Here is a 72,089-nt window from a genome sequence, read left to right as displayed (position 1 = left end):
GTCAGGAAGATTCCCTGGAGAAGGAAATGGAAACCCACTCCAGTATTCTCGCCTGGGAAATTCCCTTGCTTTCTCTGAAATAAAGATAATTACACCATGTAGGAGATAATTTGTAAAAGTATGGTATTCTTGGAAGAATAATGTTAAAAGAATCTAGCCATGAGCAACTCAAGAGTGCTCCCCAACCTTTCTCATCTCACAAGACACATAAAGTTAATGGTTGTATAGACAAGGCGCAATAGGTGTGGGGTTGCTCCAGCTGCAAGCTGTCATCCTAAGGACTGACAGCATAAATTTCTCAGATTACATTATGAAGCTATTTACATGGGAAGCTTCCCTGGTGAGTAAGTGGTAAAGAATCCACCTACCAATGCAGGAAACATGGGTTTGATCCCTGGGTGGAGAAGATCCGCTGGAGAAGGCCATGGCAACCAACACCAGTATTCTTCTTGCCTGGAGAATCCCATGGACAGAGGAACCTGGCAGGCTACAGTCCATAGGATCACAAGGAGTTGGACACGACTGAAGCGACTTAGCAGCAGCAACAACAGAGGAACTTAGCACACACGCATGCATTCACGTGGGAAGCTTTGCTGTCCAGCAGAGGATATTAACCTTTCTTGTGCCGTTGAGTGTGTTAGTCGCTCAATCATATCTGACTCTATGCAACCCCGTGGACCAGGGCCCACCAGGCTTCTCTGTCCATGGAATTTTCCAGGCTAGACTACCGTAGTGGGTTTCCATTCCCCTCTCCAGGTCTTTGTGCCTTGCACCCCTCACTACCTGGTGATGCCTATGGATCCCATCTCAGAATAATATTTTTAAATGCATAAAATAAAATTCATGAGATTAAAAAGGAAACTCTATATTAAAATACAAAACATTTAAAAGCCAAATGTATGATATAGCCTTCTTTATTAAAACAAGAAATAAGAAGATCTAGTGACAAGTCTAGTAACTGCCATAATTTCAAAGTACCTGTGACAGCGGGTTATATCAGCAACAATCATACTGTGATGATATCAAAACATTTGTTATTTGTATGAAAGACAAAATCATGAATGTTGCTAATATAACAATGTTTTGTCTTATAGCTTAAATTCACAGTTGAAGGATATGCCAACTTTGAGTCAGAAGTGAGAAGAAATAAGCATAAAGTTTTTTTTGAATCCCACAAATTCCTTGATTTTTCTCTGTCAAGCTAATGCTGAACCCTGCTTTAAAAGAAGAAAGGTACAGGAAAAACTCAACATTCAAAAACCTGAGATCAAGGCATCTGGTCCCATCACTCGACGGCAAACAGATGAGGAAACAATGGAAACAGTGACAGACTTTATTTTCTTCGGCTCCAAAATCACTGCAAACAGTGACTACAGCCATGAAATTAAAAGACGTTTGTTCCTTAGAAGAAAAGCTATGACAAACCTAGACAGAGTATTAAAAGCAGAGATATCACTTGCTGACAAAGGTCCTTATAAGTCAAAGCTATAGTTTTTCCAGTAGTCATGTACGAATGTGAGAGTTGAACAATAAAGAGGGCTGAGCACTGAAGAATTGATGTTTTTGAACTGTGGTGTTAGAGACAACTCTTGAGAGTCCCTTGGACTGCAAGGAGATCAAACGAGTCAATCCTAAAGGAAATCAGTCCTGAATTTTCATTGGAAGAACAGATGCTGAAGCTGAAACTCCAATACTTTGGCCACCTGATGCAAAGAACTGACTCATTAGAAAAGACCCTGATGCTGGGAAAGATTGAAGGCAAGAAGAGAAAGGGATGACAGAGGATGAGATGGCTAGATGGTATCAGCAATTCAATGGACACGAGTTTGAGCAAGCTCCAGGAGTTGGTGATGGACAGGGAAGCCTGGCATGCTGCACACCATGGAGTCATAGAGAGTTGGACATGACTGAGCGACTAGACTAAACTGAACTGAACTGACTGATGGTACACACCAGAGGTTTGGGCACAGGCAGAAACGCACCGTGAAATGTGGCCAAAGGTATGAGGTGAACGTGGCTTGCTCCAGCCAGTCCTCTCTTTCACAGTGAAAGACAGGAAGCAGTACCCACAGCTCAGAATGAAAATGGTCAATTATTTGCTAACTTTAGTCAATATTCAGTCAATAAAGTCATCCAATCTCCAAAGCAAAATATTTTGACATATTTTTTTATCATTTAAACAACAAATTCTTCCTATAGACACTAAGGTTATATTAGTTAATCCATATTCTTATAGAAATTAGTATTTTAAAAAACTCTAAAAATCTTCTGGTCAAGACCGTAAGGAAATTCAAGCAAAAATTGTTATCCACATAACTCAAATACACAGCCCTCAAAAGTGTAACAATACTTCACACACACACTTATTACCCTCCTCCTCCTCAAATACTATTCTAGAAGCATCTTATATGATTATTCTCTTAGAGACCACTGAATTCTTTGGTTAGCCTTCCGGGCCATGATGTTTAATCCACAAGATAGAATTTAAATTCCTTAGTATGTAAGTTAATAAAAAAAAATACTGAATAAATATGGGAACACCAGGAAAACAAGAGACTCAAGAATGAAATTTATTTTTAAATTGTTCCAGAAAGATCAGACTTACCAAAGAGGAAAGGGAATTCATTAAATGTTAAATATTTAATCTCAGTAAAGCACATGTAACAACATTTAACATACTTTTGTGTGAGACCATCTGAACTAATTTTGCAACCAAAAACTCAGCCACCTGGGTAGAAAACTGTCTGAAAAAATAATGATAATTTATAAAACTGCTAATTGGAGGAAAGCACTTAATACTATGCTGCCTAGCCAAAGAAAATGAGATCTTTTCCAATTACTTCAATCCCCTGACATAAAGGTTTTTGTGTTATTTTGTTCTTAATTCATCATGAAGAAGACTCAATCAGGAGGCAGGCGAAAGCTTCTGTGTGAAAGTTGCACCTGAAATCACATCCTTTTTTTTTTTCCAGATAACTCTCCCCTTTCTGGACTACATAAGTCTCCCTTCCTGTTGTTTCAAGTAAAAATAAACATTTCCAACTCAATTCTTGGCTCCCTGACCAATTGTGTGACCTTGAGTAGTTAGTTTTTTCTGAGTCTCAGTTTCTTCAAATATAATGTAGGTGTAATTCATAGAACAAATATGACAACCAAGATAGACAATCCATGGCTAGTTGTTAGTTCTAAGCCTGGCACAGAGTAATAATACATAAATAATACAGTGATGGTCTTTAACTGATCCATCCAACTGATCGGATAATATTTCATACTGTGAGAAGAAAAGCCAGTTGAATTCTGTATACTGTGGAATGCCTTCTACCAGCTTAGGAATCTATTTTGTTCTCCATATATTTTGTGAGATATATACCAACGGTGTGAAATGCTGTGCCATTTTTTACACACCAAAATTGTTAGAAATAAAATTTTAACTTCAACTATGAGTAGTTCATATTATGCCTGGGACTAAGTCATCTGCCTTGAAACAACATAAAGAAAAATAACATCCACCTAGAGAGAAGGAGAGGAAGCATTGCTTCTATTAGTGAGAATAAATAAAAACTTGGTGGTTGCTGTACTTTGAAATCCAAAGTATACAGGCTTAGCCTGGGGATTTCCAAAATAATAATTTTTTAAAATAATAGTGATCTTTAAAACTAGGGAAATGATTAAAAATCTATCTCTTTTATTCAGCCCATTCAAACATAATATCTATAAAAGCTTTGTGTTGTGGTAATAATCCCTTACTATTTCCTCTCTCTACTTGCTCTTTTCATTTATTCATTTCCCATTATTCGTAAAATTGAAATAAAAAGAGAATGAATTTTTTAACGTCACTTTCCATTCTGGAGCTTTGCTAATTTCTTCTAAGTGCACTTTAGTGCTGTTTAATTTGTATCTAGAGGTAGCACACTTTTACTGCACTGTTCGCTCATTCCTCTAGATAAAAGCAATTAGCTGGGCTAGCCAAATCCTCCACCTGGCCACCATCAGCATATGCACAGCACCAGGAGAAAACAGGAGACTGAGTGCTCCTTAGGGCCTGCTTCCTCTGGTAGCCAAAATCCCCACTTTCTCCTGTGTCCCTAATGGTAGGGAAGGCATATTTATGGAACTCAGATCTTCCCTGATCTAATCCCAGCAGACAATAAACACAGTTGTATTCCTCTTCTGATATTTTAAACCCAAACACAGTGCTTTCTATTTAGAAGCTATTGCACTAACAAAACCAGCTTCCCCTGTAGCTCAGTCAGTAAATAAGCTGCCTGCAATGCAGGAGCGGAGAAGGCAACGGCAAGCCACTCCAGTACTCTTGCCTAGAAAATCCCATGGACGGAGGAGCCTGGTAGGCTGCAGTCCATGCGGTCGCTACGAGTCAGACATGACTGAGCGACTTCACTTTCCCTTTTCACTTTCACACATTGGAGAAGGAAATGGCAACCCACTCCAGTGTTCTTGTCTGGAGAATCCCAGGGACGGGGGAGCCTGATGGGCTGCCGTCTATGGGGTCACACAGAGTCGGACACGACTGAAGTGACTTAGCAGCAGCAGCAGCAATGCAGGAGACTCAGGTTTGATTCCTGACTTGTTAAGATCCCCTGAAGAAGGAAATGGCAACCCACTCCAGTATTCTTGCCTGGAGAATCTCAGGGACAGAGGAGCCTGGCAGACTACAGTCCATAGGTTCACAAGAGTCAGACACGACTTAGCGACTAAACCACTGCCTCAGGGAAGCTCTTATCTTCCTAAGCAATACTCAAAACTCAGAAGACATTAGGGAAAATATGGAAAGATTTGATACAATAAAAATTGAAATTTCTGAATGACAAGAGGCAGCTGACAAAGTATTTTAAGCACTAACAAAGGACTTCCCAGGTAGCTCAGTGGTAATGAATCTGCCTGCCACTGCAGGAGACTCAGGAGACAGGGATTCAATCCCCGGGTTAGGAAGATCCTCTGGAGAAGGAAGTAGAAACCCACTCCAGCATTCTTGCCTGGGAAAGCGCATGGACCGAGGAGCCTGATGGGGCTACAGTCCATGGGGTCACAGAGAGATGGACATGACTGACCACGTGCAAACACATGTACTAACAGAGAATCTTTAAGTTGCACTTACTCGTTTGACACCGGTTGATATTCTGATGTGTTTTTAATACCACCAAACAATTTTCTGTGACACCATCTGGGTGTCCTACAAATTTAACTCAATTCTAACGTTGTCTATCTGGAGATCGCGTCAGACCCTACAGGTTAAGGGTTCAGTCCCACAAGACTTACCCACTCCCCCACCCACCCACTTCAGATGCCAATCACAAATCCAGGTTGTGACTGTGTTTCTGACCAGCTGTAGACCAGAGGTTCCCATTGCCCCTCTTTTGAGTTCAGTTAATTTTCTAGAGTGGTTCAAAGAATTCAGAGAAACATTTTATGTACTAGATTACTGCTTTATTATAAAACGATATAGCTCAGGAACAGCCAGGTGGAAGACATGCATAGGAAAGGGGCTGGAAGCTTCCATGCTCTATGGGTGCACCACTCTCCCTGAATCTTCATGTGTTCACCAACCTAGAATCCCCCCGAACTCCATCCTTTTAGGGTTTTAGGAAGACTTCATTACACAAGCACAATTGATTAATCACTGGCCATTGGTGTGATTGATTCAACCTCCATTCCCCTCCCCACCCCCAGGTCAGGCAGTGGGACAGAAAGTTCCAACCATCTAATTACATGGTAGATTGCCTGGTAACCAGCTCCCATTCTTACGTGCTTTCCAAAAGTCACCTCATTAACATTCACTCAGATGTGGTTGAAAGGGGTTTGTTATGAATATCAAGACACTTTTATGGCTCTCATCACTCAGGAAATTCCAATGGTTTTTTAGGAGCTCTGTGCGAGGAATAGGGACAAAGACTAAATATTTCTTATTATAAATTACAATACTGGAGCTCAATGTTTTTTTACTGCTATATAAGAAAAGTCTAGGAAAAAATGAGAGTGACCCCAGTATGACTCAACCAGTATTATGGATGTCCACGCTTTGGAAAATGTAGGATAGATGTTGGACTAAGGTGAGATTGTCTTTGGAGAATCCCTGGACTACTCTACATCCCTGTATACTAGGTTTTAATAAATTTGAAGTGTAGCTTGATATATGCCTGTGTTGAAAATGGAATTTCTCTTAGATGATAGCTTCATTAGTTTCTAGGCATTCTTCTCAAAACTTAGGGAAGCATTTTCTAGATTATAAGTTTCACTCCCTTGATGTCATCTGATGAGTGCTCATTTTGAGGCAGAGAAGTATAAATTTAAAAATTAAATCATTTTTCATCTGGGTATTAATCCAGGAACCCGGTACCCAAGTCATTTTTAAGTATCTATTGAGTCCCACTTGACTGAAGCAAACATTGAGCATCTTGTGCAAGATCAATAGTGTAAAGAAATGTGCAAGAATTTTAGATGAACAGAACACAGCACCACATTTTTAATGCTTGTAATTAATCTTGCATTTTTATTTTTGAACAATATATCTTTCTCCTCTGGTTTCAATAAGAGACATAGGGTTCAAAAGGCCTTATCTGAGGGGCCTTGGAACTTTCACTTTAGAGAATGATTATTCTTGTCCTTGGTCATATTTTGCCTGATCTTAGAAGTTGCTCAATGCCAATCTCATAGGTAATTCCAGAAAAATGTTGACCAGGTTAATATACCAAAGAGCTGAAAGAAAACCCCACAGATCTTTAAATCAAGTAACCAAAAGTTGCAAATTTCTCCTTCCAAAGCAATTTAACTCTCCTTCTTAAATTAGTTGGGAAAATCATCTGCTAAATAGGTTCTCTCTTTAATATGTACAGTTTAAAATGCTGTTCACAGTTGTATCGAGGTCCCTGGTTCAGTGTCTAGCGTATGGAAGATGATTACATAAATATCTGTAAAAATAATGAGAGGCTGGTTTAGTGACTAGATGAATGAGTGAATAAATGACCATAGCATGAGTCTTATTCTATCACTAATAATTTAGCAGAAATGTCCTGATAAGTGTTATTGCTAATGTTATTTAAACATCCACCATCATCACATCTTCCTTATTCATACCGTCAAAAATGTGCAAATGGAAAACTGGACTCCGGATCGCCCTGCAGTTGTAAGAAGACAGGGAATGGAGCAAATCAAGGTTGGGGAAATTTTCCAACCTCTTAACTTCTCTGGCAAATTAATAAACTATCCTTCATGTTGTTCTGGATCTGAAAAGATTTTAAAACAAATTACTTTTTTCTCTTGGCCCCTTTAAGAATCGATGAAAATCCCAGTTGTCAAATGTGAAATGTCCTTCAACTGCAAAAGGACAAAAAAGGAGCAATGAAACGATACATTCAAGAACACAGTTTTAAAGAATTAGATTGCTACGTCGCCTCAGAGCAATCTGGAAATGACAATTGCTAGGCTTTTTGGTGGTATTAGCAGAGTAGTAAATATAATGCATATGTCATTTTTATTCCAGACAGGAAGACTGGAGGTAGTTACTAGTGAATGACAGTAAATTGTACCAGATGCCAAATAAATTTTAACAGCCTTTTAGCTGCACTTCTCATATTCACATACTCATTAGTATTTTAATTTTTAGGTATATTACTCAAGGTTTTAATACAACCCCATGTAAAAAAGAAAATTGCAAAGATGTCAATAGAACATCCCTGCTCTTGAAACAAGAATCCATAGTTCAATCAAGAAATTATTCTGTGTCTACCCAAAAGAAATGAAAAAAATATATCAACACAAACTTATATGTGAATGCTCTTATTCATAATTACAAAATAGAACAAACAACCCAAACACCCATGAACTGGTAAATTGATAAACAAAATGTGGTCCATCAGACAATGAAATATTACTTGGCAATTAAAAGGAATGAAGTCAGTAAAGAATCCACCTGCAACAAGAGACCACCTGCAGTACAGGAGACTCAGCTTCAATCTCTGGATCAGGAAGATCAACTGGAGAAGGAAATAACAATACACTCCAGTGGAGAGAGAAGCCTGGCAGGCTATAGTTCATCCAGTCGCAAAGAGTTGGACATGACAGTTACTTAACCACCACCACTGATAAATACTACAACATGGATGAGCATCAAGAAACATTATGCTAAATGAAATAACCCAGGTGAAAAATATCATTTATTATAGAATTCAATTTATATAAAATGCCCAGAAGAAAGAAAACCTCTGGAAATAGAGAGCAAATTAGTGACTGCTTGGAGTTGGAAATGGGAGCAGTGATTACCTGCACATGAACCTGAGCAATCGATCTGGGGTAATAAAAAGGTCCTAAAATTTGGATTTCAGCAATAGTTACACAACTCTATAAGTTTACATCCTCACTGGTTCCTTAGCAATCCTCAGTTTACACAACCCGTCAGGACTGTGCTTTCAGGCCTTAGGGTTAATGCTGTAAAGGATTGAGACTCTGGACAATGTTAGAATGAATGAGTACTTTGTACCTTCACCTCTCCAAAGACCCAGACAATCACTCCCAACTGCCTACTGCACATCTCTACTTGGACAACATATTGGCAGTGCAGATTCATATGCTATATTTCATCAAATCTAAATCGTCATCAGTTACAAACTAAACTATTGCTTTATATAATCACAAAGGTGTGATCACTCACCTAGAGCCAGACATCCTGTATTGCAAAGTCAAGTGGGCCTTAGGAAGCATCACTAGGAACAAAACTAGTGGAGGTGATGGAATTCCAGTTGAGCTATTTCAAATCCTGAAAGATGATGCAGTGAAAGTGCTGCACTCAATATGCCAGCAAATTTGGAAAACTAAGCAGTGGCCACAGGACTGGAAAAGGTCAGTTTTCATTCCAATCACAAGGAAAGGCAATGCCAAAGAATGCTCAGACTACCACACAACTGCACTTCATCTCACATGCTAGCAAAGTAATGTTCAAAATTCTCCAAGCCAGGCATAAGCAGTCCAGGAACCATGAACTTCCACATGTTCAAGCTGGATTTAGAAAAAGCAGAGGAACCAGAGATCAAACTGCCAACATCCACTGGACGACCAAAAATGTGAGAGAGTTCCAGAAAAGCATCTACTTCTGCTGTATTGACTATGCCAAAGCCTTTGACTGTGTGGATAAAAACAAACTGTGGAAAATTCTTAAGGATATGTGAATACCAGAGCACCTGACCTGCCTCCTGAGAAATCTGTATGCAGGTCAGGAAGTAACAGTTAGAACTGGACATGGAACAACAGACTCATTCCAAATCAGGAAAGGAGTATGTCAAGGCTATATATTGTCCCCCAGCTTATTTAACTTATATTCAGAGTTCAGTTCAGTTCAGTGGCTCAGTCGTGTCCGACTCTTTGTGACCCCATGAACCACAGCACCCCAGGCCTCCCTGTCCAACACCAACTCCCAGAGTTCACTCAGACTCATGTCCATAGAGTCGGTGATGCCATCCAGCCATCTCATCCTGTCGTCCCCGTCTTCTCCCACCCCCAATCCCTCCCAGTATCAGAGTCTTTTCCAGTGAGTCAACTCGTCGCATGAGGTGGCCAAAGTATTGGAGTTTCAGCTTTAGCATCAGTCCTTCCAATGAACACCCAGGATTGATCTCCTTTAGAATGGACTGGTTGGATCTTGCAGTCCAAGGGACTCTCAAGAGTCTTCTCCAGCACCACAGTGCAAAAGCATCAATTCTTCGGCAATCAGCTTTCTTCACAGTCCAACTCTCACATCCAGACATGACCACAGGAAAAACCATAGCCTTGACTAGATGGACCTTTGTTGGCAAAGTAATCTCTCTGCTTTTTAATATGCTATCTAGGTTGGTCATAACTTTCCTTCCAAGGAGCAAGTGTCTTTTAATTTCCTGGCTGCAATCGGCATCTGCAGTGATTTTGGAGCCCCCCAAAATAAAGTCTGACACTGTTTCCACTGTTTCCCCATTTTTTCCCATGAAGTGATGGGACCAGATGCCATGATCGTTTTCTGAATGGTGAGCTTCAAGCCAACCTTTTCACTCTCCTCTTTCACTTTCATCAAGAGGCCTTTGAGTTCCTCTTCACTTTCTGTCATAAGGGTGGTGTCATCTGCATATCTGAGGTTATTGATATTTCTCCCGGCAATCTTGATTCCAGCCTGTGTTTCTTCTAGCCCAGCGTTCCTCATGATGTACTCTGCATATAAGTTAAATAAACAGGGTGACAATATACAACCTTGACGTACTCCTTCTCCTATTTGGAACCAGTCTGTTGTTCCATGTCCAGTTCTAACTGTTGCTTCCTGACCTGCATACAGGTTTCTCAAGAGGCAGGTCAGGTGGTCTGGGATTCCCATCTCTTTCAGAACGTTCAACAGTCTATTGTGATCCACACAGCCAAAGGCTTTGGCATAGTCAGTGAATCAGAAATAGATGTTTTTCTGGAACTCTCTTGCTTTCTCCATGATCCAGCAGATGTTGGCAATTTGATCTCTGGTTCCTCTGCCTTTTCTAAAACCTGCTTGAACATCTGGAAGTTCACGGTTCACATACTGCTGGAGCCTGGCTTGGAGAATTTTGAGCATGACTGGAATGGGTGAATTTAACTCAGATGACCATTATATCTACTACTGTGGGCAGGAATCCCTTAGAAGAAATGGAGTAGCCATCATGGTCAACAAAAGAGTCTGAAATGCAGTATTTGGATGCAATCTTAAAAACGACAGAATGATTTCTGTTCGTTTCCAAGGCAAACCATTCAATATTACAGTAATCCAAGTCTATGCCCCAACCAGTAATGCTGAAGAAGCCGAAGCTGAACGGTTCTATGAAGACCTACAAGACCTTTTAGAACTAACACCCAAAAAAGATGTCCTTTTCATTATAGGGGACTGGAATGCAAAAGTAGGAAGTCAAGAAACACCTGGAGTAACAGGCAAATTTGGTCTTGGAGCATGAAATGAAGCAGGGCAAAGGCTAATAGAGTTTTGTCAATAGAACACACTGGTCATAGCAAACACCCTCTTCCAACAACACAAGAGAAGACTCTACACATGGACATCACCAGATAGTCAACACCGAAATCAGATTGATTATATTCTTTGCAACCAAAGATGGAGAAGCTGTATACAGTTATCAAAAACAAGACCAGGAGCTGACTGTGGCTCAGATCATGAACTTCTTATTGCCAAATTCAGACTGAAATTGAAGAAAGTAGGGAAAACTACTAGACCATTCAGATATGACCTAAATCAAATCCCTTATGATTATACAGTGGAAGTAAGAAATAGATTTAAGGGACTAGATCTGATAGAGTGCCTGATGAACTCTGGACAGAGGTTCGTGACATTGTACAGGAGACAGGGACCAAGACCATCCCCATGGAAAAGAAATGCAAAAAAGCAAAATGGCTGTCTGAGGAGGCCTTACAAATAGCTGTGAAAAGAAGAGAAGCGAAAAGCAAAGGAGAAAAGGAAAGACATAAGCATCTGAATGCAGAGTTCCAAAGAATAGCTAGGAGAGATAAGAGAGCCTTCCTCAGCGATCAATGCAAAGAAATAGAGGAAAACAACAGAATAGGAAAAACAAGAGATCTCTTCAAGAAAATCAGAGATATCAAGGGAACATTTCATGCAAAGATGGCTTGATAAAGGACAGAAATGGTATGGACCTAACAGAAGCAGAAGATATAAAGAAGAGGTGGCAAGAATACACAGAATAACAGTACAAAAAAGATCTTCACGATGAAGATAATCACAATGGCGTGATCACTCACCTGGAGCCAGACATCTTGGAATGTGAAGTCAAGTGGGCCTTAGAGAGCATCACTACAAACAAAGCTAGTGGAGGTGATGGAATTCCAATTGAGCTATTTCAAATCCTGAAAGATGATGCTGTGAAAGTGCTGCTCTCAATATGCCAGCAAATTTGGAAAACTCAGCAGTGGCCACAGGACTGGAAAAGGTCAGTCTTCATTCCAATCCCAAGAAAAGGGAATGCCAAAGAATGCTCAAACTACCGCACAATTGCACTCATCTCACATGCTAGTAAAGTCATGCTCAAATATTCAGAGTACATCATGCAAAATGTCAGACTGGATGAAGCACAAGCTGGAATCAAGGCTGCCGGGAGAAATATCAATAACCTCAGATATGCAGATGACACCACCCTTATGGCAGAAAGCAAAGAACTAAAGAGCCACTTGATGAAAGTGAAAGAGGAGAGTGAACAAGTTGACTTAAAGCTCAACATTCAGAAAACTAAGATCATGGCATCTGGTCCCATCACTTCATGGCAAATAGATGGGGAAACAAGGGAAACAGTGTCAGACTTTATTTTGGGGGGCTCCAAAATCACTGCAGATGGTGACAGCAGCCATGAAATTAAAAGACGCTTGCTCCTTGGAAGAAAAGTTATGACCAAGCTAGACAGCATATTAAAAAGCAGAGACATTACTTTGCCAACAAAGGTCCACCTAGTCAAGGCTATGGTTTTTCCAGTGGTCATGTATGGATGTGATGGTTGGACTATAAAGAAAGCTGAGCACCGAAGAATTGATGCTTTTGAACTGTGGTGTTGGAGAAGACTCCTGAGAGTCCCTTGGACTGCAAGGAGATTCAACCAGTCCATTCTAAATGAGATTAGTCCTGGGTGTTCATTAGAAAGACTGATGCTAAAGCTGAAACTCCAATACTTTGGCCACCTCATGCAAAGAGTTGACTCACTGGAAAAGACTCTGATGTTGTGAGGGATTGGGGGCAGGAGGAGAAGGGGATGGCAGAGAATGAGATGGCTGGATGGCATCACCGACTCGATGGACATGAGTTTGAGTGAACTCTGGGAGTTGGTGATGAACAGGGAGGCCTGGAATGCTTGATTCATGGGATCACAAAGAGTCAGACACGACTGAGTGATTGAACTGAACTGAACTGAACTGAAGTGAGCAGCTACACATTTTTAAGAATTCTATAGCTTAGAAAACGGCAAATTATACTGGTTCTTTAAAATTCTAAACAGACACCAGGTAAGAAGCCAAATAAACACAATATGCTTTTAAAACACATTCCTTTAAAAATATGTGTGAAATGTAAAATTAAGCAATATAAATAAGAGGGATGTCTTCTGCTTGCACAGATTTTTCCTAACAGTATTAGGTGGACTAAAGTCCAGCACGTGTTACAGGGAAATTTCAAGGGTGTGTATGTGTGTGTGAGTCACTCAGTGTCCGACTCTTTGCAAGTAAGTTGCTATTCCCTTCTCCAGGGGATCTTCCCAACCCAGGGATCAAACCCTGGTCTCCTGCATTGCAAGCAGATTCTTTACCACTGAGCCACCAGGGAAGCCCAACATCAAGGATAACAAACATCATTTATTTGGATCACAAAGAGGAAAGAATTTAGCAATGAATGTGTCCCTTTACTTCACTTTGTGGAGGTAGTATCATAACTAAAACAGAAAGAAATTAGAAATACTCAGCTCCTAGCCGCCCCTACCCCAGCCTGTCTTCACTTGGAAAGGGCAGAAGAAATCAAGTCCAAGAAATGTGGGGAACAGTGAGGAAGCATCAGTCCATTTACTGTGGTCACGGGCTCCAGGCCCAGCTGGACTGTGCCAGGGAACTCAGGTTTCCCTAGGGGACTGGAAGTGCTTGCAGATTGTTCAGTGCTCGTTCAGAAGGAACAAACACTATGAACTTGAAAGAACTCAAGATACTTCTAGTGGAGAAAAGCATCTCACTCAGTAATTTCCACCCTCTGTACTCAACTGCTGCTGCTTTCTAGTTTGTAACATCTCAGCTTCCACTTCTCAGGCCAAGTTTCAAGGTTTCTTTTGCCCTGGGTACAGTTGTTCTGGGGCTTCCCTGGTGGATCAGAGGTGAAGAACCTGCAATGCAGGAGCCTTGGGAGATGCGGGTTCAATCCCTGGGTCTGGAAGATCCCCTGGAGGAAGGCATGGTAACCCATTGCAGTATTCTCGCTTGGAGAAGCCCAGAGACAGAGGGGCTGGTGAGCTACAGTCCATAGGGTCACAAAGAGTCGGACACAACTGATGCGACTTACATGCATGCACAGCTGTTCCACTCACTTCACCTCACAAAATCACAGCTGCCAACAAAGCCACCAACCTCTCTGCACGGCTCAGTTCCAGAAAATAATCTACTGGAGCAAGCATTGTACTCTAGGGCTGGCATGTAATAATCTCACTATTACTGATATTGTCTTGTGACTGAATGCTCAAATGAGTTCTCACAGATGCTGATGGAACCATCAAAAAGTCATGACTGATATCTAATCTAAACATATTACACGTATGCCTTCTTCCTGATTTGCCTCTTCACCTGGGTCTATAGTCTTACTAAAGCTCAAAAGCCTTAGCTTGACTTGGAAGCAAGCTCATCCATCAGTGGATCAGTGGTTCTCAACAGGAGAGGTTTAGCCCTGGATGGGAACATTTGGCAAAATCGGAAGACATTTTTAGCTGTCACAGCACAGAAGGTGTAGGGGGGGTTACTACTGACATCTAACTGGCAGAGTCCAGGAATGTTGATAAACAGACTAAAATGCACAGGATAGTCCTCGAACAGAGAATGACAACCCCAACCAAAATGTCAATAATGCCAAGATTAAGAAATCTTGCAGTAGCCCAACAAAATATCATCAATTCCATGACTTTAAGCTCAGTTCTCATTTGTCATGCATTTTTGGTGTCTAGATTACAGTGTGTGTTAGTCATGTCCAACCCTTTGCAACTAATGGACTGTATGTAGCCCACCATGCTCCTCTGTCCATGGGATTCTGCAGGCAAGAATAGTGGAGTGGATTGTCATTTCCTCCTCCAGGGGTTCTCCCCAACCCAAGGATCAAACCCGCACCTCATGTGTTTCCTGCATTGCAGGCAGATTCTTTACCCACTGAGCCATTGGGAAAGTCAGAGTTCCAGTACCTGCCTTTAAAGATTGAACATTAATATGAGCTAAAATATAAAACTGTTCAGTATACCTACCATGCATACATTTAAACCATATTCAGAGATCACTGACATCAGATAAAATAATACATGCCAAAAACATTGCTGACTCTTTTTTAACTCCCAAAATACATGAAGCTATTAAGCTATGCATAAATCATTAACAATTCATTTAATAAGTGCATGAAAGAATAAAGTTCTGACAGCTTCCATGATTTTCACCTATGAACCTATCTCTAGACTCTTTCTCAGACCCTTTAAAGTCTTATCTGCATTAAACATAACATTCCCTCCCATAACCAGGAAGAATATATGGAGTCACTCTTTCACATCAGTAGATCTGAGCCACACAACAGACCCTGCATGGCAAGAATGGACACTATATTCTGAATCTCCCTGATACCATTACAGTAATCTCATGAGGGATTAATTTTTGTAAAATTTTCATTTGATGGACAAAAGGCTAATCTGAAATGAGGAAATGAATGAGTTTTAAAATGGGTATGAGGACTTCCTTGGAAGTCCAGTAGTTAAGACTGCACTCCCCAATGAAGGGCACACAGGTCTCATCCCTGGCCAGGGAACTAATATCCTGCATGTTGCATGGGACAGCCAAGAAAAAAATGTGGGTATGAGTGACAGAGCTGATTCACTTTGTTGTACAGTAGAAACTAATGCAACATTGTAAAGAAACTATACTGCAAAAAAATAGTTTTTTTAAAAAAAGAAAGACTGGGAACAGAAAAAAAAAGAGAGAAGTTTTTAAAAAATCATCACCATAATTGAGATCTAATTTTACTGCATTGTGGTCAGAAAAGATGCATGGAATGATTTCAACTTTTTTGAATTTACCAAGGCTATATTTATGGCCCAGGATGTGATCTATCCTGGAAAAGGTTCCATGTGCACTTGAGAAAAAGGTGAAATTCATTGTTTTGGGGTGAAATGTCCTATAGATATCAATTAGGTCTAACTGACACCTCATCTTTGACAAAGGAGGCAAGAATATAAAATGGAGAAAAGACAGTCTCTTTAACAAGTGGTGCTGGGAAAACTGGTCAGCCACTTGTAAAAGAATGAAACTAGAACACTTCCTAACACCATACACCAAAATAAACTCAAAATGGATTAGAGAGCTAAATGTAAGACCAGAAACTATAAAACTCCTAGAGGAGAACGTAGGCAAAACACTCTCCGACATAAATCACAGCAGGATCCTCCATGACCCACCTCCCAGAATATTGGAAATAAAAGCAAAAATAAACAAATGGGACCTAATTAAAATCAAAAGCTTCTGCACAGCAAAGGAAACTATAAGTAAGGTGAAAAGACAGCCTTCAGAATGGGAGAAAATAATAGCAAATGAAGCAACTGATAAAGGATTAATCTCCAAATTATACAAGCAGCTCCTGCAGCTCAATTCCAGAAAAATAAATGACCCAATCAAAAAATGGGCCAAAGAACTAAACAGACATTTCTCCAAAGAAGACATAAAGATGGCTAACAAACACATGAAAAAATGCTCAACATCCCTCATAATCAGAGAGATGCAAATCAAAACCACAATGAGATACCATTTCACACCAGTCAGAATGGCTGCTATCCAAAAGTCTACATGCAATAAATGCTGGAGAGGATGTGGAGAGAAAGGAACCCTCTTACACTGTTGGTGGGAATGCAAACTAATACAGCCACTATGGAGAACAGTGTGGAGATTCCTCAAAAAATTGGAAATAGAACTGCCATATGATCCAGCAATCGCACTCCTGGGCATACACACCGAGGAAACCAGAATTGAAAGAGACACATGTACTCCAATGTTCATCGCAGCACTGTTTATAATAGCCAGGACATGGAAGCAACCTAGATGTCCATCTGCAGACGAATGGATAAGAAAGCTTTGGTACATATACACAATGGAGTATTATTCAGCCATTAAAAAGAATACATTTGAATCAGTTCTAATGAGGTGGATGAAACTGGAGCCTATTATACAGAGTGAAGTAAGCCAGAAAGAAAAACACCAACACAGTATACTAACACATATATATGGAATTTAGAAAGATGTAAATGATAACCCTGTACACGAGACAGCAAAAGAGACACAGATGTATAGAACAGTCTTTGGGGCTCTATGGGAGAGGGTGAGGGTGGGATGATTTGGGAGAATGGCATTGAAACACGTATGTTGTCATATGTGAAACGAATCACTAGTTCAGGGTCAATGCATGTTATAGGATGCTCGGGGCTGGCATGCGGGGATGACCCAGAGGGAGGATAAAGGGAGGAGGGAGGTGGGAGGGGGGTTCAGGAGGGGGAACCTATGTAAACCCGGGGCAAATTCATATCAATGTATGGCAAAACCAACCAATATAATATTGTAAAATAATTTGCCTCCAATAAAAAATAAATTAATTACATGAAAAAAAAATTAAAAAATAAAAAATCATCACCAGGAAAAAAAAAATATCATCAAGGTTTATGCCAAAAAATGTTGGGGAATAATTACTTCAGCTTTGCCCTTCTCTCAGCCCCTGAAGCCCTGCCATTGTCCACAGTGCGTCACGCGGTCCTGTGTCACTCTTGATCAATTTGTCAGTCTGTCGGTTACAATTTGCCATCAAACAAAACTTTTACCAACTGCTACCCTTATGCCCATTGGACTTAAACCAGCCACTCTTTCCCATATTTTAACTCTGGACTAAATTGTGTGTGAAAATTACCTTTTATTGACTTTCGCAAGAGCCTTATATAAACAACCGAGGGCAGATTTCAACTGCCCACTGCCAAAATAGCCCTCTGTCCCATCTGTTGGATGTACATATCATTAAGACTTTTATTAGCCTCAGAAACAGAGAACTCGTTTTATGTGTGAGCTAAAAATCTACAAAAGTCCTTGAAAAGCAGTTCTTACTCATCCTGGTAAGCATCTGAGCAAATGCTGCTAAAGAACTGGAAACTGGTATTAAAAGAATGATAGCACCCAACTGTAATTTCAGGTCTATAAATTTATACTTTATATTAAACTGCTCAAAGATAATATACCTGTTATCCTTCCAAAATGGAGACTTTTTAAAATTTAGGTTTTGAAAAGAGATAAGAAAATTTCCTCAAAAACATTTGGAAAAACATCATTTCTTAAAGAAACCGCGGTGAAGGAAAGACACGGCGTAAGAATCACCAGCAGAAGAAATCAAGAACTTTCTCGGAAATGGAAATGTTAGAAGAGGCTTAACCATTGGGAGCCCAGGGAGAAGTAATGATCTTTCACCAGAAGAAGAGAATAAAATCATGAAAGCCTAATATGGCTTTTTACAGTCCTGCTTACAATTACGCATTAAACAATTTACCCCTTGTGGATGAGTTCCTAAAGCCTGCTGAGATGTTGCACTTGGAGAAATGAGTACATGCTGTTTTTTCTTCTGTTGAGGGTTATTTTTATTAAAACAACAAACTTACAACAACTGAAAACAATTCATTTTTGCTGAATCTTACTCTTTCTAAGAAGACCGACAGCATGGATGAACATTTGTCCAATGTCTGTGGTAAGTCCAACAATAAGAGACAATGGCTTATACATTCATGCCCAGTCAATGACCTATGGGCTGGAATTCATAAAATAAAGGCAGCAGATGGCATACCTAAATTTAATTTGCTGTTTGATTCATCCTTGTGTTACCACTCTGAAATGCAGGCACTGAATGTTTATCTAACACTGTCAGAAAACACAAGACCATGCTTTGAGCAAGTTTATCTTGTAATCTGATGTTGGATCATCAATCCTGAGAATGAAAACTGCATCCCATCCACAGAAGCACTCTCTTCAGATTAAGAGGGACCTGTCAACAGCCAATACTCCGTGTATCAGAGATGGCATTTCATATGGCTTGGAATCACTTTTCATGCCAGTAAAGCAATACCAGAGATCATCAAAATGAAGAATGTGCTTGGATTCTGTTGTTCTAATTTGACATTAAAGAGGATATTTTTGTGTGTTTCAGCCTTAGTTCCCAATGCTCCATTAATGTGATCACTTTTCCTTATGGATTCTTCTCTTAAATACTGTGCTGCTGCCCTGGATTGTCCATTAGTATGTATATACCAGACCATTATTCTAGACCACCACACTCTAAAATGAAAACCTCCTGAGTCTTATGTTACTGCTTCTGGCAGCTGTCAAAATAATTTCTGCTGACATCATGTTTAACAGACTTGCCTCCCAGTCAGATCAATGTTGGGGAGCAGCATGCAGTGCTACAAAATTAGGTCATTAATTGTGAAATCAGTTCACCCATGCTTGCATTTGGAGACCAAAACACTCTGAGGTTAAAAAAAAAAAAAAAAAACTAATCAATCAAAGATTCTGGAATCTTCTTTTAAATTTCAACAAAGGTGTCAGTTTAGCTATTTATAATTATTCTCAGAGTTCTTTGGAAGAATTTTATTATTTAAAAATATGGTAATATAGAAAGGAATGAGTTTGAGTTGGCTCTAGTGAGGTGGATGAACCTAGTACCTGTTATAGAGTGAAGTAAGTCAGAAAGAAAAAAACAAATATCACATATTAATGCGTACATATGGAATCTAGAAAAATGGTACTAATGAACCTGTTTGCAGGGCAGGGATAGAGATGCAGACATAGAGAACAGACTTGCGGACACAGTAGTGGAAGGAGAGGGGGTATGAATTGAAAGAGCAGCATTGAAACGCATACATTATCATATATAAAACACCTAATGGGAAGTTACTGTATAACACAGGGAGTTCAGCCCAGTGCTCTGTGACAACACAGAGGGGTGGAAGGGAGGTTCAAGAGGGAGGAGACATGTATTCTTATGGCTGATTCAAGTTGTTGTATGGGAAACCAACGCAACATTGTAAAATAATGTAAAACATTGTAAAACAATTATCCTCCATTAAAAATTTTTTAAAGTGAAAAAAAAGATTTTTAAAAAGTATGGCAATATAATACCTAGTCCTCCAAAGGGGCTAGAAAATAAGCCAATATTAAAATATACACACTCCTAAAGGGTGAAAATCCAAGTGCTAACACTCATTGGACTGATCATCTTTTTGAGAATTCAAATGTTAACTTTCTCAAATGACTACAGGAGAATCTGTTGTTAACCGTTTCTCTCAAGTGTCAACCTGAGTGGTTGGCATAGGATTTGCTTATAAAATTACCTAATAGTAACATAAAGGAAACACAAGAGTCTCAATGACTGAGAATCTGGTAGCAGCAAAAACCAACCTGGTAGTCGGAACCAGATTGCCAAATGACAGCATTGGCTATATTATCTGTGTGCCTGGCAGCTGCCCTTCCAAACTAATTTTAAAAATAAATTGAAATTGAACTGGAGCCATACAAAGCAGAACACAAACCTTTTTGAAGATTCATATCAGGTAACAAGTAAACAGGTTGTCAGAGAATATTGACATTTTCTTTTTAGAATTGATTTTATGCTTTTATTTTTCTACCCATATGGCATTTCATATTATTAACATTTATTTATTAAAACCCTGGCCTTTCCTCCAAAGGTTTTAAGGAGTATTAATTTTCTGCTACAGCATTTCAAGATAAAAATAGCTCTCCACTACTTTAAAAACTAGAATAAAACAAATATTTCTCATATTTGAATTAAAGGAATAATTGTACACCTTACAAGTTTGTTTCCAGTAAAGTAAACCTATTAATACGAAAATGCAAAAATTATTATTTATTAATATAAAAATTCAAAATACCTGAGAATTTTCCCTAAAATCTATCAACTAATACACAAATCAAAGATCAAAATATTAAGATGGTCTATAAGAATTAACAAAGATAAAGGTAGACGGAAAAACGGGTTAATTTATTTGGCATCATTCCAATTTATCTTCCCACTCTTCTGATTAATTGCCCCCAGCAAGGAGCTAGAACCTAGTTATGCTGTTTTCCTAATTCCTGTTGATGGGGTGTTGACATAAGGATAAAAAGAGAACCAACTGCCTTTTAATGAACCCATTCTTCATGAGCTAATCAATCATAACTTGTCCATTTTAATTATCTCCCAAATTCCAAATAGAGATATACTTGCAGTTTCCAAATATTTTCATGATTAGAGATGTTTTCCTTGTTTCAATAGGAACTTCAATTTGATAAGTCAGGTGGTAAGATTTATGGGATGAAGTTGTCCTGTTTATCTCCCAGCTTTCAAAAATACTGGTCTGCAATTCAGTAACAAACAACATTCGCATCAGAGATATGCAGACTATGCCCATTCACGATGATGAACATGTTTAAATACATAGATAAATACACCAACAGCAGTAGATGCCAGAAAGAAAAGCCTCCAAGAAAATGTTTACTAGCCTCCCTTTTCATATCTATAAAAAGGCAGTCTATTTGAATATTAAATATAATTACATAAAGCTAACGCTAAAGCTGAAACTGCATTACTTTGGCCACCTCATGCGACGAGTTGACTCACTGGAAAAGACTCTGATGCTGGGAAAGGTTGGGGGCGGGAGGAGAAGGGGACGACCGAGAATGAGATGGCTGGATGGCATCACCGACTCTATGGACATGAGTTTGGGTGAACTCCGGGAGTTGCTGATGGACAGGGAGGCCTGGCGTGCTGTGATACATGGGGTCGCAGAGTCGGACACGACTGAGCGACTGAACTGAACTGAACCAAACAGGCCATTGGTACACCTGGATAACATTTTCAGGTCGTTTTACCCTCCTTGGAGCAATACCACAGACTGTCATCAATCAGTTATACTCCTCAAATTACAGGGAAATTCTGACTGACTCACAAACAACTGGACAGATCAGTTAAGACAGAATTCTCACTGAATTGACTAAACCAGTTCGTTATTTTGATTGGGTGCAAACAGAAACAAAAGATAACTCTTTTCAAAACTAGCTTCCCATTTAGGAGCTTCCGTCTTCTATCACCTAAAATTCCATCACATTTAAAATATCAGAATTGAGGCAACAATGTTCCTCTTTCATAGTAAACGGTCTAGCAACTGATGGCAGAATATGGTAATGATGATGGCAATGATGATGATGATACAGGGTTTCTGAGCAACTAATTTTAATATAAAAATTCTCATATTCAGCATCCAATAGACACAAATAAATGTACAAAAGTACTCCTCCAAGTCATGAGAATTGTTTTCTCTGATTTAACAGAAATTGTACATTCCCTGATTTCTCTCTCTTCCCTTATATCATCTGGTCCTTTAACAGTGAAGAGTCCCCTATTTAATCCTCACCCATCAGTTTGAGGGAGCACTCAAGTTGAGACAATGGTTTGCCCAGAATAATCAACTGACCCAATTGTTAAACCTTGTTGTTGTTGATGTTTAGTCGCTCAGTTGTAGCCGACTCTTTGCAAACCCCATGGACTGTGAGCCCGCCAGGCTCCTCTGTCCATGGGATTTCCTAGGCAATACTGGAGTGGGTTGCCATTCCCTTCTTCAGGGCATCTTCCCAACCCAAGGATCAAACCTGTGTCTCCTACACTGGCAGGTGGATTCTTTACAACTGAGCCACCTGGGAAGCCTACCTGGTGAAACCTGGGTGAGCCTAACATCCATGACAATATCATCCTGGAGGCAGGGTACTGTTCAGAAACCTAGAGAGTGCAGGTCTATCTCTTTTCTTCTTGGACCTATCTGTCCTTAACTGAAGTTTTATATAGCTCCAAAATCAGTTATACTTCAATATGAAATTATACAATCAAATGTAACTATATATATATATATGTATGTATATCTTCACTGACACTTAAAACTTCCATGTAAAGAGTTATGATCGAAGGTGGGTGTTCAAAACATGTCTGCAAACACTCTTCTAAAGATATACTTGTCATTCTTTAGTCGCTAAGTCGTGTCCAACTCTTTGCAAACCCATGGACTATAACCCGTCATGCCTTTTTTTTTTTTTTTTTTTGTCAGGCATCTTGATCCATGGGATTTCCCAAGCAAGAATTCTGGAGTGGATTGCCATTTCCTTCTCCAGGGGATCTTCCTGAGCCACGAATCGAACCCACAGCTCCTGTATTGTAGGCAAATTCTTTACCACTGAGCAACCAGGGAATTTTATAATTACACTGATAATGCTTAGCCAGTGACGGTAATACTGAAGTCACAATAAACTTTTTGGCCTTGAATTTGACCATGAATCCACAAGTTAATGTAGTTCTATTTACGAACTTAGTCTGGAGTTTCCCAAACTGTGTTCCCTAGACCACTAGCCCTAAGTGATGCTTTTGAGGAAAATGTTCCACATCCAAACACAATGGAAAGGAGCAATAGTACTAAATCTTCTAACTTAGCTGGACTGAGCCAACCTGGCACTCTACTGTGAGATAAGTTTGGGAAATGCTGCATGCAAGTCCCTTTTTGATGATTTACAATACATGTTAACAACTCTAAAAAGCCCTACACTAAAAGAGTTTATTTTAGCTTAAAGCAAACACATTTAACCTTAGAGCCCTTCCCTATTTAACACCAAGGGATATGCTTGGGGAAGTCGTTTTCCAGAAAGCAAGACCTCACATAGGATGAATCATAACTCCACGGGGCAGTTAACAGAATCTCCAAAATCTCATGCTGTTACATGAAACACAGACAGACACAAAGTTGTCTCTTGGCTTATTCATCACCAAAATAATTTAAATATATAAACTTGAGACAGGAAGCAGGAATTTTAGTATCTGTGAAAGTTATTTTAACTAACAAAAACAAATTTTAATTACTAACTGAAAATCCTAAATGCCCTCTACTTGGATTCACAAAGCATCAATTGAAATAAATTCTCTAGTATGTTTATCATCCCAAGTACAAGTCATCCAAAAATGATCATGTCATTCTTTTTTAGCCATCCAGATCCAAACCTCTAAGTCTGGAGGCAGTTCTAGCTAAGAAGCCAAGGGAGGCAGAGGTCCTTCCCACTATCAAAGTTAAAAGACAGACTTCCACTCACCCAGTCTTCTTTCATAGCTAGGCACTGACCTATGACTTTGACTTGATTTGGGATCTGGTGACAAACACAAGTGATGACTGCTCAAGATCCATCCCGGGAAAGGCAGCAGCAGCAAAAGTAATAGTTTTATAAACATTTTAATTGGGCCTTATTCCAAGGTTCTGGAGGTGATCAAATGACTTAGCACATTCCATCATCCTGACCACAGAACTGTTTCAAGGATAGAGATGTACCAAGTCAGGCCTCTGAGATTCATTCTGAAGATCTCTTAGATTTGGGGGAACGAAGAAATTATCTTGCCATCAGGACTGTCAATCCAGTATGATGCTAACCTGGATCTATTTGAGGCATGGTCTTCCCTGGTGGCTCAGTCGGTAAAGAGTCTGTCTGCAATGCAGGAGACCCAGGTTCAGTCCCTGGGTCAGGAAGATCCCCTGGGGAAGGAAATGGCAACCAACTCCAGTATTCTTGCCTGGAGAATTTCATGGACAGAGGAGCCTGGTAGGCTATAGTCCATGGGGGTCACAAGAGTTGGACGTGACTGAATCAAATGCACACATGCAGACTCCCTTCTTGGAGCCAATGGTGGAATTTACACAATAGCTAACATTTCCTGTTTAATTGTAGTATTGTCTCAGTGGAACAGTCAATACTGAAATTTAAGAAAGCTACCTGACTTTCTAAAACAGACACTGATAAGTTTACAGAATTTCTTCAGCTTGTTAGGCCTGGTACCCTTGGGAGGCATGGCTGAGGTCAATACTACAGACTGGTTTTATCATACTACTGGGAGTCCCATTGAAATTAACCTTAATTAAATGTCACATTAGGCAAACTGAATGGATTTGATCACAGCCCCTGTCAATCAGATTAGTAAGAGTGACCAACAGAGTAGTATACTCATGGGAAAATTCAGCAGAAGTCAAGAGTGTATAGAAAGAAGTAGGAATTGTTGAGAGACAAGTCTTCATGGATCCCTCTATTTCTGCATGTCCTGGAACAGCTTTTATTTTGGACTATCTTTTCAAAGATGTTTGTATAGCAAACAGCTTGAGAGACAGAATGACATCTCCCTCTAGGGCAAATGAGAGTTCTGCTTGCAATTCAGGATATTAATGCTAATGTGTCCTCTGGGGCAAAAGCTAGGCAGATTTGCCAGTGGTTCCCTCAATAAGATTGAGAGTTTCCTAAATTTGGAATACCTCAATTGTGACACAGACCTATGTACCCAACAGCCACCGGGGCTCACAGAACTGCAGAGTAAAAGAAATGAAACAAACATAAAGCTTATGCTGCCTGCTGTGCTTGCATAATAAGGTCCTTTGATTCTGATCAAGGAGTTTGTCTTCTGCCAGCATCTATGAAACTGTGGCTGGATAACCTCTTAGACCCTTCACACTTTCTGACAAAGACCAAGATTAATAAACAGAGATAACATGTTTGTAAATTGGAGGACTCAAAATTATATCAGCTCTTCCAAAATTGATCTATAGATCAATGCAATTCGAAGCAAAATTCCACAAGATTTTTCATAGAAATTGACAAGTTGACACTGATAGCCAAAGCAATCTCGAAAAAGAACTAACTTGGAGGATTTGTACAGTCTCTGATCTTAAGACTTACTATAATGTATAGTAATTAAAGACATCATGATGGTTGTATGAAATTAAAGAAATACATCAGTGGAACACAATATGAAGTCCAGAAATCACCCCGCACATATATGGCCAAATGAACTTGACAGACACCAACTGTAATTCAATGGGGAAAGAAAAGCCTTCTCAACAAACAGTACTGTATCTACTGGTTATCATATTTTTAAAAAATGTGTTGATCCACACTTTACATCATCCTAATGACCTAAACCACAAAACTCCTATAAGAAAACACAGGCAAATATGTTTGAGGTCTTTGGATAGCCAAAGATTTCATGGGAAAATGTAAAAAACACAAATTATAAAATAATAATAATAAGGCAAATAGCCCATTTCTTTTAAAAGGTAAAAGATTTCAATAGCTGCATCACAAAGAGGATTTACAAATGGCCAAAAAAATTCATGACAAGATGTTTAACTTCATCAGCATCAAGGAAATACAAATTAAAACCACAGTTAGATACCACTGCACACTCACTAAAATTACCATAATTAAAGACTAATACTACCAAAACACTGGCGAGAATGCAGAGTAACTAGATACTGGTGGAAGCTTAAAATGATACAACCACTGAGGGAAAATGTTTGTCAGAATCTTAGAATGTAAAACCCTCACCTATATCATTATTTAGCAATTCCATTCTTAAATTAGGGGCTTTAAGCTGTGGCAAAGTATCCGCCTGCCAGCAGGAGATGTAAGAGACATGGGTTCAATCCCTGGGTCAGGAAGATCCCCTAGAGGAGGGCATGACAACCTACTCCAGTATTCTTGCCTGGAGAACCCCATCGACAGAGGAGCTTGTCCAGGGGGATCGCAAAAGAGTCGGACAGGAGGGAAGTGACTTTGCACACAGCACGTTCTTCAATAGCTATGTAACCCATCCCCCGCAAAATGAAAACACATGCCTACAGAAAGACTTGCATACAAGGTTTATTGCAGATTAATTCATAATAATACAAAATTGGAAGCAATACAAATATCCACCAACAGGAAAATAAACTGTGGTATACAAAAAAATATAACTTGCTAATAAAAAGGAAAAAAATAATAACAAAACACTAATCAATTTCAAAAACACTATCATGAACGAAAGAAACCAGACACAAAGAAATAGATACCATATGATCTCATTTATATCAAGTTTTAGTATAGACAAAATTAATACACAAAGCTAGAAATAGGAATAGTGGTAGCCTGTGGGGAGTACAGAAATAGATTGAAAAGATGCTCAAAGGAACTTCTTCAGTTCAGTTCAGTTCAGTTCAGTCGCTCAGTCGTGTCCGACTCTCCACGACCTTAGGGTGATGAAAATGTTCTATACCTTGACTGGGATACTGGGATGTTTATTACATGGGTATACATATTTGTATATATACCAATACTTCATGGGAAATAGATGGGGTAACAGTGGAAACAGTGTCAGACTTTAGTTTTTTGGGCTCCAAAATCACTGCGGATGCTGATTGCAGCCAGGAAATTAAAAGACGCTTACTCCTTGGAAGGAAAGTTATGACCAACCTAGATAGCATATTAAAAAGCAGAGACATTACTTTGCCAACAAAGGTCCGTCTAGTCAAGACTATGGTTTTTCCAGTGGTCATGTATGGATGTGAGAGTTGGACTGTGAAGAAAGCTGATCGCCGAAGAATTGATGCTTTTGAACTGTGGTGCTGGAAAAGACTCTTGAGAGTCCCTTGGACTGCAAGGAGATCCAACCAGTCCATTCTAAAGGAGATCAATCCTGGGTGTTCATTGGAAGGACTGATGCTAAAGCTGAAACTCCAATACTTTGGCCACCTCATGCGACGAGCTGACTCACTGGAAAAGAGTCTGATGCTGGGAAGGATTAGGGGCAGGAGGAGAAGGGGACAACAGAGAATGAGATGGCTGGATGGCATCACTGACTTGATGGACATGAGTTTGCGTGAACTCCGGGATTTGGTGATGGACAGGGAGGCATGGCGTGCTGTGATTCATGGGGTCGCAAAGAGTCAGACATGACTGAGCGACTGAACTGAACTAAACTGATACATATTTGTCAAAACTCACCAAACTTTTTACTTAAATCTAGAGAATTTGTTGTATGTACTTCTCAAACAAAAAAAAAAAAAATTAAAGGCTACAAAATAGATTTTATTTAAAACGTCTTGGGAATTCCCTAGTAGTTCAGTAGTAAAAAAAAAAAAAAATCTAATGAATGGGATTCATTCTGCCAATGAAGGGACATGGGTTGGATCCCTGGTCCAGGAAGATCCCACATGCTTCAGGGCAACTAAGCCTGTGTGCCACAACTAAAGCTGGAGCGCCTACAGCCCATGCTCCACAACAAGAGAGTAGCCCCCACTCGCTGCAACTAGAGAAAGCCTGCACACAGCAACAAAGACCCAATGTATTCAGAAATAATAAAATAAAAATAGTATTTTATAAAAAAAGAAAAAAAAATGTAACAAGCTCCTTTTCCTCCAGATATTCAAGGTCTGACATCCAAATTAGATAGGCTGAACTTCTGATTATTTGCTCTGTTTCCACAGGTGTTGGGAGAGATAGACTTCTAGACTTTACACAGCTACCAAGGCAACAATGCTAGGAAAACCATTAATCAAGATCTGACAGTGCCTATTTGCAATCAGAACACAGAGAACACCCCGGATTATAAAAGCAGGTGAAACCTACCTGAAAGACCCAGTCAGGCACAATGTTGGCGTTCTTGATTCTCGTGACCGTGACCCTAGCATCTGCTCACCATCCTGGTGAGCACTTTGAAGGGTAAGTAGCTGATGGCTTAAATTAGCAAGTCCTTCCTTGAAACCAAAAAAATTGAACACATTACCCAATTTTAAATGTTCTCCTCTTCTTCTGTATCTCATTGTTCAGTGACAAGGTGTTCCGTGTCCATGTTGAAGATGAAAATCACATCAACTTACTCCATGAGTTGGCCAGCACCAGGCAGGTAAATGCCAATCTATGCTTATAGGTTTACTATAACAATATTTTTAAAATCTTAGATTATTTTTAAAATCTTGAGATTGCACTGTGAGTCCATTAAGGGAAAAATAACATGAAATATTAACTACCACACTTTTGTAGCAAGAAATAAAAACTTGAAAAACATTTAGTGCTGCCATGCCTCCTTTGTCTGCCTAAATTCGATTGCCACAAGCCCTACAGTATTATAAATCTAGGGTAACTTTTTAAAGAGCTGCCTGAGCATGACAACTAGATGAGTCAGAATTGTTGCAAAGGTCAAAGAACATCTAATGTATAGCAACTTCCCTTCGAAGTCAAAAGAGAAAAATGATCAACTTGGATATTACAGAAAAACTGGGCTTTGGTCCAACTTGAAATTCATTTCCACGTCCCATGTATCATCTGTTCTCTTTGATTTTCTTTCATTCCAAATCAAAAAGCTTGAGTTTTCACGACCTTGATTCAGGCCCTCTTAATGATAGGACTTGAAGGGGGTAAAAATGATAAAAAGTCATGAGTGATTTTTATTTTACTATTAAGAAACCAAAATCTCTAGGCTACTTTATATTTTTTTAATTTACTGTATTATGGGATTAAAACTGACATTTTAAATTATATATATGTGTGTATATATATATTAGTGGCAGGGAGCTATTGTAGACCACAAATAGTTTACTTGATCCAATGCTGTCTTTTCATTAAGATAAAAACCAAAACATTCTACTAGCTCGTAAGTATCTATCTATCCATCCATTATCTTTCTATAGTTAGCTTTTTAGCTTTTAAGATGTGGAGGGAAAAAAAAGGTAGAGAGTGTCATAAACTAAAACTGATTCAGAAGGTTAGATCTGAAAGAGAATTTAAAATCATCTATTGCAGGCTTCCATTCAAATTTGAACTTCTTCGGTGGAAATAGCATCTCTGGTTTCTAGCCCTAATAAAACCTGTTTGAGTACTTCCAAGGATAGTAGAAATACTTCTTTTTCAAAGTAGCATTTGTCTTACAAACCATTCAAACCATTACACTGAGCTGAAAACTACCTTAACCTTGACCGATTGGCCCTAGCTGAGTCAAACACTGTCTCACTTCTGAGATTTATCAATACTCTTGGCATGGGTTTACAGACTCTTGGTCATTCTGGTCACTTCTGGACATAGCTCAATCTTTCTGTCTATATTTCTTTTTTTTAAAGGTAGCTCTCAGAATTGATAATGGACCTCCAGGTGTACTCTGATTAATACATAGTGTAGGGTCACTGTCTGCTTTTTAGATTCTTTTTCCAGCTTGAACAGTTAGAAAGCTCTTAGTTTATAGTAAACCTAATGCCAATCAAAGCTATCAGGGCATTTTTTTCTCACATGAATCACCCTCTCACATGAAGCAATGTATTCTTCCTTCTATACTTGCCTAATTGATGTTTTAACCTAAATGCAGGATTTTATTATATATTTAGTCAGTTAAAAATTATCTTTATTGCATACTGAGACAGTTTTAAAAATGAATTCACTCAGGGAAATAATTTGCCCTAACTTCACGTCACCAGCAAGCTTGCTAAACATGTCTTCTTGACTTTTACCTATGTCATGGATAGAGTAAAAATATTAAGTAAGTAAAGGGTCAGTACAGAATTAGAGGCATCTTCCATGATTCACTCTTTTAATATCTATTTATCAAAAGTCTCCAGTATGCCAGATGCAGTGTTAAGTAAGCACTGAAAGTGACTGATAAATCAATGCATCTCAGATGAGTTTTCTCTCCTATCAATGTTACTGTGGAGTTACCTACAGCTAACACTGTGCTTTCCAGCTGACAAAGAAGAATGTAAATGTAGAGACTTGGTCAAACATTTTGCTAAGATCCAGATTCAGCACTCTGGTGGGCTAGTGTTTTCTTTTAATCATCACATGAAGTTAATTGGGCTTGACTTACTCTTGCTGTACACTGTGCTGGCTCCCAAGGATCACGGCTCCCTTTTCTGAGCATTCACAACCCATCTGCTTCCAGTTAACTTTGCCAGTATTCATGCCGGGCCCTGGGAGATCCTGCTTCTGAGATTCACCTGTCTTCCTGTTTATGAAATCCAAGACATGCCCCCTCCACTGTTCAGCGATCCCGTCAAGCTCTGATTCCTCTAAGACTACTGAGAAAAAGTTCTGCAGTCACATCCTCTGCCTTTTTAGTTACCTAAAATTCAGCATTTTCTAGTAGTCAAGAGCAGAGAATCTGGACTCAGATTTCCTGGGTTCAGTTCCTGGCTCTACCACTTGCTAGCTGGACCTTGGATTCCTCTCTGGGTCTCAACCATCTCATGTGTCAAATAAGGAGAATAAGAGCATCTACCTTACAGAATTTTGTGAAATTTAAAAGAACTAATACAAGTAAAGCACTTGGAAAGAATTTACATAGTAAAAACTGTGTTTGTTATTATGAGCACCATGAGATCCAAGATTCTGAATGTAATTTACATGACCAGTATAATCCCTTCTCTTCTTATCTACCCTGGGCCTCAAAATTCTCGTTCCAAGAAGGTATTTCTGCTAAAATCTTAACATGTGAAAAATTATTTACTTAGGGTAATTTCATCTATCAATAGAAGTAGGAAAAAATAAGAGACTGTAACTTAGAAAAGACAAAAGCCATACAAGAGTTAAATAAGGTTACTTCGTCTCTTCAGCTGCAAACATTATGCTTTAGCTACAAGCCATGAGACAGCATGTTTCTTCTTTATTCATTCTATTTCCAATATGATTGAAAAAAAAGTTTTACTCTTCTTAGTAATCTTGCAAGTATAGCATATTATGGACTGTAGCCTTCCTGATAAGATCATTACAAGGGCATCTAGTCTTTGTATTCATCCTTGGCCATGTGTCCTTCCTCCCAGCTTTTGAACATGTCTTTTTAAAAGCTGAATGTATTGAAGTGACCTGTGACCACACTGGACTTTAGTAGCCTCCCTCTTTTCATATTTAATTGTATAATAAATGTTTTCTTTTACCTTTTTGTTTCTTTATTCGAGGCACTCACCACAAAACCTAGCCTCTTCTCTCTATACTTTACTGAACTCTGTATCTCTAGCTTGAGGTACACAACCAAAGTAATATGGTTCAGTTCAGTTCAGTTCAGTTCAGTCGCTCAGTCGTGTCCGACTCTCCGCGACCCCATGAATCACAGCACACCAGGCCTCCCTGTCCATCACCAACTCCGGAGTTCACTCAAACTCATGTCCACAGAGTCGGTGATGCCATCCAGCCATCTCATTCTCGGTCGTCCCCTTCTCCTCCCGCCCCCAACCCTTCCCAGCATCAGAGTCTTTTCCAGTGAGTCAACTCGTCGCATGAGGTGGCCAAAGTATTGCAGTTTCAGCTTTAGCATCAGTCCTTCCAATGAACACCCAGGATCGATCTCCCCTAGAATGGACTGGTTGGATCTCCTTGCAGTACAAGGGACTCTCAAGAGTCTTCTCCAACACCACAGTTCAAAAGCATCAATTCTTCAGCGATCAGCTTTCTTCACAGTCCAACTCTCACATCCATACATGACCACAGGAAAAACCATAGCCTTGACTAGACGGACCTTGGTTGGCAAAGTAATGTCTCTGCTTTTTAATATATTATCAAGGTTGATCATAACTTTCCTTCCAAGAGTAAGTGTCTTTTAACTTCATGGCTGCAATCAGCATCTGCAGTGATTTTGGAGCCCAAAAAAATAAAGTCTGACACTGTTTCCACTGTTTTTCCATCTATTTCCCATGAAGTGATATGGTTACAGTCTTCTAATGTTCCATCACTCCTATTATACTTGTAAGTTCCTCCCCACTGTCTGGAACTAGACCTAGAGTAGAAGTTATCGCCTCTTCCAACAAGAAAGGAAAATTCCATCAAGATAAATGAAGAGTTAATCCTATGCTGAATTTACAGTCAAACACAATGTGAAGAAACAAATATGTGTAAATATGTGAAGAATAGAAATTCTCCAACATAAGTGTTAACTTGTTTGCATGTCCTTCTTATTCCCAAAAGAATTTAAGGTGAATATATTACTTTATCTTGCTTTCGCACAGGTTTTGTATCACATTATAGGATGGACTGTTTGGTTTTTAGCCAGATGGATGGTTTAGTTGACATTCTCACAGTGCTATCACTTAAAGCTATTCTTTCATCTTCCAACAAATATTCTTTATGGTTCTTTGTTACTCAGATACGTGGATTTATAAATTTATAATCTCAATCTGTGTATCTGTGTGTGTATGTGCTCAGTTGCTCAGCCATATCTGACTGTTTGTGGCCCCATATACTGCAGCCCACCAGACTACTCTGTCCACAGAATTTTTCAGGCAAGAATACTGGAATGGGTTTCCATTTCCCACTCCAGGGGATCTTCCCAACCCAGGGATCAAACCAGATTATTTTGTGTCTCCTACATTGGCAGTGGATTCTTTACCACTAGTGGCAACGCCTTAACTTATAATTCCCCACAGCTCAGATCATATATTTTACTCTACTTCCATATTATAAACATAGATCTCACTCACAAAGTGTTGATAAATATTGAAATTTATTTATATCTCTTTGTGCTAATGTTTTAAGTTTATTATTTGGAACCATACTTAATGCATTAAAAACATCTTTGGGGCTATGATCTTCCTGATTTTTGACTCCATGTCTCTTAAGAAGCACTGGTTACTAAGCCCAGGTTAGTAAGTCTCCATCATATTTGCAGGACTCCATAGTGTTGGATGTCAGTATGTTTCCTGACCAATTTTCTCCTTGTCAAACTGAAGGTTTTAAGGGACCTCAGGTTAGGTCAGCAAGTCCTTTGTCAAACATGCTTATGAGATTTCTCTATCCCATTTGTAAAAATATATTTATATATATATATGTGTGTGTGTGTGTGTGTGTGTGTGTGTGTGTGTATAATATTTGGCAGAACCAAGACAAATGGACAAAAGGTTAAAAGATTAGGGAAGGCAACTTTCAATTTAATATCAAAAAGAAAACCATCTATAAGGCAATTAGGCTGCTCTGAAGCAGTACTAGAAATATTCAAGATTGTATTAGAACCATCACCAAGGATGTTGTGCTACTCTAGGTGGAAAGCTAACATCTTAACATAGGTTCTTCCAGAGCAGATCCTTAGACAAAGATTCACTGGCAGATTTCACTTGGAAAGTACAGGGAGCCTGGGTAGAGAAGTGAGGAGTGATGCAGATTTCACTTGGAAAGTACAGGGAGCCTGGGTAGAGAAGTGAGGAGTGATGCAGAGAAGGGAGGGCAGCCAGCAGAAGGGACACTACAAAGTCGGCTAGCATAGGGGATGACTAGAGCTTCATCCTACAGAGAAACTCTAGGAAAGGGTGCAAACCACACACTTCAAAATTATCCCACCTGAGAAGTGAGAGAATTGGAATATTTAGACACCTACTTTCTAGGGTCATTGATTAAGCACTTCTCTGGAAAGTGCTTCTTTGGCAGCTCCTGCCTGCTGTGAGCTGTTAGGCCTTTTCCGGTTCTGGGAGAGCTTTCAAGCACAGATATGTAGATCTTGGCAGTGAGGAGTCTCCTGAGCAACACTAAAAGGTCCCAGGGTTGTGTGAGTAGGGCACTGTCTAATTGCCTACATGTGCTTGGAGAACTTTATGTTCTTTCAGTTCAGTTCAGTCACTCAGTCGTGTCCGACTCTTTGCGACCCCATGAACCACAGCACGCCAGGCCTCCCTGTCCATCACCAACTCCTGGAGTTCACTCAAACTCATGTCCACAGAGTCGGTGATGCCATCCAGCCATCTCTAAACCTCGGTGTCTGTGATCAAGAAACGCCTCCCTCTCCCATCCCACCATGGAATGATGTATATTTATGAAGAACACACATTCACGGTTAACTTTTTGGTATTGTTGTCTATTTTTTTTATTTTGGCTGTATTGGGTCTTCCTTGCTGCATGGGCTTTCTCTAGTTGCGGTAAGTGGGGGCTACTCTAGTTGCAGTGCACGAGTTTCTTATTGCAGTGGCTTCCCTTGTTGAAGAGCACAGGCTCTAGGGCACATATGCTTCAGTAATTGTGGCTCGTGAGCTCAGTAGTTGAGGTTCCTGGGTTCTAGAGCACAGGCTCAGTAGTGGTGGTGCATGAGCTTAGTTGCCCTGGGGCATGGGGGACCTTTGAGGATCAGGGATCGAACCCTGTGTTTCCTGAATTGGCAGGCAGATTCTCATTCTCCCCTGAACCACCAGAGAAGCCCCAAAGTTAACTTTTAAAAACTTCTATAATGTGCTCGTCTTCGTGGCCCTTCTTTCTATAGTGCTGGCTAACTAGAATTCATCACCAGCTCTTGCTTTCTCTGTCTTTATCATGATAAGCTTTTATCCTTTCTTCACTATCTTTTAACCTCTCATCTTTATCTTCTCATCACTTTCTGTAACCAATCCTTATCAAATTATCAATACTCTCTCCTTTTAGCAACTTAATGACAACCACACTTACTCTCTTCTGAAATCCCTCCTGTGTAATCCTAATGTCCCACCTCCCACTGTGCTGACATTCCCTATGACCCTGACTCATGATTCAGGATCCTCTAGACATCTGCAGTAGCTGGAAAATCACCAGGACAGGAGATAGGCAACTGGGTTCTCCACAGGCATATCTAAAATTGAGTCATCTTAATATCTTACATCATCAGTTTCTATTTAACAACCTCTAAGTCTGCCCAAACTCCCAAGTTCCAAAGCAACAATCCTAAATATCACCACCTGCCACATCTCTAGCCTGAGATTAGCTCATAAATATCTGAACAGGTACTGGGGGAGACAAAGAGCAGAGAACGATCCAATGTCAGGGTCACCTTAGACTTCTAGGCCTTTTTTCAGCTCAAGGAAAGAACAGAAAATCAGAGACCTGTTAGACGCAGGATGTCCTTGGTTAATATTTTCCCAAGGAATAAAGGAGATTTGAAACCACACATCCACAAAGAAAAACATCAGAATTATCAAATATGTCATCCTACCTTTGTGCATAATTGCCTCTAAAATCTCCCCATGTTTGATTTGCTCATGAGTGTGCTCCTAGTCTCAGGTGCTGAGCTTCGCACGTAGTTGTTTTTATTGTTGTTTTTCAGGCACTCAGTCATGTTTGACTCTTTGCGACCCCATGGACAGTAGTACATCAGACTTTCCTGTCCTTCACTGCTTCCCAGAGTTTACCCAAACTCATGTCCATTGGGTCAGTGATACCATCCAACCATCTCATGCTCTGTCATTCCCTTCTCCTCCTGCCTTCAATCTTTCCCAGCATCAGGGTCTTTTCCAATGAGTCAGCTCTTTGCATCAGGTGGCCAAAGTATTGGTGCTTCAGCTTCAACATCAGTCCTTCCAATGAATATTCAGGACTGATTTCCTTTAGGATACACAGGTTGGATCTCCTTGCAGTCAAAGGGACTCTCAAGAGTGTTCTCCAACACCACAGTTCGAAAGACTCAATTCTTTGGTGCTCAGCCTTCTTTATACTGTTCATGGGGTTCTCAAGGCAAGAATACTGAAGTGGTTTGCCATTCCCTTCTCCAGTCAGATTGCCAGGAGAAATATCAGTAACCTCAGATATGCAGATGACATCACACTTATGCCAGAAAATGAAGAACTAAAGAGCCTCTTGATGAAAGTGAAAAAGGAGAGTGAAAAAGTTGGCTTAAAGCTCAACATTCAGAAAACTAAGGTCATGGCATCTAGTCCCATCACTTAATGGCAAATAGATGGGGAAACAATGGAAACAGTGGCTGACTTTATTTTGGGGGGCTCCAAAATCACTGCAGATGGTGACAGCAACCATGAAATTAAAAGACATTTACTCCTTGGAAGGAAAGTTATGACCAACCTAGATAGCATATTAAAAAGCAGAGACATTACTTGCCAACAAAGGTTCATCTAGTCAAGGAAAGGCTATGGTTTTTCTAGTAGTCATGTATGGATGTGAGAGTTGGACTATAAAGAAAGTTGAACACCAAAGAATTGATTCTTTTTAAATGTGGTGTTGGAGAACACTCTTGAGAGTCCCTTGGACTGCAAGGAGATCCAACCTGTCCATCCTAAAGGAAATTAATCTTGAATATTCATCAGAAGGACTGATGTTGAAGCTGAAACTCCAATACTTTGGCCACCTGATGTGAAGAACTGACTCATTGGAAAAGACCCTGATGCTGGGAAAGATTGAAGGTGGGAGGATAAGGGAATGACAGAGGATGAGATGGTTGGATGGCATCACCGACTCAATGGACATGAGTTTGAGTAAACTCCGGGAGTTGGTGATGGACAGGGAGGCCTGGTGTGCTGCAGTCCATGGGGTCTTCTATTGAGTCAGATATGACTGAGTCACTGAACTGAACTGAACTGAACTTTATGGTCCAACTCTCATATCCACATACAACTACTGGAAAAACCATAGCTTTGACTATACAGACCTTTGTGTAATGTCTCTGCTTTTTATTATGCTGTCTAGGTTGGTCATAGCTTTTCTTCCAAGGAGCAAGCATCTTTTAATTTCATTGCTGCAGTCACCATCCACAGTGCTTTTGGAGCCCAAGAAAATAAAATCTGTCACATAGTAGGTCCTCAGTGATTGTTAACAAATAATTGAACAAATGAAAATGTCAACATACTATTGGATTCTTGAGACTATCTCGTTTCTGTCCATGGTGCCAAGATGACCACTGTGGAAAGTTACAGTTTTCCTCCCTGATGGATCCTCCATAGGTCAGGGATGCTCTGGTTCCCACATTAGTGTGATTTGTACGGCACTGAGTTCCAAGAGAAATTCATAAAATGAATTCATTAAAAAATAAAATGGAAAGCTCCATTTCTCTATACTAAATTTTGGGCTCCAGGTAATTCAGCATCATTCATTTATCACATACATCCATTACCACAAACACTGCTATCACCAATAAGCAACTGTTCTGGAAAATCAATAAACAGAAGAGAGTAGTTATAGAATACTGCAATTAACTACCATGATGAGAGATAATCATATGCTCTCACGTTTGTTGACAATGCTATGTACGTATGTGTGTGTAAACACTTTTATTGACATCCAACTGCTTGGTTCCAACTTCTGTCCACTCAAAAATAAAGGAGATTTATAAGAGACTTCATGGATAATTTGATTCATAATAATTCACTGGGGTAGTGTGCGCGCTAGTGATGATTCACCCATTGAGTTATTGGTGTCCAATACAATATGTCTTATTCCTTATTCAGATGGATTTCTGGAAACCAGATTCGGTCACACAAATCAAACCTCACAGTACAGTTGACTTCCGTGTTAAAGCAGAAGATACGGTTGCTGTAGAAGACTTTCTGGGGCAGAATGAACTACGATATGAGTAAGCTTATGTTTTATGCTTATGAAAATTCTCTGTCATGTATGCTCTCATCCCAGGAAGATAACAATAAGACCAACACAATGGCCTCCTCAGGGCCCCACACAAAGCTCACAGAGAAGCCGGCCCTGAATTTCAAGTCTTATGACATTAGGCCTGAGAGACTTCATGTTGAGTTATTGCTCTAATAAAAACAGGCTTGGCTCTAGAATCCCAAATTTTTAGCCAGATATTTGACTTACCCCTGTTTTACAATGTTCTCCTAAGTGAAGACAGTTGTCCATCTGTTGATCCAACAAATAGATAGTGAGCGCCAATCTATCATATAATGAATGCTGGGGGAAAAGATAGGACTCACCCCCTTCAGAGGAAAAAGAACAAAGGATTGCAATACCTTTAATAGATGTCAAGAAGAGTGAAGAGCTAGACATGCAGGGGGATAGATTAAGTTGAAGGATCATAGGGGGCCATACTAGGAAAGAAGCCTTCATCTGAGAATTAAAGACTGATGAGTTAGGCAGACAAGACAAGGGAAAAAACGACACTCTAAGCAGAGAACAAACTTGATGCTTAGAATTTCCCTCCATCTTCTTTTGAGGGAAGGTGGAAATAACTAAACTAAATGACTAAAGTAGAAATATTCAACTTTAGTCTTTAGTCTAAAGCAGAGTTTTTCCTCCAAAGAGTGGGTCAGCAAGGAGCAAAGAGACAGTCTCCAGCTCCAGTCCTGAACCACCAAATATTTACCCAACAATCCCCAACCATAAGCACAAGTCTCCATTACATTTTGAGAAACTGACCTACATAATTTTAACAGAAATTTTCTATTACTTTTTACATCTTAAAAATATCAACTAGTATTTATGCCAGTAAAGATTTCAAAATTATCACCTATAAAATCTTCACCTCCATCAGGAGAAGTGGTGAAGCATAATGTAACAAGCAAATGCTTTGGGAAAAAAATACACAAGACTGAAATCCTGAGTCTGCAGCTTCCTGGCTGTGTGACACTGGATAATTTGCTTAACCTTTCTGAGCTTCAGTTTCTTTGTCTTTACAAAGAAAGGATCCTTAGAATCGTATTTTCATGAAGTGAAGATAAATATAATACCATTTTCAAAGGGCTGTTGTGAAGATGAAACTAAACAATATATAAATAAATTGCAACTGACATTGTTATCGCTGTGAATGCTATTATTTTACTATTTGTACTACTGTATAAAGAGGGAGATTATGCATTTCTTAAAGGTCAACATAAACTGTTTTGTTTAACCCCATTATCACACTTCACACAGCTTAGCTGTCAGCTTCGGCCTGAGGGAAGTGTCATAATGTGATCTTTTTAAAACAAAGATATAAGACACTAAGTTTTGAAATGTGATTGAGATTCATGTCTGTGATATTTTGCTCTTTTCATTACCCCAGGAAGGACTTCTAAAATTCTAGCCTTTAGGAGCCTTCGATAATATTCAAAAAGATGGCAGTTTCTTTAAAAGTCTTCAAGAAAAACAAAAGGAAGATCAGTGACCATAAGCTAACCCTAGTGGCTTGAATTGATGTTCTTATTCTACTCAGATCACAAAGTGGTAGAACAGCTTCTAATCAGGTATCAGTCTCTTTCTAGCTGGTAGAAAATTCATGTACTTTTATACCAGGTAAACTTTTGGGGAACTGTGTATGAAAGCTGTCTCATGTAGAACACAGGATGCTCCCTGAGGACTAAGATCTTGTTAATTCTTGCTTAGCACATTAGTGGCTTATAATTTCCTAAATATTAAGTAATAATAAGTCCCTAGAAATCCTGTAGAAGCACACCATCAATATCTTTGCCAGGGCTGCAAGCAGTCCCTGGGCATCCCATTATTACCTTGTATGGTAGCTAATGTGTATTTAGATGGTTTCCTGCCAGCAAGAATTTGCAGTTTTTCCATATAACAGGCTTCCTGGTGGCTCAAACAGTAAACAATCTGCCTACAGTGCAGGAGACCCAGGTTCAATCCCTGGGTCAAGAAGATCCCCTGTAGAAGGGAATGGCAACCCACTCCAGCATTCTAGCCTGGAGAATCCCATGGACAGAGGAGCCTGGCCGGCAACAGTCCATGGGGTGGCAAAGAGTCAGGCACAATTGAGCGACTAACACTTTCACTTTCTATGTAACAGGAACCATTTACTGCACACGTTTCACCAAAACAGCTTTTCAGATTTTTCAGTGATTCCAGCTCTCTTCACCAAGACTTGCATCAGTTGGTAGTTTTAATCAGATTCTGAGTTACCATGGGAAAAAATTCAAAATGTGTGCACCAAGAAAAATAACTACATTTTTAAATGCTTATGTTATACCGTAGGTACACAAAGGCTGAGAACTGGATGGTGTAAATCCTGCACTTACGGTTCTGAACATTGACAGAACCTTTCGGTGGGTCTCTGTCCTACCCAATCCAGGAAGGGACTGATTGTTGCTCTCTGTCTGTAACATTTTTCTGCATACTGCAGATCTGAATAGTAAAGTGTCCTTGGATAACAATGTGTACACAGTAATGTTCTTCAGTGGCAATGGGTGTGTAGTCTGGGAAGTGACCAAATACTCCATTTTCAGGAATCGAAAAGGGGGAGAAAACTGTCATGCCTCTCCTCCTCAGACATTGTGTTTCTTGCTTTGTTGGGAGTCTGTTATCTAATTTGCATGCAAACTTGAAAAAAAAGAAATTGAATAGCACTACAAAAGAAACATATAAAAGTGTAAAATAGTGTACATGCCTCTGTACTTTGGAGCTGTAATGCAGTCCCTGTTACATTAAGAGGCATCGTTTTAATCTCCTGGAATAGAATCTCATTATTTAGTAATAATATTTTGTAATATAGCTAGAGTAGTGCTTTATCCTAAATCTAATAAAATCAAATAATCATAGGCCTGGAAGGGTTCATTTAAGGTCAATCCCCTACCTTCAGGCAAAAGTCAGCACCACATTTCAACCTCATTCTGAAAGTCTTTTGTAAGTTACTAGAGGACACTTTTACTCTTGGGTGTCATCTTAAATCTAATTGGTTTTATTATGCTTCTTTGTTTTGATTATTGATGAAAATGTTTAATATTTAAAATAATAATAACTCTAACAGAATGTCTCCTTTTAGTACCAAACAAAACACCAACCTCCTAGTAGTCACTTATTCTCCCAAATAATTTGAATCTGAAGATTGGATGAAAAAGTAAAAATATTGCAACATGCTGTGGAAACCCTACTTCCTACTCCATTTAGAGCTGGTTCGTGGTAGGTCAGAAATCACCATGGTTATGGTCTTAGATACAAACGTCTATTGAATGTCCTGAGGCTGGGAGCAATTAATTTATGATTTCTTTTCTCTGGGCACCCATTAAGAAGCCATGTGACCTAGATGATTATTTTACTTGTTCACTGAAAATGGAAAATCTTGATAAAGGGAAAGTGGATGTCACTGACCATTTCCTCTTATATTTTTAGTTTTGCCATTCTGTTAGAGAAGCTTATACTTACCAGGCAGGATTTGTTCTTTCAAATTGATAATCTTGGAATATAGCTGTTTTCTTAAAAGTTTCTGCCTACTGATTTTTAGTTTTCAAGGTTTTTGCTTTGCTTCCTTCGGCTTTGCTTGTTTTTAGTTTTTAGTTACATTTGAAAATCATTTTCCTAAACCATCTCTTGGAAACGAACAGAAATCATTCTGTCGTTTTTAAGATTGCATCCAAGTACTGCATTTCGGACTCTTTTGTTAACCATGATGGCTACTCCATTTCTTCTAAGGAATTCTTGCCCGCAGTAGTAGATATAATGGTCATCTGAGCTAAATTCACCCATTCTAGTCCATTTTAGTTCACTGATTCCTAGAATATCTACGTTCAATCTTGTCATCTCCTGTTTGACCACTTCCAATTTGCCTTGATTCATGGACCTAACATTCCAGGTTCCTATGCAATATTGCTCTTTATAGCATTGGACCTTGCTTCTATCACCAGTCACATCCACAACTGGGTATTGGTTTTGCTTTGGCTCCATCCCTTCATTCTTTCTGGAGTTATTTCTCCACTGATCTCCAGCAGTATACAGGGCATCTACCGACCTGGGGAATTCCTCATTCAGTATCCTATCATTTTGCCTTTTGATACTCTTCATGGGGTTCTCAAGGCAAGTATACTGAAGTGGTTTGCCATTCCCTTCTCCAGTGGACCACATTCTGTCAGACCTCTCCACCATGACCCACCCGTCTTGGGTGGCCCCACATGGAATGGCTTAGTTTCATTGAGTTAGACAGGGCTGTGGTCCGTGTGATCAGATCGACTAGTTTTCTGTGATTATGATTTCAGTGTGTCTGCCTTCTGATGCCCCCTCGCAATACCTACCATGTTATCTAGGTTTCTCTTACCTTGGTCGTGGAGTATCTCTTCACGGCTGCTCCAGCAGAGTGCAGCCACTACACCTTAACTTGGACGAGGGGAATCTCCTCAAGGCCACCCCTCCTGACCTTGAACGTGGAGGAGCTCCTCTCGGCCCTCCTGCTATCGCGCAGCCACCACCTCCTGGACATGGGGCAGCTCCTCTTGGCCACTGCTCTGACCTCGGGCATGTATGCAATTCAGGAAGCAACAGTTAGAACTGGACATGGAACAACAGACTGGTTCCAAATAGGAAAAGGAGTACGTCAAGGTTGTATATTGTCACCCTGCTTATTTAACTTATATGCAGAGTACATCATGAGGAACGCTTGGCTGGAAGAAGCACAAGCTGGAATCAAGATTGCTGGGAGAAATATCAATAAGCTCAGATATGCAGATGACACCACCCTTATGGCAGAAAGTGAAGAGGAACTTTCATCAAGCCTCTTGATGAAAGTGAAAGAGGAGAGTGAAAAGGTTGGCTTGAAGCTCAACATTCAGAAAACAAAGATCATGGCATCTGGTCCCATCACTTCATGGGAAATAGATAGGGAAACAGTGGAAACAGTATCAGACTTTATTTTGGGGGGCTCCAAAATCACTGCAGATGCTGATTGCAGCCAGGAAATTAAAAGATGCTTACTCCTTGGAAGGAAAGTTATGACCAACCTAGATAGTATATTTAAAAGCAGAGACACTACTTTGCCAACAAAGGTACGTCTAGTCAAGGCTATGGTTTTTCCCGTGGTCATGTATGGATGTGAGAGTTGGACTGTGAAGAGGGCTGATCACCGAAGAACTGATGCTTTTGAACTGTGGTGCTGGAGAAGACTCTTGAGAGTCCCTTGGACTGCAAGGAGATCCAACCAGTCCATTCTAAAGGAGATCGATCCTGGATGTTCATTGGAAGGACTGATGCTAAAGCTGAAAATCCAGTACTTTGGCCACCTCATGCGAAGAGTTGACTCACTGGAAAAGACTCTGATGCTGGGAAAGATTGGGGGTGGGAGGAGAAGGGGACGACAGAGGATGAGATGGATGGATGGCATCACTGACTCGATGGACATGAGTATGAGTGAACTCTGGGAGTTGGTGATGGACAGGGATCCTGGCGTGCTGTGATTCATAGGGTCGCAAAGAGTCGGACACGACTGAGCGACTGAACTGAACTGAAACCATCTCTATTCTAGACGCTTGCTTCCCTGGAGTTTATGAAGATGGTGAAGTGAAAAAGTCAAAATGTTAGTCACTCAGTCATGTCTGACTCTTTGTGACCCCATGGACCTTAACTTGCCAGGCCCTTCTGTCCGTGGAATTCTCCAGGCAAGAATACTGGAGTGGGTAGCCATTCCCTTCTCCAGGGGATCTTCCCAACCCAGGGATCAAACCTGGGTCTCCTGCATTGCAGGCAGATTCTTTACGGTATGAGTCACCAGGGAAGCCCATAACTGGCAACTTTACTATAGTTTAACTTTTTTTCATAAACCTTGAAAAAATCTATATAAATGACCAAGACCTATGAATTTGAGTCAGGTCATTGCATTTTAGAACTGAAAGGATACTGAATACCAGCTAACCAAATATCCCATTATAAAAAATATGAAAGTAACGCCCAGAGATTAAATGACTTTGCTGAAACCAGTCTACATGTGAGGCAAAATCATGACCCTGATCTTTTGTTTTCTAACTCTAGATTCTTTCTAATTCTACCCTATTTCCTAACAATCCAACTTGGATTATAATCATTTCTTAACCATAGCAGGCAGAATGAGTGCCCCCCCCAAGAAAAAGACTACATTCCAATCTCTAGAACATCTGAATGTGTTATGTTAATGGCAAAGAAAAGTTAAGAATGTAGATGGAATTAAGGTTGCTATGGAATTAAAGCTGCTAAGCAGCTGAACTTAAAATAGGTAGATTATTCTAAATAAATGGGATTCCCTGCTGGCACTGTAGTAAAGAATTCACCTGCCAATGCAGAAGACACAGGTTCGATCCCTGGGTGGGGAGGATCCCTTAGAACAGGAAGTGGCAACTTACTCCGGTCATTATTATTGCCTGGAAAATCCCATGGACAGAGAAGCCTGGTAGGCTACAGTCCTGGTAGCCTACAGACTCCTAGTAGGCTAGGCGTCGCAAGAGTCAGGCAAGACTGAGCAACGGAGCACAGCACACAGCGCAGCATTCCAGATGAGCCCAAAGTAATCACAGGGTCCTTGCAAGAGGAAGAGAGAGGCAGAAGAGGAGGCCAGGGTGAAGAAACATGAGAAGGACTTGAGCTGCTGTTTCTGGCTTTGAAGATAGAGCAGGGCAAACAGTCAAGGAATGTGGGCAGCTTCTAGAAGCTATAAAGGGCAAGGAATCAGATTCTCCCCTGGAGCTTCCAGAAAAGACCATATCCCTGTGGACACACTGATTTTTACCCCAGCGTTACCTGTGCTGGACTTCTAAACCATAAAATAATAAATTCATGTTGTTTTAAGCCACTTGCTGCTGCTGCTGCTAAGTCGCTTCAGTCGTGTCTGACTCTGTGCGACCCTGTAGACAGCAGCCCACCAGACTCCGCCGTCCCTGGGATTCTCCAGGCAAGAATGCTAGAGTGGGTTGCCATTTCCTTCTGCAATGCATGAAAGTGAAAAGTGAAAGTGAAGTCGCTCAGTCATGTCTGACTCTTAGCAACTCCATGGGCTGCAGCCCACCAGGCTCCTCCGTCCATGGGATTTTCCAGGCAAGAGTACTGGAGTGGGGTGCCATTGCCTTCTCCTAAGCCACTTAGTTTGTGCTAACTAACAGCAGGCATAGAAATGAATACACTAACAAAGTACTGATGACTGTGCTAAGTGGGAAATTTTCTTTCCACAGAATAAATTTTAAACGCTTCTCCTTTTCCATTTTATTTTTTTTAATACTACTTAAGATCCGGGAGTTGGTGATGGACAGGGAGGCCTGGCGTGCTGTGATTCATGGGGTTGCAAAGAATCGGACACGACTGAGCGACTGAACTGAACTGAAGAGAGTTATGACCTTATGACAGTGTTTCCTTCTTGCTAGGAAATCCATACCATTTAGTATTGATTTACTGCATTTTTCCATAAACAGATGCAAGTTCACGCCCAAGTTAACCAAATGAAGGAGAGACCAGGAGGGAGGTTCAGAGAATGTCCCTGACATACTTCATCAGAATGCCCTTGGGGCAGTCAGAGGAGAAGACTTTTGATGTGTAGCTACAATTCTCTGTGTGTCAGATAAAAACATTTCAAGGCTTGACTATGGATAACAGAAGTTTCTGCAAGCTAGCTACTGTTTACAGTGCTATACAGTGCTATGACCAAGGACATTAATGCTCATAAAATTTTGTCCCTTCAAAATACACTTTCCACTCAGAAGCTACAAAGTCAAACAAAGTCACACATACCCACACTTTCACCCCTGCCTCTTTTAATACAGACTTCCACCTGAATAATCATTTTTAGGAAATAGCAGGCCTCAAAACTTCTGTCATCAATTTTCGTATTACCTTGCTACAGGATCACGCTTAGATTACTTTAAACATGCCAAAAGAAAGACAAGAGGAAGCTAGTACTTTAAGCTCAGTATTCTTTTGTCTAATAAAGCTTTATTAGCTTATTAATATTTCTGAATTTCCACCCATCGGGGTATTTTTCTCAAAACCTAAAGAAAGGCCTCAGGTGATTGGATGTCCCAATTTTCCTGGGAATGAATAGGTTGCTGGGACATGGGACTTTCAGTGCTAAAACAAGGGAAGTCTTGAGCAAGGAAAACCATAGGTAGGCTTGAGGGCATGCTTTTGTGCGGCAGCCCAAGGCCCTGACCCAGAGTGCCCCAGATATCAGGGAAATCATTTTTCAAATTAAGGTCCAAGAACAGTCAAACAAGTTTGGGCCAAAGAAGAGCCTGCCTAATTCATACTCTCTGGTACCCTTCTCAATGATTTACTCACTTTCTGAGACAAGTAGCTTAAGTGGAAGAGCATAATCAGAGGACACATCTGACTAGCAGAGACCCTGGGATGTTGCATATGTTCACTGAGAAACACGCTTATGTTCACAGGAGCACTTCCTCTGGTTTATTACAGGGTATTGATAAGCAACCTGAGATCCATGCTGGAGGCTCAGTTTGATAGCAGAGTCCGCGCTACTGGACACAGTTAACGAGAAGTACAACAACTGGGAAACGGTATGAAGTATACGTGTTTGGACAGACGTTGCCTTGAGAACTGAACTGAGAATGTCACATTAATCCATCAATGGTTCCATTTGGTAGATAGAGGCATGGACTGAACAAGTCTCCAGTGAAAACCCAGACCTCATCTCTCGCAGTGCCATCGGAACTACATTTTTAGGAAACACTATATACCTCCTCAAGGTAATCCTTTTTAACCATAACCTTGCCGTGTCTGAGCACTTTAAATCAATGAATTCTGACACAGTAACAGCTGTTTCACAGACATGTTCATCTCAAGCATTGTTATAACTCTTTCTCTGCCTACATCCCTCAGGGAATCAAACAGAGTACCCAGATTCTTTTATCATGTGTGAATTTTTTAAATCATTATTTTGATTTATCCAAAAGGAAAAAATGCAATAAAACAGAAGTCCTATAAATTTAACCACATTCCTGTAAGCAATGTAAATGATCATCTACCTTGATGAAATTCTCCTCTCCCAGATGTTGTTTGCAAATCCATTTGCTAAAGAGGTTCATAAACTTCATGTCTATCAGACAACATTACACAGCATATCAACAATTTGTTAACTGTCGTCATCTAATGCCATTTTTATCATGAAATTCTAATGAAGAAAATAAAAAGACAAGGAATAAGTGGGAGAAAAGAAAAAATCTTACAATATTAGCAACAATCATGATTACTTCTAATTACTTATCGAGTTGTCTTGGTCATGTCACCTAATAATAGCAATAGAAAATAACCTCCATGTGAGTACAATTAAGCAGAGTAATCAAGCATCTTCTGAAATACGAGCTTGTCAAGCTTAATAAAAATAACAAACAGCCATGTAAGCCTCCAGCTCAGACACTGAGTGTCTACAGGCAAGAACACACTGTGCAAGTATTATGTTTTAATTCAATCATGGAATATATCTCTTGGTGCTGTCAAGTGTCACCAGTGGAGTCCAAAGCCCAGACAGGTAGTGAATGTTAACCTCTGAATGTGATGAATCAGGGTTTTCCTTTTCCTTTTGTTTGCAATAGGTTGGCAAACCTGGATCAAATAAGCCTGCCATTTTCATGGACTGCGGTTTCCATGCCAGAGAGTGGATTTCCCCTGCATTTTGCCAGTGGTTTGTCAGAGAGGTCAGTATGTAGAATGACTACTGACAGAGCAAAGTAGAAAGTATTTTTTTTATTTTGATCAATCCCTTATAAATTAACTATAATAAAAGAGAATAGCAGCACAGAAAAAAAAATATAGTTCCAAGTTCCAAGCTATAAAGGTCACCTGGAAAACTTGATAAGGCAAAATTTTAAAACAGTTAGCAAATTCTATTTATTTCAATTTGATTCATCTTAATTTTCTCACCCACCTTTGGGAAAAAAGCTAACAGGTAGTAAGTACGTGAATAGGTCATTGAAAAGTTGTGATTGTGGGTAAACCACTAACTTGACCATTATCTCCTAGATAATAATCAATGTATACTTCAGAATAAAAGAAAATAACACATAGGAGCCCCTACTGTAAATGATACTGTTTTTCACTCCTTTATAAAGGTCAAGGTAAGATATATGTGAAAATCCTTTTAAATACCCATAAGCCCATAAATTATATAAAAAGATAATTCAGTCAAGAAAGAAAAGGAAGGAACAGTTCTTTCTTATAGAAGAATTACAACTAATAGATGTACAATGAGCAAAACAGAAAGCCATCATTAGAGCACCATAATAATAAATACTTCATGAAAATCTACAGATGGATACAAAAATTATGGGGTAAAAGTTTAAAGAGAAATAGGTTATTTGCAGCATCAAAGCATCTCCCCAAAAATGTATTATACGATATTACACAAGCAAAATTTACAGTAGAGAAACTTAGCAGTGACTACATTAAACAAGCGATCAGGTTAACAACACTAGTAACATCACCAGTGTAAGATATAATCAATATCATGTAACCCCTGATATTGTGCACTAAGAAGATAAACCATCTTTTTGGTATTCTTTCCCAAAATGCACAACCTCCTTCTAATCATTAAAAAAAAATAATAAACTCAAATTGAGGAAACTTCTGTAAGATACCCAGACTAGTACTTATTAACAATGTCAAAGTCATAATGAAAAGTCAAAGGAATTGTCACAGATAAGAAAAGACTAAGGAGATATGACAACCAAATACAATGTGGGAGCCTCGATTGGATCCTACAATAGAAAAAGGACATTAGTGAAAAAAAAATAGTGAAATCTGAATTAAAGTCTATAGTTTATAATACTGTACCATTATTAATTGCTTCACCTTGATCATTGTACCATGGTTATATAAGATGGTAACATTTGGGGAACCTGGGTGAAGGGTAAATGAGAACTCCCTGAACTTGCATCTCTTCTATAACTTTCTAAAATTATCTCAAAAGTAAAATTACATTTAAAATATTGAAGTACTTTAAAATATAAGAATATTATTACATACAATATACTTTCTTTTGTGCAAAGCATTTTCTGTATCTATTCATTAGGTTCTTGGTTTCTAAACATGTTATGTGTCCAATTGGCACCATTTAATTTCAGTGAGTTATTGCACCATCTACAGGACTTCCCAGGTGGCACTAGTGGCAAAGAATCTGCCTGCCAATGCAGGAGATGCAAGAGACACAGGTTCAACCCCTGGGTCAGGAAGATCCCCCAGAGGAGGGCACGGCAACCCACTCCAGTATTCTTTGCCTGAAGAAGCTCATGGACAGAGGAGCCTGGCAGACTACTGTCCACAGGGTTGCAAAGAGTCAGACATAACTGAAGTGATTTAGCATGCACACTCACCATCTGCTCTCTAGGAGAAAGAATTTTCATCATTACTTTGGTTACCTCCAGTCATAGACCACCAACAAAACACACTTTATACCTCCTCCAACCTAAAAAGCACATGCTTTGTCATGTATTATTTTAATAAACATACAAGTGTAGAGCCACAAAGAGTATTTAAAAACTATTACTACATAGAAGCCTTAAATGTTTTTAAATCTATTCAAGCAAGCCTAGGGAAGAGCTAAAGGTAAATTTGGTATTTTTCATTCTTCTTCCATGTCAGACGCTTCCTCTAGTGAGATCATCTACAAGTCTCATCAAAATTAAACAAAATTTTAGATGATAATATAAGAAACATGCAAAGTCATCCACAGACATTCCTTACTTACTAGGAATAGGCCTTACTCTCATATCCTACTGACTTTGAAAAAAAGGTTATTGCAATTACTATTTCAAAGGAAATAAGCATTTATGTTCTTTAAAAGTCTTTAATTTTACTACAGTTTTGTCCATCTATAAAAAGTTAAAATAAAAATAATAACTAAATGAGTTATGTGTGGATAAAACAGAGTACTTAGAAACAGAGAATCAGAAACTATTTTAAACAAAACTATTAGTAATACTTTGCTATTTGCTTTTTATCAATATTAATAATCTACCTCAAAAAGGGTATCCATTTTTGTTATCAGAGTCAACATTTGTCCAGTCTATGTAAATTTCAGTGCATAGTGCATACCATTTTCCATAAAATTCTGCTTTGTAATTTGCACACAGGCTGTTCGGACCTATGGACGTGAGATCCACATGACAGAATTTCTCGACAAGCTAGACTTTTATGTCTTGCCTGTGGTCAATATCGATGGCTACATCTACACCTGGACCACGGTATAAGAACCAATCCTAAGAGGGGCTGATAAAATTAAAAATAATCATTCTGTTATACTTGTCCTAACCATACACTGCACTTTCAGAACCGAATGTGGAGAAAGACCCGCTCCACCAATGCTGGATCTACTTGCACTGGCACAGACCTCAACAGAAATTTTAATGCTGGTTGGTGCAGTAAGTATCAGGCTGACCATTTCTCTTGCATCATGAAAAGCATAGGAAGGAAAATAACAGGAAAACACAACAGTGTCAAAAACAAGAAAAACTATAAAATATTATACTTTCAAGTTCCAGGTTTCTAAAAGCACAGACAATAAACAGTTTATATAGTCAGTCAATAAAGATGCATTGCCTATTCTATTGTGTTCCCAGCTGTGTTAGATGCTGGAAACATAAGACTGAACAAACCAGACATAATCCGACTATTTGTGGGATGTACAACCTAGAGGAAATCATCATTAAATAATTATTTAAATAATTACTTAAACATTAATGTGACAGAATTATAATTTTGTGATTCAACTCTCAGTAAATGATTATAGTAACACAGAAATTTCTCATAGGTATTTGTCCCCTATATATTAGTTTTCTTATGGGCTTCCCTGGTGGCTTAGAGGATAAAGCATCTGCCCACAACGCGGGAGACCCGGGTTCGACCCCTGGGTAGGGAAGATCCCCTGGAGAAGGAAATGGCATCCCACTCCAGTACTCTTGCCTGGAAAATCCCATGGACGGAGGAGCCTGATAGGCTATAGTTCATGGGGTCGCAAAGAGTCAGACATGACTGAGTGACTTTTTTCTTTTTTTCTTTATTAGTTTTCTTATACTATACTGATCTCATTGTTTAGTACTACACAGGGACATTAGGGTTTCCCAGGTGGCACCGGTGGTAAACAGTCTGCTTGTCAATGCAGGAGACGCAAGAAATATAGGTTTGATCCCTGAGTGGAAGGTCCCAGGGAGGAAGAGCTAGCAACCCACTCCAGTATTCTTCCCTGGGAAATTCCATGGACAGAGGAGCCTGGCAGGCTACAGTCCATGGGGTCCCACTCAGACAAGACTGAGCATACACACACATGCACACAGGGACATATTGGTGATTCTGCATGCAACTTTTTACACTGTTAGCTTAAAAGCACCATAATCTTGTGACTAAAAGTATATATATATATATATATATATATATATATATATATACTTTATATATGGGATGATTATAAAAACTCTTGTGAAAACAACTTATTTTTTTAACTCTCTGACACTGTAGTTTGAGATTTTGAAACACGCCCTGTAGGAACATCAGTGGATGACCATTTGCCATTAACAGCATCATGTTTTTCCAGCTATTGGAGCCTCTAAAAGCCCCTGTGATGAAACTTACTGTGGATCTGCTGCAGAGTCTGAAAAAGAGACCAAGGCCGTGGCTAATTTCATCCGCAACCACCTCTCTTCCATCAAAGCATATCTGACAATCCACTCTTACTCTCAGATGATGCTCTATCCTTACTCCTATGATTACAAACTCCCCAAGAACAACGTTGAGTTGGTAAGTCATCATGGTGGTAGATACAGTATTTTGCTATTGAGTTTTTTTTTTAATTCTATTCCAGGGGGAAAACAATTATACAATTTCTGGAAGGTCCATGGTTGATCTTTGGTAACAGAAGCCAAACAGATTCACAAGGAATCTGAGATTGGCTAAATATACTGGCTAGAAGGAATATGATTTTCATACAGAGAATGATCCCCAACATATGGTTCATTCACTAATCTTCCAAACAACAAGAGTTCCACTTCCTCCTGCTTCACCACAACACTGATACATATGATGATTTCAGATGCATCTGGGGTAATCAACAAAGCCCCTTCACTTCATACATAATCTTCATCAGAAAGTTAATGTTATCAAACTGCCTCGAACTGGATTTGACATACATAGGCAGAGTAAGTCAGATGTTAATAGGAATTAGGCACATTTGGTTGATGTTGAGCTAAGTGATAAGATCCTAAAATGCCTATTTCACTGTTGGATTAGGTGGGACACAGATGTAAATCAATCAATGAACAAATGATATGACTAGGTCTTTACTAGATATGAGAAAAAATTAAATATCCCTGCCTTAAAAATTAGCAATCTTGTTGGAGAGTCAAGATACAACCACGTGAAAAGTTAAATAATGAATTTTATAATATCCATGTTAAATATAGTATATCTGCATAATTTTTTAAAAAATAAGTATATGTGACTCCTTCAACAACTTTTTTTTAATTATGAACATCTGACTATCAGAAGTTGGAACCAATGATCTAAAAGAACAAGTATAAGATTTAAAGCATTTGACTTATGCCAAAAAATAAACTATTCCACTTAGAAAATGACATAGATATTTGGCTTACCTAAATGCATAAATTCAAAGACCCAAAACTTAATCAACTGGAAATTGTTGCTTTGTCCTTTCAGATTCGGTCTTTCGGAGGCCAAATAAAATATGTAATGCTATAAATATTTTGTGAAGAGGAAACTGGAAAAATAACTCAACCTTTTAGAAAACTGATAGCTAATAGTTGGCCAGGTCCTTTTCTTTAAAAAAAAAAAAAAAACTACTATTTTTCAAAAAGCTTCCCATTTTCCCTATCTGTAGCCAAAAAACAAAGGAGAACATCATTAGTTGGAACCATTAAATATTTCTGTTTTCCAATAATGCTCAGTCTGTGAGTATTCTCAGCAGTGGGTGCTCACAGGCCTGCTGTCCCAGAGATGAGTGTTGTTAGCTCCTCATTTCAGTCCTAGATTTCTGGGGAGGATGAGGAGAGGAGAGGAAGTGGGGGTATGTTGCTTGCTTAATTCATGTGAATATGTTTAAACTGTACCACATCAAAAGAGAAAAAGACAAAGCCATACAAATGAAGCACTAATGAGTTACTAAATAAAATATTAAAACTAAAATTATAAACCACATTAAATGTAACAATAGCTAATATATCCAGTTTGCTTAATAACTAGTTTTAAACATATAAACACTAAAAGACTAATGCTAACAGAAAAGCTTAAAGTGTTGTTTGGAATGGAACTGCTTCACAATGTTGCAATACTTCTTATTTGAGGAGTAAGTTTAAACTCTTTTAGCAATGAAAACTTTCTTGCCCCACTGGCCCCATACAATAAAAACCTAGTATCTGGACTGCTCTAAAAGTCTATAAATTGTCCTTTAGAAAAAAGAATCAAGTTAGTTCTACCATTAGAATCTCACGAAAAATTCTTGCTATGTCCCTCCAGAGATTGTGATCCACTGATACTTCTAAGAATCACTTCTCCATTTAAAAGCAAGGAAAGAGAGGCAATAGAACAAAATACATACTAGAAATTGTATACTTCAAGATTGTTTTTAAATTCTAAAGAAGTGAAACAGAACTATACAGAAGCAAAATATTCAAAATGAATTCTCAAAAAGAAAACACAAATTACAAAATAATCTTACCTTGGATGTTTATATGTATAGTCACAAATTTAATAAATTCAAGGAAAAGGACATGCTATTTCCTATGATTTTTAGAGCACGATAGGATATGTGATAAGATGCATGTATGCATACTTAGCATGATAAGATACAAAACTTATTTGCATTTATATCACACAGATTGATTTAAAAGTTAATTTCTAACAATTTTTTTTCTATGACTAAACTTCTGCCTAGCATCTTAAATCAGTTCAGTTCAGTTCAGCCACTCAGGCATGTCCGACTCTCTGCGACCCCATGAATCACAGCACGCCAGGCCTCCCTGTTCATCACCAGCTCCTGGAGCTTACTTAAACTTATGCCCATAGTGTCGGTGATGCCATCCAGCCATCTCATCCTCCGTCGTCCCCTTCTCCTCCTGCCCCCAATCCTTCCCAGCATCAGGGTATTTTCCAGTGAGTCAGTTTTTCACATGAGGTGGCCAAAGTACTGGAGTTTCAGCTTCAGCATCAGTCCATCCAATGAATATTCAGGACTGATTTCCTTTAGGATGGACTGGTTGGATCTCTTTGTAGTCCAAGGGACTCTCAAGAGTCTTCTCCAACACCACAGTTCAAAAGCATCAATTATTCAGGGCTCAGGTTTCTTTATGGTCCAACTCTTACATCCATACCTGACTACTAGAAAAACCACAGCTTTGACTAGCTGGACCTTTGTTGGCAAAGTAATGTCTCTGCTTTTTAATATGCTGTCCAGCTTGGTCATAACTTTTCTTCTAAGGAGCAAGCGTCTTTTAATTTCATGGCTGCTGTCACCATCTGCAGTGATTTTGGAGCCCCCCAAAATAAAGTCTCTCACTGTTTCCACTGTTTCCCCATCTATTTCCCATGAAGTGATGGGACCAGATGCCATGATCTTAGTTTTCTGAATGTTGAGTTTATGCCAACTTTTTCACTCTCCTCTTTCACTTTCATCAAGAGCCTCTTTAGTTCTTCTTCACTTTCTGCCACAGGGTGGTGTCATCTGCATATCTGAGGTTATTGATATTTCTCCCAGAAATCTTGATTCCAGCTTGTGCTTCACCCAGCCCAGCGTTTCTCATGATGCACTCTGCATATAAGTTAAGTAAGCAGGGTGACAATATACAGCTTTGTATATTGTGAATATACAATATACAGTATATTAACAATATATTCCTTTACCATCAGTAAAATCTGAGATTCATATTATTTGATTATTTGATTCATTTGGGATCTGACACCCCAAAATAATGTAAATCATTTGAATAGTTAACCAGAAATCCTTTCAGTCTTTTTCTTATTTTGTATCAATCCAATTCACTTACTTTCTAAGAACATTTTGCTAGAACAACTTATAAACTACAGTGTTATTACAAACATATGCATAGCCAAATGAGAATTAGAGTCTCTAAATAAGAAAGATACTGGCTTTTGCATGGCTTTTATTTGTCATAAAGATATTAATTTTTTTTAAAAGTAAAAGTCTTGACCTAGAAAGATGAATGTTCCACCCAAATCTAGTGCCTCTGCATTAATTCTCAATTAGAAAATTATGACCCCACTATTAGAAAACAAAAGATAGTAAAAGATTAATAAGATGAATTATTGTTACCACACTACATTTTAGATAACTCAGATTTTCTTAAAGCAATGCAAAGCAGATTCCGTCATATAGATTTTAGTATATATATGATTCTTTTTCTTTATACATCTAAAATGTATAAGATCATATTTGTAGCAAAAAATATATATGCTTCAATGAAGGAAATTATTCTAGACAGAAACATTAGCAATTTCAGTCCAAAGTTAGAACATACCATAAGCAGCAATCCTTTTATATCAGAGTTGTGATAAAAATGTATGTGGCCGCGTTTCTGAACGATCTTACATGGAGATTACATGACAGTTACTCAAATCGTAAGACAACCGTCAGGGGGAAAAAAGGCAGATATGAGAAAGCAAAAGACCAATGAAAAAACTGCTTTTACACACACTATAACTATTCAGAGAAAAAATACAAGATGTACTGTGAGTTTTCAAGTGGCTTCATAAACTGTCCAGTCTCAGTATTGACTGCAATATATATCTATCACTATCTTCAATGACGTTTTAAGACTCAGAATAGAATATACTTACAGCTCCAAAATCCTAAAGGGTAATGAAATATTGAGTTATATGACCTCTTTATCATCAGAGGAAATAAAAATTAGGAGACATAATTTAAAAGGCTCCCAAACCAATCCATATCCTTCTATTTATTAAGCATAGAGAATCTCACAATCTTTGGTTTACTTTCCTCCCAAAGAGGGCTACATGGCACTGTTAACAACAATTATTACTATAATACTACTTCTAAATTCAAAAGCAGGAACAGAACTTCGCAAGTGGGAATCCTGAAATTTCTCTGGTTCTGCTTTCTCATTTTCCAGCTTAGACAATGAAGGCTTAGCTGAGCCAAGACCAGTAATAGAGGCAGCCTTGGGCATGGCACTAGCGGACACAGAACTCTAGGCTGCCCCAATTCCCAAACACACACACACAGATTTGTACTATGCCGGTGCTCCATATAGCTGGTTTGCAAAAGACCTTTCATTAAATAAAGTCTTTTATCCCGCAAATATACCATTATTACTTCTAACCCTGGACACTGCTAAGTATTTACACTGGCCAACTAAGATCCCTGACTTCTCAGGGCCCAGTGTTTATGATTCTGGCCCATCCATTCATGGGTATACATACATAAACCAGGAGAGATACGACAGGCTAATAATTTCTGGAAAATTATTGACTTTGACCAAAAGATAGGAATCCATTTCTAAACTCTAATACCATCTAACGCAGTGACACCTCACTACCTCTTCATTAAAGTTTTAGTTAATGAGCCACCAAGATAGAAACCCACTGTTCCACTCAAGCCTGTGAGCATAAACCAAGACTATGATTAGCGATAAACATAAATATCAGAGGGAAGAAATATTGTGATTAGGAGGTGGGCAATTACAGGGTCATGAACACGCTCTATCACAGCTGTCACCATGTCCCTGCCTAATAGCAAGAATAACAGGGTCAGAGCCCGTCCATCAGGCCGGTTGCCAGCAGATAGGACTTGGAGCACACATTTGCTTCAGGAGCTTTCTCAAAATTTCTAATCTCACATATAAGACAAAAGAATTTGAAATGACAACTGCAGGATTTCTTTGACTGAAGAGACTATTGCTGATTTACCATTTTTAAAGTGGCTTCTTGGCCTGTTAAAATTCTCCTGCAGGGTCTGGTGACTCATAAGGCAATTGCCAGAAATTCTACTGAGCACCTGTTAAGTGCTCAGCAGAAACCATGGTTCCTGCCACAAGAAGGGAGTAGACAGGGGTCAGCCTGTTATGAGTGTTTTCTGGAAGGACGAGTGGGAGGGAGCTAACCAGACTGTAGAGGGACCTAGATGTCAGAATGAACCCTGTGTCACACAGCAGGCCCTGGAGCCAGTGACCTGATAAACAGAACTTCCAGGTCAAATACAGGACTCCCAGTTAGATCTGATTTCAGATAAACAACAAATAATTTTTTAGTGTTTAAGTATGTTCCAAATAGCGCATGGGACAGACTTTACTGGAAAAACACTCATTGTTTATCTGAAATTTAAATGTAACTGGGTAGCCTGCCTTTGGTTATAGCCACCCTGGAAGCAAAGTGTTCTTCTAGCAGGAGTGACCAAGCAGCAGTACTGAGGAAGCACTTGTACTATGGGCAGGAGAGGAAAACAAAATAAGGCATGCACAGCATCCTGAAAACTAGTCGTCTTCTTTTCATTCTTTTTCTCTACAATACTTTCTTTAACATACTTACATCTTTTATCTGACTTTAAGCTGATTTTTGTCTCCTTCCCTTCCCCCAGAGGACATTTGGCAATGTTGACTGGGCGGGGAGGGGGTTGACTGTTTTAACTGTGGGAGTGCTCCTGGCATGCAGTGGATAGAGGCCAGGGGAGGCTGATCAACCCCCTACAATACACAGTTCAGCCCCCCCACACAGGATGACCCAGCCCACCTGTCAAAAGCACCAAGGTTGAGAAACTCCACTTTAAGCAAAGATAAGAAAAGTCTCATTCCTGGCCGAAGTCCCTGGCTTTCACAGGATCTTACACCTACACGCACACAGTTTACAATTTTCTACAAAGCTCAAGTGCAAGACAGTACATCCCCAGTATACAGCATTTATTTGGAAGAAGCACCACTGCCATTAAAAAAAAAAAAAAAAAATCTGGGCTTTGCAGCTTCAGCTGACTCATGCTTCACATTTTACTTGAATTCTAAAGAGCTAAAAAACACATATTTAGATCAGCCACAGAAAAAATCTAGTTTACATCAGTGAAAACATTGCCACACTCCCCATGGGGTCTGCTGCCAAGTAGGCTCCTCTCTCCTAAAGCAGACCCTTTGCTACTCTTTATCTTTTTTCTTCCCCCGATCAAGGCTTTGCAGTCAGAGCCTGCACTTGTTTACTCTCTTCCTTTTTCTCAGAAACATATTTGTTTTTTCAAGTCCTGTAGGCTTTCTCCACAGTCCCAGCCTTAGTACGCCCTGGGGGTTTCTCCCTTTGCACCAAAATTACAAAAGTTCAAATCCTCACTGGTCCCTTGGTGTAAGTTACCCAGGATCACAGCACAGAAGGAAGGAAACTGCAGCGACAGATCATTTTGATGTTTCCATTATCACATGTATTCACCCAGAGGGATGGCTAAACTCAGGGCTTGAAGTTAGAAACAAAGTTCTGAAGCAAATCTCCTCTGCACTGGTGTATACCCCACTGCCAGGGTGGGGCTTTTGCTTTCTTGTACTGTAAGAATGGGCCAGGGGAAGATTAGAAGAGGCAACCCCCGCTGCCATGACACTGGCTATGCACTAGAGGTTGCAGTGAAGACCATGGGCACGGTCGTGAGACAGGGGCTTCCTGATCATGTGTTACGTGGGAATGCAGGTCGCTGAAAAAGATCACCCTCGCCTTGTTCATCTCACCAGCCTCCTGGAGCTCAGAGCCTGGGGAAATGTTACAGGAGTTGGCCCTTTGTCTCTTGGGCTTTGAGTTAGATGTGACATTTTAGACTCTCTCTGTCTTTTGCTCTATGACCAAGGCCTCTTTTTAAGAAGACAAGTGACAAAAGAAAGCATGCATAAGATGTGCTAGGAAACTCCAACTAACGATTAATAAAGGCTGGCCATGTTTGGCCTTGACTGAAAGCAAAGTTTTCTCTCAGACTGGTTTATATTTAGCTTCCTTCTGTTCTTTACAATTGGTAAAACCAGCTCGAGCAACACTTCTTTTGAAGTATTCCAAGGCCACAAGGAGAAGTGAAAAAGAGCACAGGATTTAAAGCAAGAAGAACCCAACTCAAGTCAGCCTCTTACAGGGCTGCGTGCCCTTGGGCAAGTTCTTTTATCCTCTCTGAGTTTCAGTTCTTTTATCTGTAAAATGGGGATAAAAATATCTAGCTCTTAGCAAGCGCTCTTTGTAAAGTCTAAGGTTTTATGTAAATGTTAGTTCTTATTTTGAATCCATTGAGGATGTAAGGTCTCCGTGAAATAACAGGTTATATAGAAAGTGTCATTAATTAGAGTTACAAGATATGAATCATGGTCTCTGATATACTATTGTTTCTGCTGAACTTCTGTCAGCTGTCTTAGTCCCTTTTTACAGAAATGTACCAGGAAAAGGAGTTACCCTCTCTATTATATTAGCAAATTCAGGAACCACCTCTCTCTACCATTCCTGACAGGCAGGGGTCAGTCATCCAGCTTGGTTGGAACATTCTCACCAAGCATGCTGCCCCACATGGCATTCCATTCTGCTAGAAAATTCTGTGTTGATGAAATGTGGACAGATAATGTTGGGAAGATAAATGGGTAACATTTGTGAAAGTATTTGAACTCTTCAAAAGAAAAGACTCACACTGATTCCAGAGATTTTTGTTACCATAACTGGAATTTAAAATATGACATTTTGGTTGATTAATGTCTGTTCTGACTTTTTTGTCTCTTGGCCTTAGAGGGGCTGAAAGTAAGGGTCCACAGACTCTACTTTTTTTATGAAAGGAAATAAGCTAAGTGCATAGCAGAGGTCAATGTCTAAATATGCTAACCCATCAACCACCACTACATGGTACCACCACTCTCCCCACAAGCATCCTTAATCTCCACCCAGGTTGGCGGGGAGGGGCAGGGGTCACAGTGCAGCCTCTGTAGAGCTCGGCACTCTGCACCCCCAATCAGACCATGCCCACTTGAAGCCCTGGGAAGAGAATCAATCAAGCAACTATGTGCTAGGTGTTATGCAATCTGCTAAGGATACAAAACAAACAGCCAAGAATCCTCCTCCCCCACCACCACCCCACCAAAAGCTCCACTAGGGGACAAACAGATGCAAAAACAAATGATGACAGCACAGAGTGATAGGAACTCCGATGGAGATATGAGCCCTCACAAAGAAGGGCTCGCTGCTTCTTACAGAGTTGAGGGCAGCTTTGCAAAGAAGGTGACATTTAGACTAAATTTGGAAGAACAACTGCAATTCCCCTTGTGAATGAAAAGGGTAAGAGGATTCCTACAAGGGGAGAAGGACACCCAAAGTCATGGAGGTAAGAAGAGGCAGGGAACAGTATGAAAGCAGTTCAGGGCGACTTGGCTTGGAAAGAAGGTGGGGATGCATGGCAAGTGATCCATGGTCAGACTTCATGAGAGAAGGTGAGAGAGCCATTCAAGGATGCGGTGAGGAGGGGATGGTCAGAAGGGGAGTGAGGAGGTAGATATCAAGGTGAGAGAGCAACTGAGGACAAGGAAAGCCAAGTCTTGAGACACAAACTACATGTTCCTTTAATGGGCACCGGTGACAGGAGCAAAATAACAGCTGTTTTCAGTGAACATCAATCTTAGGTATTGTTTCAGCATCGGAGGCAGAGCAACTGCTTGCAAAAGTTGTCTCTGACAGCTTAGATAGCACTTGGGTATTGCTTTGAGGAAAGGAAACCGAACATTTTTATGTGGCCCTAACGACTGAAGTGACTTAGCAGCAGCAGCAATATGACTAAATGGATAAGTTGATAAATCAAAAGAGATAACAGATCACAAGTAAGCCTCTTCGATTTTGCCAGATAACTCAAATATTACATTATACCAATAAAAATACGGAGAGACTTTGAAGGTCATCTGACATGCAGGAGATCAAGAGATAATGACAATGATCTTGTCTTAAATTGCCTAAAGTCATCATAACTTTTCACATTTGGAACTAATCGTAAAGAATTTCCTTTATTCCATATTCATGGAAATAAAATAAATTTAACGTGTACAATGTGCTGATTTGATAATACAAATACTGCAAAATGTTTAATTAATGTACATATTCTCTATCTCACATAATTGTCATTTTGTTGTTACGGTGAGAACACTAAAGCTCTACTCTCATAGCCATCTTCATGTATTCAATGAAGTCTTGCTATCTATGGTCACAATGCTGTACGTTAAATGCCTGGAACTTATTAGAATCTTGTTTCTACTAACTAAAAGTAAGAATTCACGGCTTAAGTTGGGGTTGGAAAGCAGAACAGAAAAAAAGCCTGAAGAAGGCAGCTAGAGAAGGAATAAGAGTTCTTTAGGATCTGAGGTTCTGCCTTATAGAAAAATAAATAATAGAAATTTCCTTGGTTGGATCACAAGTTAAGGAAACTATAGAATTGTAGGGAATATACTATTTATCTAGGGCTTCCCTTGTAGCTCATTCGGTAAAGAATCTGCCTATAATGCAGGAAACCCAGGTTCAGTTCCTGAGTTGGGAAGATCCCCTGGAGAAGGAAATGGCAACCACTCCAGTATTCTTGCCTGGAGAATCCCACAGACAGAGGAGCCTGGCAGGCTATAGTCCATGGGGTCGCAAGAGTCTGACACGACTTAGTGACTAAACCACCACATGCTGTTTATCTAGCAAAAAAACCTAGTACCTCACCACGTTTCACTTCTCTAAAAGATGGTTTTAAATGTATTCTGAGTATTGTGCAATGTTTACAGAGTATTCTGATTTCAATTGGCAATGGACCCTATACTAAGGAATGGAGAGAAGACCCAACTCTAGTATGCTGGTTAGAATGAGATTAAACAACCGAAACAGTACCTTTAGATCACAACAGGAAAGATTCCACACAGTATGAGAAAGCACATATTATTTTACCAATCTGGAAAAAGGGGAAGTGAAACCCTGAAATTCGAGTTCAAGATTCTATCTCAAAACTCTAAGAATAATAAGTTAGTTCCAAGAAACTGATTGCATCATTTCAGTGGACCAGACCAGAAAATCAGGCTTGAGATCATGATTTATAATTCCTTTTAAATTTTCAAATTTACCACTTGGTTGGTGAAACAGTCATTCTTTGGGAGCTGAAATTCTTCAAGTCTTAGAGTCATGTCCTCATCAATTTAACTTAAGACTTTACTAAACTGGTTTTAATATTAGAGCAAGGAGTAAGGGAAGTTCCTACTTTTTAAAAATGGAATTATTCTGATGTCATCACCAACCTCACAGTTTTTCAGGCATATGTACAAGACAATTATGTTGCCAAAGTATGAAGTACAGCTAGTTTCATAGCCAGAATGAATTATGTCTAATTCTCCTGCAGTAAACAGTCAGATTCACCAATCTGTATTCTCCAGACAGCTAAGTCAAGCCTTGCTTTTCGAGTGATTCAGTGCACACTGGAGACTTTAGAGCACAGGGAGGAGCTGCTGGCAGAGCCCTTCACCCTGAGGAACCGAGTATAGGGGCCAGGAGGGCAACTTAAGGCGATGCTGCTTTAAAAAATAAATAAATAAATTAGTATTTACTACTTTTCTTAATTCTGGGATTGAAATGTTTTGCATTTTGAAATAAAATAAGTGTTCTCTAATTTTTCACTCTAAAAAAATCTCCCACGCTGGAACTACACTCCTCTTTGGAATTGTCCACTTTGGTGGCTCAGATGGTAAAGCATCTGCCTACAATGCAGGAGATCCGGGTTCAATCCCTGGGTCAGGAAGATCCCCTGGAGAAGGAAATGGCAACCCACTCCAGTATTCTTGCCTGGAGAATCCCATGGACGGGGAGACTGGCAGGCTATACTCCATGGGGCCGCAAAGAGTCAGACATGACTCAGCAACTAACACCCAAATTTTACTCCAACAGTGATTTAAAATAAATGTAAGTACTTAATTCTCAAATAATGTGGTAGGAAGAGTGCTTATCATCCTCAGAGTTTCATAAATATAGTTACTGAGTAACCACTAAGTAGGCTTCCCAGGTGGCTCTAGTGGTAAAGAACCTGCCTGCCAATGCAGGAGACATAAGAGACAAGGGTTCAGTCCCTAGGTCAGGAAGATCTCTTGGAGGAGGACACAGCAACCAACTCTAGTATTCTTGCCTGGAGAATCCCATGAATAGAACAGCCTGTTGGGCTACAGTCCACAGGGTCAAATACGACTGAAGTGACTTAGCATGTACACACAACCACTAAGTAACACACCCTGCATTAGGCCCTGGGAACACCGAGATAAAGGACAGGAAAAGTCACTGAGAACTTAGAGGGTAGCTAATGGTACTCAGACACAACTGAGCGACTGAACTGAACTGAATGGTACTGACACAATATGACACACTTTGTGTATGTGACAAAGGGAAGCTCAGCCTGGGTGCTTGGGCAGGATGTTAGGGAAGACATCCTTCTACCAGAATCACTTGGATCGTGTGACTAAATTCACTGCAAAATGGGGCTGGGCACTGAATAAGATTAAGACACTAACCCAAATTATGACGTATACATCTTTGACGTCTTAGAAATAATGGACAGGTGTCTGTTTGTCAGTGTGCACTTTATTTCTTCACTCATGTACCACTGGCTCTTTTGCAGAACACCCTAGCTAAGGGCGCTGTGAAAGAACTGGCCACACTGCATGGCACCACGTACACCTATGGCCCAGGAGCTTCAACGATTTGTAAGTCTCGGCTTCAGAACTATGCAAAGGCGATAGACGGTCCCCAGAGTCTTTCCTTTCTATCATTTAAAGCATGTGATTTTTGTCTAAGAGTGAATGTTTTATAAAATATGTAATCAGTTTTCTGTTTAGAAGACAAAAGAGGGCGGGGAATATCCCTTTCAACTCAGGGACGCATCTGCTCTCTGTTAACATCTACTGAGCATCTACCCCCATGCCAGGTCCTCAAGAGGTGCTAGTGGAGAAAGGAAGGCAGGGCAGAGGGAAGGAAAAGGGAAGGAGCGAGACCAGCCATCTTCCAAAAGCCCGCAGCAGAAAGCAGGAAGAGTTCACGGCCATACAGGTGCAAAGTGCTGAGAAAGAAGGATGTACAAGAACAGAGCACACCCAAAGACTAGCCGACCCACCCTGCAGCATCAGGAATGGTTTCCAAGGACGATGACACAGAAGCTTTATCTGGAAGGACAATTGGTGGAGAAAAGCAACAGAGGGAAGGTTTTCTTGGCTAAACAGACTGAAGTTTCAAAGGGCTATTTCAGGCTTAAGCTGTTTTCATGGGGCGCAAGCAAATGGCAAAAGAGTTAGTTAGTTATAGGCTGGACCTCAGGGCCTTGGGTGCTCCAGTTTGATTTCACTGAGAAGGAACATACTGCAGGTTCCATTTCCAATTTCTACATATATTTGCCTTTGCATGATTTTTTTCTGCCCCAGGACTTAAAGGACCAGAAATACAAGGAAGAAAATGGCCAGCCTCACCATCAGTGGCCTTCAATGCAGTTGAAGAGGCTCCAACCCTGAGGGTTTTTCTTTTTTCAAAAGCTTCATGTAGAATACAGTTTTCTGTATTCTTTTCCTTTATTAAACTTCTCTGTGTCAGATGGGGTATACTATTTTCTTAAGGGGGTTCTATTAGAAATAACTCATCTATTCATGTACTGTGAACTTCATAGAAGTTTTATCCAGTTCGATGAGATTTCTTTTTCCATTATACCATAAGCCCTTGGAGGGCGGTGGCCATGTCTTTCCTTTGTCCTGGTATTTCCAAAGTTGAGCACGTGGCCTGCTGCTCAGTGAAAACTCTACACCTGTGGACCGAATGAATGAATGACACCATGAGTGTCACGGAATGAATGACTGAATGAGTGTCCAGTCCATGCCAGGCCCTATCCGAGAGCCCAAAGAAACAAACACGAAGAGCCAGCCCTGCCCTTGAGCTGCTCCAGTTTCATCGTTCAGTACAGTTTCAGCGAGGCTCAGACTCCTCTCCTCTCACCAGTCATCATGCAGCTTTCCTTATTTTTCTAGGAGATTCACATTATTTTCCCAGGAACTGTATATATGTTGTAAACAAATCACACACTATGTGACAGTTTACCACAGCATAGAAGCACACTGAGTGTATATATATATATATATATATATTACTGATTACATCCTGAAGTATTAAACACATCACAATTACCATGTGGAGCTAAGAGGTAATCTTACCAAGAGATAAGATTGGACGAATCTTTAAAACAGCCCCCATAGCTTTTGTGATCTTGGTGACTAGAAAATTTCCCCACCTGTACTATTTTGTGCAATGAAACATTTGTAATTATAAAAGAAAGCTGGCAAGATTTTAAATCTCCTTCCTAGATTTAAATTGTTTTTTCCCCTTTGATTTGCTCATTTCAGATCCTGCTGCGGGGGGCTCTGATGACTGGGCTTATGACCAAGGAATAAAATATTCCTTCACATTTGAACTCCGGGATAAAGGTAGATACGGCTTTGTCCTCCCTGAATCCCAGATCCAGCCAACCTGTGAGGAGACAATGCTGGCCATCAAATATGTTACCAGCTATGTCCTGGAACATCTGTACTGAGCCAGAGTGCTAAGAGCTTGATTTCTGAATATTCACTCTGTTTCTCTTCTTTCCTGAATTCCTACTTTTGTGGGCCTGGATTTTTTTTTTCTAGATCCTCATCTTTCTTTTAAGCTTCCGGGTGTATTAAGCTACTTGGATCTTTAATATTGATCATAATAAAAGTGAATCAGTATATCTGAAAAACCTGATAGACTGTCTGCTTCTTTGGGGGGAAAAGATATGAACAAATGACTAAGCAAGCTGTACACAACCAATCATGTAGGTCAGCCTACAAGGAGTTGAAGTTGTTGAGGTACTGACAATCATGACAGATTGCAGAGATGTCCAGGTTATAGTGAGGGGCTGATGAGGAAGAAGTAGGAGAAATTTAGGACTGTAAGACTTGGTATAGATGAGAGGATCCTGTCACAGTTTAGCTTTCACGTCAGCTCATTCAAGTTATTTTGTGAGCTGTTTACTACATGCCAAGTACTTTGCTAAGCAACTGAGGAATGAGCAATGAAAAAGAAAGAAAACATGCCTGCCCTCAATGGTTGTATAGGCCATTTGAGATGACAGACATGAAACAAATAATGATTTAACGTATTATGTAAACTAAGATCATGGTATCTGGTCCCATCACTTCATGGCAAATAGATGGGGAAACAGTGGAAACAATGGCTGACTTTATTTTGCGGGGCTCCAAAATCACTGCAGATGGTGATTGCAGCCATGAAATTAAAAGACGCTTGTTCCTTGGAAGGAAAGTTAGGACCAATCTAGACAGCATATTAAAAAGCAGAGACATTCCTTTGTCAACAAAGGTCCATCTAGTCAAGGCTATGGTTTTTCCAGTGGTCATGTATGGATGTGAGAGTTGGACTGTGAAGAAGGCTGATCGCCGAAGAATGGATGCTTTTGAACTGTGGTGTTGGAGAAGACTCTTGAGAGTCCCTTGGACTGCAAGGAGATCCAACCAGTCCATCCTAAAGGAGATCAGTCCTGGGTGTTCATTGGAAGGACTGATGTTGAAACTGAAACTCCAATACTTTGACCAACTGATGCAAAGAGCTGACTCTTTTGAAAAGACCCTGATGTTGGGAAAGATTGAGGGCAGGAGGAGAAGGGGACGACAGAAGGTGAGATGGTTGTATGGCATCACCGACTCAATGGACATGGGTTTGGGTGGACTCTGGGAATTGGTGATGGACAGGGAGGCCTGGCGTGCTGCGGTTCATGGCGTCACAAAGAGTCGGACATATCTGAGCAACTGAACTGAACTATTATGTAATAGCTAGTGATTTAATTTATATCACTGATCTGAAGTAGAGGAGAAAGCTCAGGAAGCACTGAAAACTGAAGAACGATTATCTGGATGAATGGAGTACCACTTCCAGGCGCTATTAACTATGCAGAAGCTATAAGAAGAAAGCCAGAACTCAGAGAATTGAGGGAAGATGGGGCAGGTTAAGGGCTCAGGAGGGTATTGGGGATCATATCAGGAAGATTGAGAGGTCAGGTTAAGGATTTGGAACACTGGTCTAAGAACAAAGAGAAGCATTTTGGATCCTTAAAAGACGGATCCAAAAAATACTGCTGCAATTTGTGTCAAAGAGTGCGTCTATGATTTCCTCTAGGAGATTTATAGTATCCAGTCTTACATTTATGTCTTTAATCCATCTTGAGTTTATTTTTGTATATGTTATTAGAGAACACTCTAACTTCATTCTTTTACAAGTAGCTGTCCAGTTCTCCCAGCACCATTTATTGAAAAGACTATCTTTTCTCCATAGTGTATTCTTGCCTGCTTTGCCATAGATAAATAAGTAAAGGAAAAAGGAACAAATGGGACCTAGCTAAACTTAAAAGCTTTTGCACAGCAAAGAAAACCATCAACAAAACAAAAAGACAACCCAATGAATGGGGGGAGATATTTGCACATCATTTGACTGATGAGGGGCTAATACCCAACATATGTAAAACTCAACAACAACAAAAATTAAACAACCAGGTTAAAAATGGGCAGAAGAATGAAACAGACATTTCTCCAAAGCGGAAATGCAGACAGCCAAGAGAAACATGAAAAGATGCTCAATATCGCTAATCATCAGGAAAATGCAAATGAAAACAATGAGATATTACCTCACACATATCAGAATGGCTAACATCAAAAAGAACACAAATAACAAATGTTGGCAAGAATGTGGAGAATAGGGAACACTCCTACACTGCTGATGGGAATGTACACTGGTGCAGCCGCTGTGGAAAACATTATGGAGGTTTCTCAAAAAACTAAAAATTGAACTACCATACGACCCAGCAATTCCATCCCAAGGTATATATCCAAACAAATATAAACACTAATGTGAAATGATACATGCCATCTCCGTGTTCACAGCAATACTATTTACAGTTGCCAATATACTGTAGCAACCTGTGTCCATCAAGAGACGGAAAAATAAAGAAGATGTGGAACAACGGAATAGAGCTCATTCATAAACATTAATGAAATTTTGCCATTTGCACCAACATGGTAGATATGGAGGGCATTATGCTAAGTGAAATAAGTCAGACAGAGAAAGACAAATCCTGTATAATATCACTTATAGAAAAAATAAATGAAAAAATACAACAAACTAGTGAATAAAACAAAAAAGAAGCAGACTCACAACAGAGAACAAACAGTGGTTACTAGTGGGGAGAGGGGAGCAGGGAGGGGTAATATAAGTAGGAGGAAAACAAGGGGGTTATTATGGGGTGATATGAACTCATGTGTGTGAAACTTCTGAAACCTGTAAAACAGTATAGCATTTAAAGAATCTTTCATTCAATTAAAAAAGAGCAATAAGTACTATCCTGGTGGTCCAGTGGTTGAATCCATGCTTCCAATGCAGGTACATGGGTTCAATCCCTGGTTGGAGCACTAAGAATCCACATGTCACAGAGCATGGCCAAAAATTAAAAATATCAATAAAATTTTTAAGAGAACAATGAGAAGCCATTGAAGATGTTAAATTGTAAATGACAAGATCAGAGTTTTGGGTTTAAAAAAGAGAAAACACCAGTCAGGCTACAGTGTGGAAAGTAAATTGGAAGTGAAATAAGAAGGTTCCAGGGACCTTGACTGAACCAGTTGGGCCTAAAACAAAAGAGGCAAAAATAACTCTCTGACTTGTACATCAAATACGACTTGAAATTTTCCAGAATTAAAACTGAACATGCCAATAATGGAGAGCATTATCGCTGTTCAGTCACTCAGTCGTGTCCGACTATTTGCAACCCCATGGACTGCAGCACACCAGGCTTCCCTGTCTTTCACTATCTCTCGGAGTTTGCCCAAAATCATGTCCATTGAGCCGGTAAAGCTATTCAACCATCTCATCCTCTGCTGCCCTCTTCTCCTCTTGCCCTCAATCTTTCCTAGCAGCAAAATCTTTTCCAGTGAGTCAGCTCTTCGCATCAGGTGACCAAAATACTGGCGCTTCAACATCAGTCCTTCCAATGAATATTCAGTTGATTTCTTTTAGGATTGACTGGTTTGACCTCTTTGCTGCCCAATGGACTCTCAAGAGCTTTCTCCAGCACCACAGTTCAAAAGTATCAATCCTTCATCACTCAGGCTTCTTTATAGTCTAATTCTCACATCCATACACGACTGCTGGAAAAATCATAACTTGGACTATATGGACTTTCGTCAGCAAAGTGATGACTCTATTTTTTACTACTCTGTCTAGGTTTGTCATAGATTTTCGTCCAAGGAGCAAGCATATTGTGCAAAGTTCAAATTTTAAAATATAATAATATGTATTTAGATTTTAATTTGGGGGCATTGCTTACTTTAAAATCATAAAGCAAAACATGACCTCATTGTTTTCCATGTGGAGTCAAGGAAAACAGGATTCCATATCTAGCATAATACATTAAAATAGCTGTGACAGTGTTCTATTCAAAAACAAAATCCACTAGTCACTTGTTTGTAAGCTGTCAAGCCAAAGAATGATTAATTGCATTAATTGTCCACTAGATGGTAGCAGTGCAGCTGTTATAATTTGTGAGACAATCCTCAAAATAATTTAGTAATATCAATATATCATTTATTTTTTAAAAAATAAATCATTTAAGTAGGCACAGCAAAGGAGAGACCCTTAAGTGCAAAAATAGAAGTTCCCATAAAGTTTTAAGCAGTACTGATGCTAACTTTAAAAATAGGTGTAATTTAGCAAAATTATCTTTCCCCCATTCTATTTAAGTTCTCTCCATGTGAACTGCAAAGATAACTCAACCACAGTTACTGGAGTGAAGTTATCTCAATGGAGGTGTATCATTTATTCATAGACATCTCCACAGGACACTCCCTCACCCTACCTTTAGCAGGTAGCATCAACCTCTAATGGATGCTGTGGCCCTAAGTTCAGTGCTTTAAAGTGGAAATTAGGAATCTATATGGGCTTTTCTAAAATTCCAAGGAATTGTTAAGAAGAATAAAGCATAGGAAAGCTAATAAAATTCATGTATCTGAGATTGCCTGCATTTGAGACATTTTGACTCTGTCTCTTACAAGTGAAAGTTAACAGTGGGCAGGTTAGCAGTGTCACTTGCTGAGCCTTATAAAGACTAGTAAACCAACAGCACAGGAACAGCTCCCTGGCTCTTTTCTATATCCGACGGTGTTTCCACAAGACTAGCAAGACTGGTTTTCCAGCCTGGAGAACGGGAGTTCTGCTAGAATCACATCTCATGCATTCATCTGCTTTGCCAGATAACCTATATGAATTGATCAAAGAGAATTTCAGGTGTAGAAGGAAGACAGGAGGAACCATGACAATTAATAAGGTTATTTGGTGGCTGTATGGGGCTGTGAGGAGCCTCTTCAGTTCAGTTCAGTCGCTCAGTCGTGTCCGACTCTTTGCGACCCCATGAATCACAGCACACCAGGCCTCCCTGTCCATCACCAACTCCCGGAGTTCACTCAAACTCATGTCCAAAGGTCCGTCTAGTCAAGGCTATGGTTTTTCCCGTGGTCATGTATGGATGTGAGAGTTGGACTGTGAAGAAAGCTGATCACCAAAGAATTGATGCTTTTGAACTGTGGTGCTGGAGAAGACTCTTGAGAGTCCCTTGGACTGCAAGGAGATCCAACCAGTCCATTCTAAAGGAGATCGATCCTGGGTGTTCATTGGAAGGACTGATGTTAAAGCTGAAACTCCAGTACTCTGGCCACCTCATGCGAAGAGTTGACTCACTGGAAAAGAGGAGCCTCTTAGGTCATCCCATTTGAGCAGCTAGTCACCCCCTCTAGCCTGATCTGACACTGCCTGAATCACGCATCCATGTATCTATCCAGAAACACCACCTTTCGTGCAACTAGTAAAGACATGTTTCTCTGCAGCACTCTACAGGGGCAGTTTCGGTTCCATGTTAAACACACAATATCCATAACTGAAGGCAGCAATTCATTCTTTCTGACATTTCCTTTATGAGATATTTAAAGGTATTCCATCGGTTTACTATACTTGATTTACAGACAAAATTATTTGAATAATTCTAGTAAATCACATGAGAATGTTCACTTCCATTTTCTAGAACATTTCCTTTATGGGGATAATGTTTGAAAAATATGAAGAAAAACATACTTTAAAAAATAAAGTGATATTTTTAACTGTGCCTAGACATACAAAAATCCTAGGAGTGCAAAGACCCAGAAAGATGGAAAATTACTGTTGTGTGAAGCATTCAACTTTAGATATCTTTTTAAAGAGATTAATTTAACCTGTGAAACAGCATACCACCTTACACAGTTAATCCTAAAATGATACAGTGTCCAACAACTACTCATCCTACTCCATAAATATGCCAAGACCTCTCATAAATCTCGATGCAACAATATAAGGTTGTACTGAACTATGCCTGCCAAGAAATGAAACTGGTTCTGATAAAGAGCTCCAAAATATTCTTGAAATCCATAGATTGGGGAGGAATGGGAGGTCTTAAAGCATCACATATCCATGTCCTACTCCAGAAACAAGGAATTGTCAATACGCAACAGACATTAAGAAGTCAAAGATTGTTTATCACCAAAATCTTAAGAAAAACCAGGATCGTTCCAACCTTTACTTGGATCCCCAAATAAAAGTGTCCTTCCTAGTTAACCTGAAAAACAGACATAGAAGCCTTTTCTCTATAGTTTTGAAATGAACCAAACAGAAAAAGGCTTTAACATAGAAAATATATCAGAATGCTAGAATTAAGAGTGATTTCTATTTTCTTCTTTCAACTTCTCTGTTTATTTTGATAAATTATTTTTCCATGTGTATTTATTACTTTTAGAATCCAAATAAAATTCCAAAAAAAACAAAACTATAACATAAAGTATTTTTTACTTGAAGCAATATACATTAAAACAAAGAGAGATATTTTGGCCTTATTGGACATGGCCACCACTTTAACCTCCCACCTGATATATGCTGATACTCATCAGTTCTGCAGCCTGATAATGGCCAGTATGTCTGTTTATAGAACCTGACAATTGTATTAATATTTAGAGGATGGG

The 72,089-nt window shown here is 39.6% G+C and overlaps 1 protein-coding gene across 1 annotated transcript; it reads left to right on the top strand.

The window, feature by feature from the left end:
* Positions 1-28,285: 28,285 nt before the first annotated feature.
* On the top strand, positions 28,286-65,671 carry CPB1 (carboxypeptidase B1). The gene is given in 12 exon segments (XM_055418963.2): positions 28,286-28,356; positions 28,465-28,540; positions 37,797-37,921; positions 46,423-46,495; positions 46,497-46,523; positions 46,611-46,712; positions 47,559-47,660; positions 50,094-50,204; positions 50,291-50,381; positions 51,551-51,753; positions 63,608-63,692; positions 65,370-65,671. Coding segments are annotated over 12 exon segments (1,254 nt in total). The 3' UTR covers positions 65,558-65,671.
* The last annotated feature ends 6,418 nt before the right edge of the window (positions 65,672-72,089 follow it).

Source organism: Moschus berezovskii, chromosome 1 (genome assembly GCF_049115385.1).
Source record: "Moschus berezovskii isolate FMDL1 chromosome 1, NW_MosBer_1.0, whole genome shotgun sequence".
Classification (NCBI taxonomy): Eukaryota; Metazoa; Chordata; class Mammalia; order Artiodactyla; family Moschidae; genus Moschus; species Moschus berezovskii.
The sequence above is the reverse complement of the archived record's forward strand: the minus strand, read 5'-3'. Positions and strand labels throughout refer to the sequence as shown.